Source organism: Symphalangus syndactylus, chromosome 14, assembly GCF_028878055.3.
Source record: "Symphalangus syndactylus isolate Jambi chromosome 14, NHGRI_mSymSyn1-v2.1_pri, whole genome shotgun sequence".
Taxonomy (NCBI): domain Eukaryota; kingdom Metazoa; phylum Chordata; class Mammalia; order Primates; family Hylobatidae; genus Symphalangus; species Symphalangus syndactylus.
The window spans coordinates 60,872,497-60,944,585 of NC_072436.2; the positions used below are offsets into that span (position 1 = coordinate 60,872,497).

The 72,089-nt window shown below is 41.9% G+C and overlaps 1 protein-coding gene and 2 long non-coding RNA genes across 4 annotated transcripts; 2 read left to right on the forward strand and 1 right to left on the reverse strand.

Annotated features, from left to right (window-relative positions):
- Positions 1–42,017: 42,017 nt before the first annotated feature.
- LOC134732457 (uncharacterized) lies at positions 42,018–44,876 on the reverse strand. The gene is made up of 2 exons (XR_010115644.1): positions 44,432–44,876; positions 42,018–44,068 (listed from the first exon to the last, which is right to left on the reverse strand). It is a non-coding gene; the product is annotated as an uncharacterized lncRNA (long non-coding RNA).
- A 6,104-nt stretch (positions 44,877–50,980) lies between these two features.
- Positions 50,981–52,745, forward strand: LOC134732389 (uncharacterized). Its single transcript, XM_063617049.1, has 4 exons — positions 50,981–51,203; positions 51,290–51,497; positions 52,190–52,361; positions 52,740–52,745. The coding sequence occupies exons 1-4, from the start codon at positions 50,981–50,983 to the stop codon at positions 52,743–52,745; spliced, it is 609 nt and encodes a 202-aa protein (XP_063473119.1).
- Positions 52,746–57,590: 4,845 nt separating this feature from the next.
- On the forward strand, positions 57,591–60,449 carry LOC134732364 (uncharacterized). 2 transcript variants are annotated; one of them, XR_010115456.1, is made up of 2 exons: positions 57,591–58,035; positions 58,238–60,449. It is a non-coding gene; the product is annotated as an uncharacterized lncRNA (long non-coding RNA). The 2 variants fall into 2 exon arrangements; XR_010115457.1 differs by having other exon boundaries at positions 58,399–60,449.
- The last annotated feature ends 11,640 nt before the right edge of the window (positions 60,450–72,089 follow it).

The window sequence follows — 72,089 nt, forward strand, 5'->3', positions numbered from 1 at the left end:
TCTACGAGTGTCTGGATGTTAGTCCTTCAGAGAGATGAACGCACACACCACAGAGAAATTTTTCAGACTTCTTCTGTACAGTTTTTATGTGAAGATATTTCCTTTTCCAGCATAGGCCTCAAAGCGCTCCAAATGTCCAATAGCAGATTCCAGAAAAAAGAGAGTTTCAAAACCGCTCATTCAAAAGAATGGTATAACTGTGACATGAATGCACACATCACAAAGAAGTTTCTCAGAGTGCTTCTATCTAGATTTTATGTGAAGATATTTCCTTTTCCACCATAGGTCGCAAAGCGCTCCAAATGTCCACTCGCAGATTCTACAAAAAGAGTGTTTCCAAACTGCTCAATCAAAACAAAGGTTGAACTCTGTGAGATGAACGCACACATCACAAAGAATTTTCTCAGAATTCTTCTGTCTAGTTTTATGTGAAAATATTTCCTTTCCCATCATAGACCTCATAGCACTCAAAATGTCCATTTGCAGATTCTACAAAAAGAGAGTTTCAGAACTGCTCAATCAAAAGAAAGGTTTAATTCTATGAGATGAATGCACACATCACAAAGAAGTTTCTCAGATTGCTTCTGTCTAGATTTTATGAGAAGAAATTTCCTTTTCTACCATAGGCCGCAAAGCGTTCCAAATGTCCACTTGAAGATTCTAAAAAAAGAGTGTTTCAGAACTGCTCAAAGGAAGGTTCAACTTTGTGAGATAAATTCACACATCACAAAGAAGTTTCTCAGAATTCCTCTGTCCAATTTTTATGTGAAGATATTACATTTTCCACCATAGGCCTCAAAGTGTTCCAAATGTCCACTTGCAGATTCGACAAAAAGAGTACTTCAAAGCTGCTCCATCAAAAGAAGTTTCAACTCTGGGAGATGAATGCACACATCACAAAGAAGTTTCTGAGAATTCCTCTGTCTAGTTTTTATGTGAAGATATTTCCTTTTCCACCATAGGCCTCAAAGCTCTGCAAATGTGCACTTGCAGATACTACAAACAGAGTGTTTCAAAACTGCTCAATCAAAAGATAGGTTTAACTCTGTGAGATGAATACACACATCACAAAGAAGTTTCTCAGATTGCTTCTGTCTAGATTTTATTGAGGATAATTCTTTTTCTACCATAGGCCACAAAGTGCTCCAAATGTCCACTCTCAGATTCTGAAAAAAGAGTGTTTCAAAAGTGCTCAATGAAAAGAAATGTTCAACTCTGTGAGATAAATGCACATATCACAAAGAAGTTTCTCAGAATGCTTCTGTCTAGTTTTTATGTGAAGATATTTCATCATCCACAATAGGCCTCAAAGCTCTCCATATGTCCACTTGCAGATGCTACAAAAAGAGTATTAGAAAACTGCTCCATCAAAAGAAAGGATCAACTCTGGGAGATGAAAGCACACCTCATTTCACTTCATCTCATCATTTCATTATTTGATCTCACGATTTCATTTCATCTCATCATTTCATCTCATTATTTCATTTCATCTCATTTCATCTTTTTATCTTATTTGATTCTTTCATTTCATCTTCTCATCTTGTAATTCATTTCATCATTTCATCAATTCATCATTTCATTTCATTTATTTCATCATTTCATTTCATTTCATTTCATCATTTCACTTCATTTCATTCCATCATTTCATGTCATTTATTCATTTCATCATTTCATTTCATCTTTTCATCTCATCATTTCATTTCATATTTTCATTTAATCAATTCATCATTTCATCATTTCATTTCGTTTCATTATTTTATCATTTCATCATTTGACTTCATTTCATTTCATTTGATTTTATCATTTCATATTTCTTCATTTAATCATTTCATCTTTTCATTTCATTGCATTATTCCACCTCATTTCATTTCCTCATTTCATTTCACCATTTCTTTTCATCATTTCATCATTTCATCATTCCATTTCATCATTTCATTTCATTTCATCATTTCATCTCATCATTTCATCCTTTCATTTCATTATTTCATCATTTCATCTCATCATTTCATCTCATCATTTCATTTCATCAATTCATCATTTCATTTCATTTATTTCATCATTTCATTTCATTTCATCATTTCACTTGATTTCATCATTTCATTCCATCATTTCATGTCATTTATTCATTTCACCATTTCCTCATTTCATTTCACCATTTCATCATTTCATCATTTCATCATTCTATATCATCATTTCATTTCATCATTTCATCTCATCATTTCATTTCATCATTTCACTTCATCTCATCATTTCATCATTTCAACTCATCTCATCATTTCATTTCTTCTCATTTCATCTTTTCATCTTGTCATTTCATTTAATCACTTCATTTCATCTTTTCGTCTAGTCAGTTCATTTCATTTCATCAATTCATTTCATCAATTCATTTCATCATTTCATTTCATTATTTCTTCATTTCTCTTCATTTCATCATTTCATTTAATTTCATCATTTCATATCATTTCTTCATTTCATCATTTCATCTTTTCATTTCACTTCCTCATTTCACTTCATCATTTCATTTCATGATTTCATTTCCTCATTTAATTTCATCATTTCATCATTTCATTTAATCATTCCATTTCATCATTTCATCGTTTCATTTCATCTCATTTCATCATTTCATTTCATCATTTTATCATTTAATTTCTTCATTTCATCATTTCATCAATTGATTTCATTTCATCATTTAATTTCATTTCATCATTTCATCATTTCATTTCAGTGATACATGAATTTAAGTGCTATTGTGATGCCCAGGAGACACCCTATTTCCCTTTGTAAAACTCCTCCTTCAACAAAAGGCAACCTCTCATGGTTGGCTAAGTCTACAGGGATACCAGCCTTCTTCAGCCACCCAATTTGATTTAGAACCTCAAACAGCACCTCAGTTTCATAAAAACCTAAAACATAAACACAACACTTGGTTGTAAGTGAGCCAACAGTTTCTTGTCTCTTTCTCTGCTCAAGGCTTAAGGCCGTGTCTCCCCAACTACATTCAGTGGAAGAAAAGATCTCCTGGACAAATAAGTTTGAGAACTGTTGTTGCAGGACTTCTCAGAACCTTTAAAACACAAATCCTCATCCACAGGGATCTTCAGGAGGGCGATGGCTGATGCAGCACAAGTTTCTTTCACAGGAGCATCGTGCAGAATACAGTATGAGATACGGAAAGGCTGCATTGAGTCTTTTTAAGGGCCCGGGCCTTGGTGGGAGTGGAGTAGGAGCTCTCCAGATAGCATCTAATGAGTAGGAACATTCACATTGCATTTCTTTTTCCTTATTGGCAAAACTGTGTGTGCACCATGAATGAAGCTGGTCTCCCTTATCCATATCAAAACTAAATCCAAATTAATTGGCTAAATTGGGACTCAACACCTCCAGGAGCCATGCGGAAGAAAGCCCCACCACACTTTAAAATAACTTACCTCATCATATTTGAGGAAAGCAAAACGCTTATGACCAGTATGCTGCTAATACAAGTATACAGATAATGCTGTATGAAAAATTACTTTTCCCAATCATAGCTGGCACAGTCCACATTTTGCATTACACTTCCCCCCCCCCTTTTTAAATTTTAAACACAGGTCTTTTTCTCTTTTTTAAAAAAATTTTAATTTAATTATACAAGACGGAGTCTCAGTATGTTGCCCAGGCTGGTCTTGAACTCCTGAGCTCAAGTGATACACCCGTCTCCGCCTCCCAAAGTGCTGGGATTACAGGCCTGAGACACTGTGCCCGGCCTTAAACACAAATCTCAATTCATTCTTACAATTATCTTGAGGTTAGAAAAATGGAAAGGGAAGAAAAATGGCAAGCAGGTAGGCTGACTTCAGCTTCATTATTTGGAAGCACAGTTTGCTTGGTTAAAACACACTACTGCCCACAAAGACCAAGACCACAGAAAAATACAGACTTACATAAATAGATTTTATATGTGACAGCAGTTTGAATGGAGACTTTTTCAATGAAAATGACAAACAGCTGTGCTTGGGAATAAATGACAACGAATTTTTTTATCTCAACAGCTGTACTGAGAGCACGTCTCTACATCTCTAGCTGCATTCTGGAATCAGGGAGAAAGGCAAAACAGACGACAAGACACTAGATCAGCCGTGTCCAACCGTTCGACTACAAAGACTTTTCCGCCTATCTGTGGTGGTGGGTATCATGAAAATTATGCACAAACCTTTTTATTTTTTTTAAGCTCATCGGTTATCGTTAGCATTAGTGTATTTTATGTGTGTCCCAGGAGCATTCTTCTTCCAATGTGGCCCTGAGAAGCCAAAAGACTGGACACCTACGTCAAAAGACTACTCCTTCTGGAAGCAATTGTAAAGAATTTCTGACATTATCTTGACATGAAAACCAATGGATAGTGGGACAGAATGCAAAATTTTCAAGAATTTTTTTTTTTTTTTTTTTTTTTGTCAAGGTCTTGCTCTGTGGCCCAGGCTGGAGTACACTGGTGACATCACAGCTCAGTGCAGGCTCAAGTGCTCCTCCCGCCTCAGTCACAGTAGTAGCTGGGACTACAGATGCGCACAACCACCCCTGGCTAATATTTTATTTTTTGTAAACACAGGGTCTCACTATATTGTCCAGGTTGGTCTCAAACTTCTTGACTCAAGGGATACAGGACAGGATAACAGGTGTGAGCCACCACACCTGGCCATGTGCATGAACTTTTAAGACAAACACAAGGCCCCACAAAAGTTAAGGTTTTCCCACCTAATTTCCAGGGGATCTTTTGGTGCAAGGATGAGAAGCCCTTAAAAGTACACAGACAACTCCAAAGATTCAAGACAGTTCATTTGGGCTGGGCCAGCCCACTGGGCAGACTGACCTTCAAGAAAGGCCCACCCATGACATACACCAGATGGCTCTCCAAGAATCTCTCCAGTCCTCAGGGTCCCTAAGGTACTGGACAGAGCTAGGAAAGCAAACCCATTTGCTTCTTCCTGCAGAAAACCCCTTGAGGTCAAGACCCCACAAACAGACAAGGATGGAGTGGCTCACCCTCAGTCAACAGGCCAGACTCAAGGTGGTATAATGTCTTAACCAAGGGTGTGGGCCTCCAGGTCTGACTCCCAACTCAGTGCTCCTTTAATAACCAATCTTTGTTAATTCTCCTTAACAGGGGTTCCTGGCAAGTCAGTTCTCCCTCAGGCCTTCCGTTTCCTCACCTACAAGATGAGAGGGCTGGAGCAGATGGAAATTCGGGGGGTAAGGGGATGTCGGCGTGCAGCCCACTCCGCCCAGGGGCCCCTGGAGCCTCCATCCAAGTTCCCACCACGCACCCGCCCAAGGTGAGGGCTGGTCCCGGGTCCTCCAGTTGCCGCATCAGCGAGCGCAGGAGGGAGAGGAAGCCTCCAAGGGGGCGTCGAGGGCTCAAGGATGCAACTGGGCCAGGAGTGAACTGGGGCCAGGAGGGAGGTGTCCGGGCCACTCCTGCAACCCAGCCTGGTCCCCGACCCCCTTACCTCAAAGGTCGGTATCTCCTGCAGGGTGAGGTCCTTGGACACAGGGCACTTAGTGCGCAGCCCGCGCAAGCTGCCCATGGAGATGCCAATGAACTTCTGGAGCTGCCCACACTGCTGAAGCGCCCGGCTGGCCGCGGCCCCTGCGCCTCCCTCCGCGGCTGCCGCATCACCCCCACCACCGCCCTCCTTCTTCTCTCCCATCGCGCGGCGCACAGCGCCGCTCTATGCAGGCAGCAGCAGCCGAGGCAGGAGCCTGGGGCTCGGGCGCCTAGGGGAGGAGCCCGGGAGCCGGGAGAGCTGGAGCAGGAGCACCCCTCGGCGTTGCCCGAGCCAGGACGCTGGCAGCCGAGTCTGCCGCTTCCGCCCTCAGAGCCGCGGCAGCGGGGACAAAAAGCTGCAAAAAGCCTCCATGGCGGGGGCAAAAAGCCGCGGTGGCAATAAGCCGCGGAGGCGGCAGGGGCAAAAAGCCGCGGCGGGGGGGCAAAAAGCTGGGAAAAACGGAGGCGGCGAGGACAAAAAGCCGCAGCAGCAAAAGCCGCAGCGAAGGGGGCAAAAAGCCGCGGCAGCAAAAGCCGCGGCGACGGGGGCAAAAAGACGCGGCGACGGGGTCACAAAGCCCTGGCGACAGAAAGCCGCGGCGGCAAAAGCAGCGGGGAGGGGGTGGGGGGGCAAAAAGCCACGGCGGCAAAAGCCCTGGCAATGGTGGCAAAAAGCCCCGGCGGCTCTTCCTTTCGCCATCCCTTCTTTTCTTCTTTTTTCTTTTTCTTTCTTTCTCACTTTCTTGCTTTCTTTCCTTTTTTCTCCCTTCCTCCCTCCCTTCTTTTCTTCCTTCCTCCCTCACTTTCCTCCTTTTTCCTTCCTTCCTTCCTTCCTTTTCCTCTTTATTTTCTTTGCTTCTTTGCCTTCCTCCCTTTTACCATTCTCTCTTCCTGCTTTCCTTCCTCCCTTCCTCCTTCCTTTCCTTTTTTCTCTTTCTTTCTTTCCTTTCTTTCTTGTGTTCTTGCTTTCTTCTTTCTCCCGTCCTGCTTTTCTCCCTTCCTCCCTCCCTCCCTTCCTTCCTTCTCTCATTTAGTCCTTCTTTTCTTTCTACTTTCTTTCCTTCCTTCCTTCTTTTTTCTTTCTTTTCTCTCTTTACTAAAATTCATATTATTTTAAAAAAAATAAGAGAGTGAGGCAGAAAAATAAAGAACACTTTAATCTGCAGGTAAATAGATTATGTCTGCTGTAGACAAAATAATGGCCTTCCAAAAATGTTCATGTCCTAATTCCCAGAGTCTAACATACAAAAATGTTAGGTTGCATGGCAGTGGGAAATCAGATTTCAAGTGAAATTAAGGTTGCAATAAAATGATGGAGACATTATCTTAAACGGGTGGGATCAATGAAATCACGAGCTTCCTTATAAGTGAAAGAAGAAGGCAGAAGAAAGACAACCATGGAGGTGGTGGCATGAGAAATTACTCAACATCACTGACTTTTAAGATACAAAAATGAGGACCCAGTGCGGTGGCTCACGCCTAATCCCGGCACTTTGGGAGGCCGGGGTGGGTGGATCACGACGTCAGGAGATCGAGACCATCCTGGCTAACATGGTGAAACCCCATCCCTAGTAAAAATACAAAAAATTAGCTGGGCATGGTGGCATGTGCCTGTAGTCCAAGCTACTCAGGAAGCTGTTGCAGGAGAATCGCTTAAACCCAGGAGGCAGAGGTTGCAGTGAGCTGAGATCGTGCCACTGCACTCCAGCCTGGGTGACAGAAGGAGACTCCATCTCAAAAAAAAAAACAAAGATATAAGAATGAGGTCATGTTCCAAGGAATAAAGGTGGCCTCTGGATGCTGAAAAAGATCAAGTACATAGATTCTGCCACATAGCCCTCAGAAAGACTGTAGCCCTGCCCAAAACTTGATGTTAGCTCTGTGAGTCTCATTTAAGCCTTCTGAACTCCAGAACTGTAGGATTAACAGTCATTTTACTGTAAGATACGAAGTTTGTGGTAATTGGTTACAGAAGCAAGAGGAAGTTTATATTGCAATTGTATCATGAAAATGAGAACCATAATTTACAACTGCTTTTAATAATGCACTTGGATGTTTGAAATCACGTACATGGAAATGATCTCTATGTGTATGAGGGAGGATAGCAAATTGAAGCCAAAATAATGCAAATGCGAATCTTACACTCATTTATATGTAGGTTTAATTTAATCTTTGAAATTAAAATGAAATTAAAGGATTATTATATTTTGATGAAATTAGACTAAAATGAACAATAACAAAATAAGAACTTACTTATATTCTTTATATGATCAATAAAGAAGTGACAGTGGAAAAAAACAAGAACAAATGAAGGTGATGATTTAGGAAGTTGGAAAGATAGCTTAGACTACAAAATGGTATATAACTAGTGAACACTTAGACACATTGATTGATGAACTTCAGCTTTTGGTTTGGTGAGAGCATAAAATGAGAGCAGCTGAGGTTTGCAAACTTGTAATCTCCTTGTGGAAAAACAGGGGAAAAGACATCTCAGCATAATAAGATTAATCTACTAAAGAGTCAAGACTTGATCTATTTGTCCTTGTAATTCCAAAGCTAATTCAAATACTGATTTGACGTATTGTGTTAACAACCATTGCTGGTTATCATCGCATACCTGGCATTCTCTTTCATCTGATATCTAAAATATTTGGTAATTCCTGGACTTTCTCTTTTCAAACCCAGTACGGTTTAATTTCAATCTTAGAACAGTTGTCTTTGAGAAATTCTTCCCTCTACTGCATCTGTGAATGGGCACAGCATGGTTACATATATACTGTCGCCCCAGAGAACATTTGTTAAATTAAAGCCAAAGTTTAAAGCAACAGCTTTAACTCACCGGTTTTACACATTTTTTTCCTCCCCAATAGCCACAGCAATATTGATACCCTCACACCTTTGAACATAAAGCTTGGTGTTGTCTATTTTTCAGGTGCTGTCACCTATATGATCTCAGTAATTTAAAAATCAGCTTCCAGCCCATATGGTGGCTCATGCTTTTAATAGCAGCAGTTTAAGAGGCTGAAATCAGAGGATTCTTTGAGCCCAGGAATTCAAGAGCAACCTGGGCAACATAGCAAGACCCAGTCTCTATCAAAAGGTAAATAAAAAGGGTGGGCATGGTGATGTGCACCTGTTGTCCTAGCTATTTGGGAGGCCAAGGTGGAATGATTGCTTGAGCTTGGGAGGTTGAGGCTACAGTGAGCAGTGATTGCACCACTGCACTCCAGCCTGGGCAACAAAGCAAGACCCTATCTCAAAAACGATACATAATATAAATAAAAATCAGCTCTCATTGATTTCTACATAAATATGCACAGGCGATGTCCATATAGGCATAAAAAATAATATATCTGACAATGGGTCCATATGATCTTCAAAATGTAAAATGCCTATCTGTGTAATTGACTGGTTAGTCTCATTAATGACTATATATTCAATTCTACTTTCTTGTTCTAGATAAATTATATAATCTAGCTTTTCATTTCACTTATTTACTGATAACAACAGGAAGAATGGCAAGATATCTATTTTGGAAAATTACTCTGGTATGAGTAAAGATGAAATAATGATAGAATTGCATGGAAAACTAGAAAAAAGTATGGTCTTCTGATATTCTATCACATCATATACTAAAGACCTCATAAAACTCAGATATTTTATCTAAAAATGTTATTTTCATCTTAGGAATGATCAAAGCATGAGACTAGAATTGTATTACAATGAGTCTCACAAGCACATGTGCTGAAAGGGAGGGGAAAATATCATTACTGATATTTTAAACGTACGTTTTACTTTCCATAAACATGAACCTCAACTTCATATGATGCAGATTGAAGGAAATCACCCATAATTCTATATTAAGAAGGCCTGTGATATTTTATGGGAAAAATAAATAGAGAAAATGCTAACAGAAACCCTATTAAGAATTAAGCTTTATGGAGCAAAGACAAATCCAGTGGTGAAAGATACACACTCGAGTTCTGTTTGTTGTCTTGGAGCAATACGGTTTAGAGGTGACTGGTGGGTGAGGAGAACATATGCGAGTTCACCAAACAGAAAAGCTGAATGAGGCAATGCCTCTTCCTGACCATATCTCTTACTCAGATAACTATATAATTTATTGTCCAGTAAAGGGTATATTTAAAAATCATATTAAAAGTCATGCAATGAACTTGTCCAGGGAAATCAAGACTTAACAGTCTCACTCTGACAATAATGAATGGGGGGTTCCCTCAAGACAGACTAGGACATGACCCTACACTGGCAGGTAGAAGTACCAGAAAAGAACCCATGGAAAATCTTTACCTTATGCTTGAGGTAGGGACCAGGCTAAAGTGAAAGCCAGACATAAAATTCTATCTGAAATATATCAACAATCGAAGAAAATATGTGGTGTACAGGCCTAGAATGTCTTTACTGGATCATTGAAATAGTAAGATAAATTCAAATTTTTACATTGTTTTATTTTCCTCCAGTTAGGGCTTGAGGTTTGTCTCTGGAGAGTGGCTGTCAATTGGAGCCTTGCCTTTCTGCGGTTCTGGGGAGGGAGTTGTGGATGCTTAACATGTGCCTTTCACAGGAGACTTCTTTACCCCTGCAGTGGCCAGGTGTGCATCCCAAGACCAGGCCTCCCTCTCGCAGAACATCTGCTGAGACTAGGAGATGCCTGGTGGCTGTTGCCTGACCTGTGTCCTACGTATTTCTGACAAGAGACACTCTCAGAGGCCCTGACCAGAAGGAGAGTTAGGTTCCAGCGTAGGTCAGATCAGACACATGGAGGCCACAGGACCAAACACGGGAAATCAGAGAAGTAGTTTTATCACTCACAGATCCAGAGAGAAGAGGGTAGCTGAGAAGAGGGTTTAGCTGTGTCCCCAGCCAAATCTCATCTCGAATTCCCACATGTTGTGGGAGGGAACAGGTGGGAGGTAATTGAATCATGGGGGCAGGTCTTTCCCATGCTGCTCTTCTGATAGTGAATAAGTCTCACAAGATCTGATGGTTTTATAAAGTGGAGTTTCCCTGCACAATCTCTCTTGTCTGCTGTCATGTGAGATGTGCCTTTCACTTTCCGCTATGATTGTGAGGACTACCCAGCCACGTGGAACTGTGCGTCTATTAAACCTCTTTCTTCTGGAAATTACCCAGTCTTGGGCATGTCTTTACCGGCGTGTGAAAGTGGAGTAATACAGTAGCACACCTCATAGAGCTGAACACAATGGGGAAGATGAGTGGGGAGCAAGAGAGAGAAAAGGGGTCTGTGGGACTCCAGCCTTTACTGGGCCCAGAACATTACCCAAATAAGTTTTCCACGGGGCACTAGCCGGTGGGGTGAGTGCCAGCAGGCACATTTCTTGGCTCCCGCTGCAACTGAGCAGGTCACTCTGGCGTGTGGGGGCTGTCCATGTGGGCTGTGAGGTCTGTGGGGTGAGCCAGGTAGATTGTATCCGACGGTTCCATAGCGGGTAGTCACCAGGGGGAGGCAAGTGTGTAGGGTCAATATCTGCACCAGCCACACTGAGGAACTGGGAGGGTTAAAACTGGAAATTGTCAAGGGAATCTGAACCCAGCTTCCATATGAGAGAGTTCAACTTACGTTCAATGTGAATGCCATGGCAATATTAAAATGTAAGTATTTGCTCCATATGTGCTTGAGGTAAATAGGAGAAACCTAGAATTTATGTAAACAGTGAGAAGATTGGATGTGTTTTCTGTGACATATTTTAATACTAGCAGCATATTATATATGTCAGTCCATCAGGCATTCAGAATTACATGCTTATGAAAATTTTTTGCACCTTCGGACAAAAGACAAGGGTAGAAGATATCTTTAGCCCTATAAACACTAGTAAATTAAAAACAGAAGGACCTACATGTCCTAATATATCTATGTTGTGAAAGGCTGCCCTGTGAAATATGGGATTTCTTAAACATATTTTAAAACCGTAGGTGTCAATATTTTTTAGGAATCTATTTAAATTTTCTCTTGCTATTTTACAATGCCTACTTATTTATTTAGTGGTTCTGCTGATTTCGATGTATATCCTAAACTTTACATTTTCTTTAAAGTATGTTTTATACAACTTTATGTAAAATGTTTCAGTTTCTTCACATTCTCTCCCTGTCCTTTTGTTTTGCTCTTATATGGTGGCCTTGAGTCTTTTCTCTGGCTTTTCAAACCTAGTAAGACTAAGACACTAAAGTAACTTTGCCTGTGGTTTGGTAATGCCTTCTAAAGCACATCCTAAGCTCTCGTGCATACACGGGTCTCCTTTGAGCTCTATGCTTTTGACATCCCATATACCTAAATTCCAGTACTCCAAATCAGTACTGCTCAGTTTTAGTTACTAAGATTAAAAATGTATTTTAATAGCAAGTTAGTTTAGTGCACTCTTGCTTCTTTCTTTACTGCTGGTATACATGTGTATTCCTTTAAATGAATCATGGAATTTGTTTAAAAATTTTAAATTATACTAATGAAACTGTATGTTGTTATGAATTGATAGGTGAATTTGGAAAGAATTTGTCTTCATGATACTAAATCATTTCTATTCAAGAATCATATGTGCCTTTATATTTATTCCAGTCTATATTTATATCACTGAGTAAATATATAGAAATGTAGGTACACACAGATGTAGTTATAGATAGATACAAATATAGATATAGCATGTTAAATCTGTATCTATCATATATAACGTATATACATGTTATATGTGTGTGTATATATATATGTTTCTGTTATTAAAGAGCTCCCTTAAAATTTTTCTTTTATTTCCTATATAATTTTAGGTTGAGCTTCAATTTTCCTTGTATAAACAAGCAAATATTTATACGAGATTTAGTACTGATGTTTGGACATTCTATCTTATTTTAGCACTGAATATTTTCACAATTATTGTAAATATTATCTAATATTAATAATGCAAATGTTAAAAATATTTAAAATTTTACCTTTGAATTATTTTATTGTTGAATTTAAATTCCTTGAAGTATGATAGTAAATTTCTATTTTATGCTTTCTCTATGCATATGCAAATTAATTTATCCACTTCTCTATCTCTATGTAGTAAGATATGAAAATCAGGCCTCTCTTTTTCTAATAGTTATACACGTGTTTGCACATAGAATATCACATTCTTTATAGCATTTCAAATCTTTAAAGACATGAATATTACCTTTTAACATTATATTTTAGCATGTACTGAGAATCCCCTATTTATTTTTTATTTGGGGTAATCAATATGATTATTAATATTATTGGATTACCAAATTTGGAATCACACTTTCATCCCCAAGGTGGATATTTGTTCTATTATTTTGCTAACTTCTTGTCTTACTGTTTCAAATATTGTGGGATATTATTTTTCTTTTATTTGGCATTTTAGTGTCAATATTTGTAAGTGATGTACTCTACATATTTTTTCTTCAATATCTGCTGGGTTTTATAATTACTGCTATATTGGATTTGTAATAGACATTGACAAAAATTATTCCTGTATGTTTTATAGCTGTATGACGGAAACCAATATATTTTATCCCAAAATATATTTCCTTGATATATTTCAAAATGGCTATTCAGAAGGGCTGGAAATGCAAACATAGCTGCAAAGCTGTCTGGGGAGATTTGCATCAGTAGAGAATCTGCCCTGATGCAGCCAGGCTTTCTCTGAGGTCTGCCCCCTTGTCTGGATCTAGGAGAGGTTAACTGAGAGTCTGAGGTCTCCAAAGGTCTGAAAGAAACATTTTCTGTCTATTCTCTCTGAGGACTGCTCCCAGTGAGGTTTCACCTATGTAATAAGTCCACTGTTGCTAGCCAGGGTCCTTTTCACACATAATCTTTTCTTTCTTTTTTTTTTTTTTTCGCTGTGATCCAAGACCCCATTCTTTCTGTAAACTTCATGTGGTAGATAAGCTTCTGCACCCATCGTGTGTCTAGGTCTTCATTCTAAGGGCTCCAGTGTACACACATTGCAGAAACCTGTATGCCTTTTCTACTATTTATCTGCCTCCTATTAGTGATTTTCAGGGAAACTTCAGAAGGCAAAAGGGACATTCTCCTTTAGCCCATACTCAGACAAAATCCCCCAACATTTAACTGATTCCTGATATCTTAAAATCACCTTGAAAAATCCATATATTTATAACCTTTTCTTCCCTCTATGATTTCTGGTCAGCCTGGGTTTTGTTTTTTATTCCATTTACTTCATCCTCGAAAAGATCTATTTTATGTCTATTTATTCTCATTTATTGACATTGAGAAAAGAAAATAACTTTCATGGGAGAAATGCAAGTCCTTTTAAAGAATCAGACCCAGAGAGGTATGAAAATGAGACAGCAGTTCTGTCCTGCTCCTCTTTGAGCTGTGTGTTCATCTAGGCTGCTTGCTGTTGCCAAAGTAGCTATAAATTAACCAATAATGCCACACCAGACACTATAATCCACACCCAATAATAATGTAACAGTGCATAGCCAGTCACTAATAAATGTTATTTCCATAAGCCAATGAGAATTTGTGACAAACCTCTTTGCATCATCCCACTTCTTGTCCCTTTGTTGCCTTTAAGAAACGGCTTGTTGCAAAGCTCCAAATGGAGTTCATATCCAAGCATACTTGGGTTTGTTTCTTTCAGGCAGCTGTCCTCATTTTGGCTCAAGTAAACTCTTTGAATGACGTTTTCTGCTTCAGCCTCTTCCACTTAGATTAACAACATGGATTTCTGTCACCATGTGCAGCAGTTAAAATGTTTACACTTTTCCCCTCAAGGGCATTGATGTGTTTTCCTGAGCACTTGGAATAGCTACATTGTGTTTACTGTCTAGATTATGGTTTCTCAACCTTGGTGCTACTTACCTTTAGGACCAGAGGATTCTTTGTTGTGGGAGGCTGTCCTAGCAATGCTAGTTGTTTCATTTGACCTCTAAATTTCACACCTCCACCAGTCTTGACATTCCCACAATAACCCTAGACATTGCCAAATGTCTCCTGGGGAAAACTCTCCACCACTTGACAGCCAAAGTTCTTGAAATATTGGAATGGTCAATTGAGTTTTTATGTTATCCAAAACAAATATTTTTCTTTGTTTTTAAACATCTACTTCCATCTACTTATCTGCTTATTTTTCTTTTATTTGTAACTTAATTCCATCAAGGAGAGAGAGTGCATTTTTTGTTATGCTAAATTTTGGAACAATGTGTTGATTTTTTTATGACCTGATATATGGATGATATGTAGATATTACATGTTTGTATTATCAAATTTCAGGGCAATAATAAAATAAATACTTATAATATTTATATTGTCACTGTATATTAGTTATTTTCTTTCTTCACCACAGGATTTTTCAACCTATAGGCTGTTTTTCAATTCTAGGTTATCCAGTAGATTTTGAAATGTTATGATTAAATATCTACTTCTCAAGCATTCGTCTTTGCAAATGAATCAATCCCAAGCTCTTATAATGCACATCATAAAAAGGGCAGATTAGTCAATATATTGTTCAGAAAGAATTAAGTGATATTTATAAGAAAATTGAAAATTTGTATCCTTAACCCAGATAACAATAATCCAAATTAAAATTTGATTTAACTACATAATTTAAAATGACACCAGAATACTAGTAAAAATGTAGATAATTTATATAAGCCTTTTTAGCTGTAGGACTTTATTAGCATAATTTCAAATACAGGAACCAACATAAGATTGTGACCTATAGTAAAAGGTTAAAATGTACACGTTATAGGGGCATGATTAAACTAATTTAAGGCATAATAACATGGAGAAATATTGCAAAACATACATTTTACTGAATTAATTGTTAATATTTAATCATTAAGTGAGAACAGAGGCAAAGAGTAGCTACACACACACAAACACACACCCACATACAAGTGCAATATTGTCAAATAAACATGTGATGTTCAGCTACACTAGAAATCACACCTGTGTTTTCTCCACAGAAGAGAAAGATTAAAAATCACAATAATATTTATTGTTCATATGAAGGTAAAGATACTGAAAATATACCCTAAAATACATTTTTTTTTTTTGAGATGGAGTTTTGCTTTTATTGCCCAGGCTGGAGTGCAATGGCACAGTCTTGGCTCACTGCAACCTCAACCTCCCAGGGTCAAGTAATTCTCCTAGCTCAGCCTCCCAAGTAGCTGAGATTACAGGCATGCGCCACCACACGCGGCTAATTTTTTGTACTTAGTAGAGACGGGGTTTCACCATGTTGGTCAGGCTGGTCTCAAACTCCTGACTTCAGATGATCTACCCACTTCAGCCTCCCAAAGTGCTGGGATTACAGGCATGCACCTGGCCAACTTTTTGACATATTTCAAGATGGCTACTCGGAAGATTGGAAATAGCTTCTTCTACAAGAATAGCTGAAAAGCTGTGTTTGTTGGGAAGATTTGCATTTGTAGAGAAAATCTGCATTGATATAGACAGGCTTTCCCTGAGATACTCCCTTGTCTGGGTTTAGGAAAGATTAACTGAGTCTGGCACGTTTAAATTTCAAAAAACCATTTCCTATCTATACTTCCCAAAAGGAGGGCTTCTCCCTGGGAGGCTTCATCCATGTAACAAGACCACCTCTGCTGCCAGGCTCCTCTTTCTTCCTTGCCGTCACCTGTCTTCTGCAAAGCCTGATTTACCAACGTACAGCTCTGTGTTTTCTGTAACCTCAAGACAGCATAGACGTGTTAACTACCTTGCCTTTCCTGGAGTTTTTGTATAAATAGTATACATTTGTATATCTATTTATAATATACAAATATTTGTATATATATTTATATATATTATGTAAAGTCCAAGGGCATACTCGTGCACATAATTATATCTGTGAACCTTTTTTTCCTGTTAATTTGTACATTATCAATTTGTTTCATAGACTCAAATAATTAAAACTTCAAGGGAAAAATTTAAACTTTCCTATAGAGAAAAGACAAATATAGATGTGACAAACAATATTTAGAATGTAAGACGCTTTTTAAAGGTGTATTTGCCATTTGTGTCAAAACATTTAAATATATATTTGTTACTTTAACTATAAAATTTCAAATAATTTAATATAAATACATAGTATATGCAGAAAATTTAGCAATATTTGTATGTAGCACGTTACTGTGCATTGCTGTAACCAACTGTCTAATATAAAGAACTAATTAGGGTAGCACCTACTTTTCAAATATCTCATTTTTTCACACACCTATTAAATAAGACAAATAACGTTTAAACTTTATTTGTAAATTTGCAAAATAGTATTTTTCAGCAGATGGTTTATTTTAGCAAATTCCATCTTCACATTGTGCTATGCTTTTATGAGTTCCAGCTGTTAATGGATAATATTTTACTGCTGAATCTATCATGCGTGATATAATTGCTCATTATGTGCCTTAAAACACAAGCAATATAGTTATTTTCAACTTGGAGCAAATTAAAATCTTATCAGCAATTTAAAATACCTAGAGTTGTCTTCTTCTGGTTAATTATTTTAAACTTGTATTTTTCTCTTTATGTTTTTAGTGAGTTGTCTTATCAAGGAGAAGAACTCAAGCTGATTATTCATTTTTTTTCTCTTCCATCCACCTAGCAGGTGTGTTAATAATTTCATCTCTCAGAAAATGGTCTTTCATATCCATCTTACAAGATGAGAGGCCTTTTAACATCTTCCATTCAGATGTGATAGCAGTAATGGAAAATATTCCAGCTTCATGAATATGGTGATACAAATAGTTATCCGTCTAACCTCTTTCAGTACCAAATGTTTACTTTACTCAGTGAATTACTCAGTTGACTGGTAATTTCTTCTGAAATCACAAATGACAGGATCAGAGGTCTGGCTATTGTCTGTATCTCATATGACTCCCAGTGCAGACAATTCTATCTATGGAGCACAGACATTTGAAAGGATTGACTTCCTGCCTAGAATAGTTTCTGCTGTGCTTCTTATCCTTCTTGTGGAGATTTCAGATGATCTGAATTGCTTTTCTAACTTAAGAAAAAACACAACAATTCTCCCACATGAGAGGAAGGTAAACTGTAGTAAGTTAGCAGAAGCAATCTGTAAAGTTTTTACATTGTTTGTTGTAAAATGCAGCGTTGATGTCTCCATCACTAACATTTTCTGTCCCTCACTGCTCTTTCTTTGACTGCAATAGGATACCTCTAGGCAAATCTGTATTCCCGAGACAGAGTGCCTTTTTGGTTAGCTATAAGTACACTCAACGGTAGGCTGAAATACTAGTTTTTATCTATGGCGAAATTGAATCATATCAGTGATTTTTTTAAAAGGAAATTTAACTCTTGCTATGGTTTGAATGCTTGCCCCTGCCAAACCTCATGTTAAAATTTGATCCCCAGTGTTGCAGGTGGGGCTTACTGGGAGGTGTTGGGTCATGGGGATGGACCTTCATGAATTGATAACAACCTCCCTTAGGAATCTCAAGCTATCCTCCCTCCTCGGTAACCTCAAGAATTCTTTATTCTACTATAATTCCCCCACCCATCCTTTTTGAGATATTAATTACATGTATGTTACACTGCTGCATATTGTCTCAAGTATCAGGAAGTTTCTGGCTTTCTTAGTTTACCCTCTGTCCTTTAGTTTGTAAAGCTTCTATTTTTTTTCTGTAAATTTCCTGATGTTAGGGTAAAATCCATTACTTATTCTACCTCATGGAATTTTTATTTCAAATATTTATTTTTCATCTATACATGTCACATTTTTAATTTTATAGCTTCTATTTTTCTCCTATGTTCAATTTTCATTTAAGTAATTTCACGTATATATGTATTTATCTGTATGTATTTATAAAATATATTTACTTGAAGGACCTTGAAAATTCCTTCTTCTCTGTCATTTATAAATGGCTTATTTTTATCCTGTTAATATATATCTTAATAATATATATCTTCTGGCTTCTTTGCATGTCAGAGTTTTTTGGGGGGTATTTTGATGTTATGCTATCGAATATCCAGATTTTATTGGCTACCTTTGAACAATGTTGTGGCACGCAGTTCAGTAACTTCAGGATGAGTATTTTTCTGTTGTTGTTTTAAATCTTCTCTTTAAACTTTGTTGAGTTAGTCTAGAGCCACCTGTAATTTGGAGCTAAATGAGCACTGTCACTAGGGCATGAACCTCCAGTGGTCTTTACTGAATATCCTGGATGTACAGTGGGGATTCCCTTCTCTGACTGATCAGAGCTAACATGGCTTCCTGTCATGTGATGCCAGGGAAGTGTTCTTCTTCCAACTCCCTGGTAGAGTCCTTTGCTGAGCTCCTTAGAATTTCATCCTATGTACGTTTGGCTTAGGGACTTGGGAGAAACCTTATGCTGATTCTTGGTTCCTTTTTCTGTAAACGTTTTCTTCTACTACACATTCCAGCTGCTTAACCTTTTTTGATTTTTATCTGGTTCCTCAATGAAATGACAATGTCTGCTCTCTCTGGGATTCCTCTCTACTGCTGTCACGGAGAACCTGGGAATAAAGCAGGACTCATTCTGGCTCCTTCTCTTCTCTTGCAGAGCACAGTCCTGTGCTGCCTGATGTTCAGTACTTCAAAAAAATGTTTCATATATTTTGTCCAGTTTACTATTCTTTAACTCTGAAAGAGTAACTCCAGTCCCAGTTACAGCATCATGTTCTGTAACCCTACTCCTTGTTGCTTCATTCTGCCATTGTCTGGTATGATCGCCCCTTTCCCTTTTGTAATCAGGCCAAGAGCATAATATAATACTAGTTATAACTGCACAGCTTGCTTCCGTTGTGTAAAAAAATCACTGAGACTTAACTGTGTCCAACTTTTTAAATGTGAATATAAGTACAGCTAAAGCTATATTTTGGTTAATATTTGCATTGCATGCTTTTCCATTATTTACTTTCAACATATGTGAAATATAAATATAAATTATAAAAACTTTAAGAGAGTCCATTTAAAAAAATCTGGTCTGATTATGTTTTAACTGGTTTATTACAAGGTGCATTCTTGACTTCAGGGTCTAATATAATTGGTACATTTGTCTATTTGCAAAAAAAATACTTGACGATATTTTAAAATTAATTTATCCAACTCACAACTTATATGCTTCTGCTGTTGTATGGAAGATACATTTTAAACTTTATGAGATAGCATTCTGTTATATAGTCTATATCCAAATAAATTTCTCTCCATGTTTATTTCTTTCATTTAAAAACATCGTTCTTCTAACTGCAAACTTTCATCAGGGATCATGGGTCTTCTACCTGAAGAGTAATCTTTAGTATTTCCTTTCCTGTGGGTCTGCTTGGGAGAAATTCTTTATTGTATCTTGGCTTGTGATGGATGTGTCCACCAAGTAGACAGTTCTAGGTCGGCACTTATTTTATTTCAGGACTTGAAAGATATAAATACCTCACTTGTTGGCTTTCATTGATTCATTTGAGAAGGTTGCTATCAGTCAACTCTTTCTCCTTGTAGTTAGCTCAATTATTTTCTCAAGTGCTCCTTACATTTTTCTTTTACATTTTAGAAATTGTCCCATTATGTTTCTAGGTGTGTCCTCTGTGTGTGTTTTCCTTTGGTTTGCAAAGCCTCCTGAACCTGTGGTTTAATATTATTGGTCAATTTGGTTAAAACCTCTAACATTGCCACTTAAAATGCTGTTCAGACCAGCTGTTTTCTCCTTCATATATTTTGTCCAGTTTACTATTCTTTAACTCTAAAAGAGTAACTCCAGTTAGATTATTACTGTATCCTTTATATTTTTTAAATGACCTTTCTCTACTTTTTTTTCAGTTGGTTAATCTGTATTAGTGTATATTTTGTTTTTTTTATTTTATTTTATTATTACACTTTAAGATTTAGGATACATGTGCACAATGTGCAGGTTTGTAACATAAGTATTCATGTGCCATGTTGGTGTGCTGCACCCATTAACTCGCCATTTAGAATTAGGTGTGTTTCCTAATGCTATCCCTCCCCTTTCCCCCATCCCACAACAGTCCCCAAAGTGTGATGTTCCCCTTCCTGTGTCCATGTGTTCTCATTGTTCAATTCCCACCTATGAGTGAGAAGATGCAGTGTTTGGTTTTTTGTCCTTGCGATAGTTTACTGAGAATGATGGTTTCCAGTTTCATCCATGTCCCTACAAAGGACATGAACTCATCATTTTTTATGGCTGCATAGTATTCCATGGTGTATATGTGCCAAATTTTCTTAATCCAGTCTATTGCTCTTGGATATTTGGGTTGGTTCCAAATCTTTGCAATTGTGAATAGTGCCGCAATAAACATATGTGTGCATGTGTCTTTATGGCAGATGATTTATAGTCCTTTGGGTATATACCCACTAATGGGATGGCTGGGTCAAATGGTATTTCTAGTTCTAGATCCCTGAGGAATCACCACACTGATTTCCACAATGGTTTAACTAGTTTATGGTCCCACCAACGGTGTAAAAGTGTTCATATTTCTCCAAATCCACTCCAGCACCTGTTGTTTCCTGACTTCTTAATGATCGCCATTCTAACTGGTGTGAGAAGTTATCTCATTGTGGTTTTGATTTGCATTACTCTGACGGCCAGTGATGATGAACATTTTTTCATGTGTTTTCTGCCTGCATAAATGTCTTCTTTTGAGGAGTGTCTGTTCATGTCCTTTGCCCATTTTTTGATAGGGTTGTTTGTTTTTTTCTTGTAAATTTGTTTGGGTTCATTGTAGATTCTGGATGTTAGCCCTTTGTCAGATGAGTAGGTTGTGAAAATTTTCTCCCATTTTGTAGGTTGCCTGTTCACTCTGATGGTAGTTTCTTTTGCTGTGCAGAAGCTCTTTAGTTTAATTAGATCCCATTTGTCAATTGTGGCTTTTGTTGCCATTGCTTTTGGTGTTTTAAACATGAAGTCCTTGCCCATGCCTATGTCCTGAATGGTATTGCCTAGGTTTTCCTCTAGGGTTTTTATGGTTTTAGGTCTAACATTTAAGTCTTTAATCCATCTTGAATTAATTTCTGTATAAGGTGTAAGGAAGGGACCCAGTTTCAACTTTCTACATATGGCTAGCCAGTTTTCCCAGCACCATTTGTTAAATAGGGAATCCTTTCCCTATTGCTTGTTTTTGTCAGGTTTGTCAAACATCAGATAGTTGAATTTATGCGGCATTATTTCTGAGGGCTCTGTTCTGTTCCATTGATCTATGTCTCTGTTGTGGTACCAGTACCATGCTGTTTTGATTACTGTAGACTTTTAGTATAGTTTGAAGTCAGGTAGTGTGATGCCTCCAGCTTTGTTCTTTTGACTTAGGATTGACTTGGAAAGGCGGGCTCTTTTTTGGTTCCATATGAACTTTAAAGAAGTTTTTTCCAATTCTGTGAAGAAAGTCATTGGTAGCTTGATGGGGATGGCGTTGAACCTATAAATTACCTTGGGCAGTATGGCCATTTTCACGATATTGATTCTTCCAACCCATGAGCATGGAATGTTCTTCCATTTGTTTGTATCCTCTTTTATTTCATTGAGCAGTGGTTTGTAGTTCTCCTTGAAGAGGTCCTTCACATCCCTTGTAAGTTGGATTCCTAGGTATTTTATTCTCTTTGAAGCAATTGTGAATGGGAGTTCACTAATGATTTGGCTCTCTGTTTGCCTGTGATTGGTGTACAAGAATGCTTGTGATTTTTGTACATTGATTTTGTATCCTGCGACTTTGCTGAAGTTGCTAATCAGCTTAAGGAGATTTTGGGTTGAGACAATGGGGTTTTCTAGATATATAATCATGCCATCTGCAAACAGGGACAATTTGACTTCTTCTTTTCCTAATTGAATACCATTTATTTCCTTCTCCTGCCTGATTGCACTGGCCAGAACTTCCAGCACTATGTTGAATAGGAGTGGTGATAGATGGCATCCCTGTCTTGTGCTAGTTTTCAAAGGGAATGCTTCCAGTTTTTGCCCATTCAGTATGATATTGGCTGCGGGTTTGTCATAGATAGCTCTTATTATTTTGAGATACGTCCCATCAATACCTAACTGATTGAGAGTTTTTAGCATGAAGCGTTGTTGAATTTTGTCAAAGGCCTTTTCTGCATCTATTGAGATAATCATGTGGTTTTTGTCTTTGGTTCTGTACATGTGCTGGATTACATTTATTGATTTGTGTATGTTGAGCCAGCCTTGCATACCAGGGATGAGGCCCACTTGATCATGGTGTATAAGCTTTTGGATGTGCTGCTGCATTCGGTTTGCCAGTATTTTATTGAGGATATTTGCATCAATGTTCATCAAGGATATTGGTCTGAAATTCTCTTTTTTGGTTATGTCTCTTCCAGGTTTTGGTATCAGGACGATGCTGGCCACATAGAATGTATTAGGGAGGATTCCTTCCTTTTCTTTGGAATGGAATAGTTTCAGAAGGAATGGTAACAGTTCCTCTTTGTACATCTGGTAGAATTCAGCTGTGAACTGATCTGCCTAATTTTGACAGTGGGGTGTTAAAATCTATCATTATTATTGTGTGGGAGTCTAAGTCTCTTTGTAGGTCTCTAAAGACTTGCTTTATGATTCTAGGTGCTCCTGTATTGGGTGCATATATATTTAAGATAGTTAGCTCTTCTTGTTCAATTGATCCCTTTACCATTATGTAATGGCCTTCTTGGTCTCTTTTCATCTTTGTTGGTTTAAAGTCTATTTTATCAGAGACTAGGATTGCAACCCCTGCCTTTTTATGTTTTCCATTTGCTTGGTAGCTCTTCCTCCATCCCTTTATCTGGAGCCTATGCATTTCTCTGCACGTGAGATGGGGTTCCGGAATACAGCACATTGATGGGTCTTGATTCTTTATCCAATTTGCCAGTCTGTGTCTTTTAATTGGAGAATTTAACTCATTTACATTTAAGGTTAATATTATTATGTGTGAATTTTGATCCTGTCATTATGATGTTAGCTGGTAATTTTGCTTGTTAGTTGATGCGGTTTTTTCCTAGCCTCGACGGTCTTTACAATTCGGCATGTTTTTGCAGTGGCTGGTACCGGTTGTTCCTTTCCATGTTGAGTGCTTCCTTCAGGAGCTCTTTTAGGGCAGGCCTGGTGGTGATAAAATCTCTCAGCCTTTGCTTGTCTGTAAAGTATTTTATTTCTCCTTCACTTATGAAGTTTAGTTTGGCTGGATATGAAATTCTAGATTGAAAATTCTTTTCTTTAAGAACGTTGAATATTGGCCCCCACTCTCTTCCGGCTTGTAGAGTTTCTGCCGAGAGATCAGCTGTTAGTCTGATGGGTTTCCCTTTGTGGGTAACCCGACCTTTCTCTCTGACTTCCTTTAACATTTTTTCCTTCATTTCAACTTTGGTGAATCTGACAATTAAGTGTCTTGCGGTTACTCTTCTGGAGGAGTATCTTTGTGGCGTTCTCTGTATTTCCTGAATCTGAATGTTGGCCTGCCTTGCTAGATTGGGGAAGTTCTCCTGGATAATATCCTGCAGAGTGTTTTCCAACTTGGCTCCATTCTCCCCGTCACTTTCAGGTACACCAATTAGATGTAGTTTTGGTCTTTTCACATAGTCCCATATTTCTTGGAGGCTTTGTTGATTTCTTTTTGTTCTTTTTTCTGTAAACTTCTCTTTATGCTTCATTTCATTCATTTGATCTTCCATCACTGATACGCTTTCTTCTAGTTGATCAAATTGGCTACTGAGGCTTGTGCTTTCATCACGTAGTTCTCGTGCCGTGGTTTTCAGCTCCATCAGGTCCTTTAAGGATTTCTCTGCATTGGTTACTCTAGTTAGCCATTCATTTAATATTTTTTCAAGGTTTTAAAATTCTTTGCCATTGATTCAAACTTCCTCCTTTCGCTCAGAGAAGTTTGGTCGTCTGAAGCCTTCTTCTCTCAACTCGTCAAAGTCATCCTCTGTCCAGCTTTGTTCCTTTGCTGGTGAGGAGCTGCGTTCTTTGGAGGAGGAGAGGAACTCTGATTTGTCGAATTTTGAGTTTTTCTGCTCTGTTTTTTCCCCATCTTTGTGGTTTTATCTACCTTTGGTCTTTGATGATGGTGACGTACAGATGGGGTTTTGGTGTTGATCTCCTTTCTGTTTGTTAGTTATCCTTCTAACAGTCAGGACCCTCAGCTGCAGGTCTGTTGGTTTGTTGGAGGTCCATTCCAGACCCTGTTTGCCTGGGTATCAGCAGCGGAATCTGCAGAACAGCGAATATTGATGAACAGCAAATGATGCTGCCTGTTCGTTCCTCTGGAAGTTTTGTCTCAGAGGAGTACCTGGCCATGTGAGGTGTCAGTCTGTCCCCACTGGGGGTGCCTCCCAGTTAGTCTTCTTGGGGGTCAGGGACCCACTTGAGGAGGCAGTCTGTCCATTCTCTGATCTCAAGCTGTGTGCTGGGAGAACTACTACACTTCAAAGCTGTCAGACAGGAACATTTAAGTCTGCAGAGGTTTCTGCTGCCTTTTGTTTGGCTATGCCCTGCCCCCAGAGCTGGAGTCTACAGAGGCAGGCAGGCCTCCTTGAGCTGCGGTGGGCTCCACCCATTTTGAGCCTCCTGGCCACTTTGTTTACCTACTCAAGCCTCAGCAGTGGCAGGTGCCCCTCCCCGAGCCTCACTGCCACCTTGCAGTTTGATCTCAGACTGCTGTGTTAGCAGTGAGGGAGGCTCCATGTGCATAGGACCCTCCGAGCCAGGCGCGGGATATCATCTCCTGGTGTGCCATTGCTAAGACTGTCGGAAAAGCACAGTATTAGGCTGGAAGTGATCTGATTTTCCGGGTGCCATCTGTCCTTGGATAGGAAAGGGAATTCCCTGACCCCTTGCACTTCCCGGGTGAGGCGATGCCTCACCCTGCTTAGGCTCAGGCTCGGTGCACTACACCAACTGTCCTGCGCCCACTGTCCAACAATCCCTAGTGAGATGAACCCAGTACCTCAGTCGGAAATGCAGAAATCATTCGTCTTCCATGTCACTCATGCCAGGAGCTGTAGATTGGAGCTGTTCCTATTCGGCCATCTTGGCTCCATTGCACGGAACAATTTCTTATAAATCCCTTTTGCATGGGAGGGGTGTTAGGGGATAGGGGCTAAGCAGAGTGGGAAGGTCTGCAAAGGGCCTTTCTGGAGGCTGAGACCTGGGAACCCAACCTCACCCCCTCCCGTCTTTAGCCCTTTCTCTGTGATGGCCATGCAGGCACCTTGTGCTCCACCTGCCTAGCGGGTGGGCCAAAACTGGGCTGTCAGAGATGCTGCCTGCAGTCCTCAGGGTGGCCCTATGGCTGGCTATTCAGACACCTGCCCGTGGTCCACTGTGTGCCTGCCCTGTGCAGGGCATGGGACATGTGCTCAGGCATCACCCACGGCCTCCTCTAGTGACCCTCAGTGGATTTCTACAGGGTCTGGTGTGAGAAGGGCTCAGAAAATACTTTAGGGCTGACTGCAGCAGGGCCCAGGATGGACACTGCTCCAATGCCCCATTTGGGAGAGGACTCTCCTAAATTATGGAGATCCAGTCTCTCCAGAGGGTTGTGATCCAGGCACAGGTACAGTGGCTGCACCATGCCATGATCAGGTGGCAGGCCAATGACTGTGAGCCCCTTCTTCCAGTGCTTTGGTCCTAGGGTTGCCCCCATGGTAACTACAGTGTCTGACTTCCCATTTGAGGACCTAAACCTTGCTGGTCAGGGGGCACCGGGACTCTGAGGCATGTGTCCTCCACTGCCATGTGGGCCTGGTCTCTGTGGCATTTGGGTTTTGGGGACTTTGGAGAGTGGGATGCAGACGAGTTCATGACCAGTCTTTTGGCTTGGGAGCCAGAAAGCATGGGTGCTCAATACAGACAATCTCAGGAGGATGTGGCCTTCCTGCCTCCTAGCATCCTTTTCCCTTCTTGAGATGGGCCCAGCTGCCCTCTGAGCAGGTTCTGCACTGATTCCCCGGCCCCTCCAGCAGGGGCAGCGGGCCCTGCCCCCAATTCCTGGGCAAAGACCTTGACTACGCCAATGCAACTGCCTGCTTCAGGTCCCTGGCTGGCCAAAAAGATCTGCCAGACCTTTTGCTGTTCCATAGGGGCCTGGAGGCTGGTTAGAGTGGGGCTGAGGCCAGCCACCTTCTTGCTGCCTTTGGAGCTGAGATGGAACCCAAGATAGCTAAGTAGGAAGGGAAGAGCTGGTGGGTGCTCACGGCTTCATGGAGCCCTGTGGTATCCACATCTGCCCTAGCTCCTTCCTGCCTATGTACACTGGTACAGCTTGGCTTAAGCCGGTTTGGGTTGTAGTTTCTGTCATTTGCAATTCCAACAATTGTAGCAGACGTACCCTCTGAGCCTCAGCTTCCACCCTTTGTGCCTTGGGGGGAGGCTTTTCCTTGATTGGCAGCACCTATGGACAAGCCAAACCTCACCCAAGCCAACCCTACCTGGAGGGGAAAATTCCTGCTGACACCAGCCTCCCTGGGGCGGTCCCCCAAGAAGGAGGCCAGCAGGTGCCTGAGTCCTGGGCTGTGCCTGAGCCCTGGTGATTCAAGTATTGAGTGGTTCTGTCTGGGGGCAGCCCTGGTCTTGCTGAGAGGCAGTGTGGCCATGGCTAAGAGGTTCGGGGAGGCAGCCAGGGCTGAATCCTAGACAGATTGAACATGAGTGTGTAGCCCACTCACCACACAGCGGTGGCTCAGTTAAACTTGGATGACAATAGCAGCTACCTGTCGGGGCCCAGGAAGACACTGCCCAGGTGTGGCCCTTCTCCTTCCCTGCCTAGAAGGTGTTGGGGATCTCTGTCCACTGAGGTCCTTGATTTTCACAAATGTGAGGTGAAGTTCCCAGCACAGGGGAACAGAACCCCTTCAGGGTCCACGTGGTGCCTGGGCCTTACTCACATCCTCCTGGGAGCGGCCTGGGGCTGAGGGCTTTGAGAGCCAGTGGAGAAGAGTAATTAATACCCCAGGCCTAGGGAGAGGCAAAGCCCAAACAGGGTGCACTGGATGGCAAAATTCCATTCTATTTTGTGGCTTCAAGACTAGAATGGTCAGCCTGGCTGATGTTGTAGCCCATTCATCCTCTCCCTCAGCTCTGGCCCCACTGTCCATGGCCACAGGCTTCAGCTTATGCAGCTCCTCCTGGGAAGTTCCCTATCAGGATCTCATCTTTTATGCACCTGGAAATCAAGGCCACACACACAGCCCCAGGGCCCCGGGCTCACTGGGGCCCAAGAGATTCAGAGCTATGGGGTATGGGACACATGTTCACAGGCAGCCAGACAGAAAAGAGGCTCGACGTGGCTGTGGATCTCCCGGGAGCTGAGACGTGTTGGGACACACGCACGCTGGGTGGGAACTGGAGTGTTGGGCTGCTGGGCCTCCCGACCCCAGAGTGTGAGCTCAGCACACACTTCATGGCTCTTGTCCACACAGGAGCACTGGCTCAGCTTCCTCCCAACGGAGCAGCTGGAATATCTCTCTCAGCAGGGTCCAAGGCAGGACCCCCAAAGAGGCTGCCTCCAGAAACTGCTGAGAAATGAGGTCCAAGGACTCTGAGCCCTGACCGGCACTGTCAGAGGAAAGTCAAGGCCGGGCTAAGACCCCCGTCCCTTCCCCTCAAGGGTGGGCATGAGACCCCGTCTCTCCTTGCCTCCGTTTCCTCACCCGTACAGTGTCTGTGGGAGTAAATGACTTTATCTACGTGAGCTGAGCAGTTTGGAGGCCCTGAGCTGTTGCGATGCGGATGTTCTTGTTGAAGGAAGGGCTTTTACAGAGGCCACTCCTGCAGGGCCCTCAGCTTCCCCATACACCATCCTTCCAGAAAGATCAACTCTGGCCACATCTCAGCACCAGACACCCCAAAGGGCCTGCCCAGTAGGACCTAGAGTCACACCCCCACCCTGCATGACAAGGGAACTTCTTTGAGAAGACCTTGCTCAGTGTAGCAGAGGGGTCAGGATGCAGTGACTGGGGGAAGATGATGGCTGGGGCACCTCTGTTCAAGAAGGCGTCCTTAGTCCATCTGCAGCAAGGTTATATCACTGTCATGAGTGGACCCTGTGCAGAGCTGGCATGCCCAGTCCTCACAGGAGCTTCCCCTAGCTGTAGCGCACGTTGGCCAGGTTTCCTTAAGCATGCACTCACCTCGACCAACTGGGGGGACCTCATGGGTGCCGGGATTAGGAGCCCACCTTGCATGTGACCCCCAGCCCCTGCCAAAGGATGAGGCTGCTCTGGTGCAGAGGGAGGAGGGAGAAGGACGCGCCCGCAGCCTGGCCACAAATAAAGCTCTTGGCAGGACACCCCCACCCAAGGTAGCAATTCATCAGGCAATTGACGGCCCAGGTGTGGATATTTTTAGTCTGTGACCTGCCATCCACTCTTGTCTGGGTGTTAATGTCCAAATGCTTTACAAGTATATTACCAGAAAGAATTATTCCCAAGAGGCAGCCATTTGTGGGAAGGTGTTAGAAAAATGTTGCTTTTCATCCCTTCATCCTTACCATGAACAGAGGGCCAGGCAAACTGGCTTCTGAAGTTTGGTAGGGTGTAGGCTGAGGAGGAACCTGGTGGACCCCCCCAAACCTCCCTGCTGCACTAGCTGCTTCCTTGCATGGAGGGCCCAGAGTAAGCAGCATGGACGCTAGAGCTTTCGGAACTCCTGCCGTAGTGGGTGCCAGACAGAAGGGCTCCGCTCCATCTCTTGGAGGGTCATCCAGCAGCAGCCAGGTCAGGGGTTGCTGCCCTTCCTCAAAATGTGCTGGAACCCCCCTTTAGGAATTGGCTGAAGGAGAGCTGTCTGTCCTGTCCCTGCTAGAGAGGGGCTGGCGATGCAGGGGCTGACCAGATGGGGCCCCCAGAATCGTGGAGGCAGGAGTCAGCAGGACGAGAGGGGTTCCCTTAGCCTGTGCTTCTTCTAGATGGATGGTCCAGGCCAACCTGTATTCCAGCCAGCCCAGGGCACGCACTGCCTGGAGGACTAGGGTAGCAGCCTGGGGATGGAGCATTCTGCCCTCCACCCGAGGCACATGAGGAGTCTCTGAGGAGAGCTAGATGGGCCAGTGGGTCACCTCAACAACCCTCACCCAGCCAGGAGAGCCAAGGCATGTCACCTGGAATGACTGGCTCTCCAAGGGCCAGCTGGCCACCCTATCCAGGAGGTGGTCAACAAAGCTTTGACCCTGGCCAGAAAGGAAGATGCTGGCAGGGCCCTGGGCTGAGGACAGCAAGGACATATCACACTTACCTGGGCAGGACACACACACAGAGACTCCTGGAGAGGCACAGGGCCTGTCACCAAGATGAACAATCTCTGGGGATTGTGTCCCTGGGGACTGGCTGTGTGGGTGGACTGTGTGAGCTGCCCCAATATGCCACCCAGAAAGTGGAAATGGCCTTGGAAAGCGGTAGCAGGGAAGCCCCTCCCCGGTGGCTTATTCTCCACCTGCCTCCCTCTGCTCCTGGCAGCCCTGCCCCATCTCGATTTTCAACTCCGCGTGTGTCTGCCTGGAGGGTGGCATGGCTAGCTTTAGTATTTCCTTCTGCAGCTCAGTGTGGGCTCCAGCAGCCCTCACCGTGCCTCAGAACCTGAGACCTTTAGGGAAGGACAGGACATGCTGCAAACACAAATTCAGTGTGAGAGGGTCCTCGGGCCACAGAGGTCACAGGTAGGGGTCTACAGACTCCAATTCCGGTTTCCTGACCAGGATTCAACCATCAGCATGCTCTTTAACCTTATTAAGTCTTGTTGTTCCCATCTGTGACATGGGGAAGGCACCCACCTCAGAGGTTTTGTGTAGCAACAAATGAGTATGATTAAAGTGCCTTTCCTGGTGCTACACATAAAGCCAGGCGTGAGTCCTCGTGCGGCTGCCCCCCCATGTCCAGGTCCCAGAGGGTAGCCTGGACCCTGACATTGGGCCGGGGCTCAACAATGCCTGGATGCCAGGCTCCCCTGGAGATACTGGGACCCTGGCCTGGGCCTGGACAGAAGGTGTTGCTGCGGCATTTGGAGATGACCCCATGGGTGAGGACCGGGGCCTATGTGGCCCTGTGAAGGGGTGCACCCTAAGGTGGGGCTTGGGCACCCGGGCTGAGAGGGTACAGGATGGACGGGCAGGCAGGTGAGATCCAAGACCACCCTCCACCATGCTTCGAACAAACCCCTCACCCTCCATCTGCAGACTCAGCTCTGCATACTTAAGACACTAACGGGCCCTTACTTAAAAAAATGATATTTTGCTTGCACACTCAAGACTCTTCATCCGACATCAGTAGGGAATCAAAAATCTCTTATTTGGAAACAGCACATAGGGGAAGCGATGTTGAAAATTTGTCATTGTTCCACAACCTACACATCCCCTGGGAGTTATTATTTTAAAACGCAACATGTACTGTTAGTTTAAATCATCCCAACTGTGATAACACTCTTTAAATCTTCCGTAAACCTTCGCATTTGAACCACTTGCAGATGAGAGTAAATCTACTAGGTGAGAGGAGAGTCAGCACTCAGTGGAGGTGAAATAAAATGAAGTAACAAAAACCTAGATTGTGGGCTAACACCTCCCACCATCCCCCTCAGAATGTGGCAGCTGAACAAGGAGACATGGCAGGCCCGGCCACAGTGCCCAGTGGGGCTTCCCACCCTAGCTTTTAGGATACTGCACACTTGGGGCCAGTGTCCACCTGGGGCCTAGGGGTAAACCTAAGATCTGTGTCCACCTGTGGCCTAGGGGTCAACCTAAGACCTGTATTTCCCCTGGGACCTGATGTCCACCTGAAGACTGGAGTTCACCTGTGGCCTACTGTCCACCTGGGGACTGAGGTCACTAGGGGCCTAGGTATCCTTCTGGGACCTGGTGCCCACTTGTCCCTGATTTCTACCTGGATCCTGGGTATCCACCTGGAGCCATATACCATGAGCCTGGTTACCTTCCTGGGACCTGGTGTCCATCTGGGGCCTGAGAGTCAACCCCGGGCCTAATGTACACCTGGAGTTCAGTGTTCACCTGGGGCCTGAGATCTTGAGGAGCCTGGTCTTTACCTGGGGCCTGTATCTGTGTGTGTGTGTGTGTGTGTGTGTATGTGCATGTGTGTAATCTCACTTTCTATATAGTTTTGAAAAATAACTCTGGGTTTTTTTGTTATCATTGTTCTTATGTAGTTAAGTTTCAAGTAAGTGGACACATTGATTTGTTTCTGTCTTCTCATGTTTTCTTATCATCGTGCTTCATTTGCTTTATTATTTCTGTTCATCACCATTTGAAGGGTCAATCACAGGATACCAAAAAATGACTTTATAAGGAACAGTGGTAAAGAAAAATTGACCAGAAAATATGAAAATCTGTAACATAAATATAATTAAAAGTATAACTTTGAAATTTTAATCTAAACAAATAGGATAGGGAAAATAGGTGGAAAATTAATTTCAATTGGTTCTTTAGTTAACTAGCACAGAAATATTGAAAGAGAAAAGTAAAAATGCTGAAAAAAGTATAAATAACACGGTCAATAAGCTTTATCTAAAAGTATACAAATGTACATTCAACAAAAAAATATAAATTTAGTCATGTTTTCAAATGTAGGTCATGAATTAGACAACCAAGGAGTAATCAATGCATTCTAAATAATCAACATCATACTGTATTCCTCAAAGCCAGCACCAATTGGCGGTATATTTCTAACTTTAAGTATGTTTTTTAGAAAAAACTGAAAATCTAATAAAACAACCAAATCATCCACCTGAAAACCTAGAAAAAGCATATAAGTAAACAAAAAGCGTAACAGATTTAAGAAATATAAAGTACTTAAAGAAATAACATAAGACAAATACTAAAATAAGAAAATAATTTTTGATATTAGCAGCAACACTAATTAAGAACATAAGGTACATGAATGAAACACAGAATTTTGAAAAAGATATTACTAGAGATGTAACAGAGATAAAAAAATTTGGTCTTAAAATAGCAGGAAAAAATGTTTATCCCTGTTCTTTTCACAAATGCCTCCAAACTATCAAAGATACACAGAAAGAAACAAACAAGAAAAAATAGAAAATAGAAAAGCACAACAAACCAGACCTGTTCATTTCACACTCTCCTATTAGGTTGGTGTAAAAGTTATTCTGGTTGTTGCCATTAAAAGTAACGTCAAAAACTGCAATTACTTTTGCACCAACCTAACAATAGTTTGCTTATGATTTGCCTTTTTCTGCATATGGGACTGCGGAGAGAACACACCAGCCATGACAATCCAAGTATTCAATTTCCACATGTGCATTATGACTGGCATGGGTTGGTGGGTGGTGGATGTACAGAGTGTTGGCACAATTTGCTATGTAGGGGGTGCGCTTAGATATCCAGATAGAGTTACCAGGCAGTAGCCCATCACCTCTCTGAGTCTAGAGGTCTGAGAACAGGGTGGCTGGGAGAATATAGCGAGAACTCTGAGGAATTAGAGATATGGGGGTTACACCCTTGACCTACGTGTAGCCAGCAAGTCCTATTCAATGTGCTGAGTTTTAGAGAAAGGCTCAGACAAGGGACCAGAGCATGTGCAGGAGATTCCACAAGCTTCCCAGGGTTCTGCTTGGGCCAGGGCCTTGCCCAGCACAGTCTTGAAAGGACAGAACTGGGGTCCTGCAGTCCACCTCTGCGGGCACCTGGAACTAGGACAGTCCCACTTACCCTAGTGTAGACAGGGGCTACAGGAAAATAAGCCTCCGTTTTCTCCTGTATATAATGTGAGGTGCTTAGAGCATGAAACCACAGGGTTCCGCATGCTCAGAAAGTGTCTGTTGACCTTGATTTTTTGTGAATGATCCCATTTGTGCTGAGACACTTGGAAAAAGCTATTCACTCCTGGGGGTCCCTCAGGGCAGAGAGAGGCTTGGAGGTTTGGGTAAATGATTTGGGATAGGACAGAATGTGCCCAGGCACTGGACCCTGTGTCAAAAGCCCCAGAACAAGATCAAACGTCATTTGGAAGTTGGGGGAAATTGCTGCCCTGGCTGAGGTGAGGACCCCTCGAGAGTGAACTGCACACCCCAGGAGCTGGAGGCAAAGAGGAGACAAGAGAGGCTGCTGAGGTCCTTCTTACTGCCCTTGGAGCCTGCAGATCCTGCTCCTTTGCCTCCTGGGACCCTGGAGAGCCAGCAACTTGAGGACTCCTAAATGCAGTTTCCTGTTTTGTTCTGTGATGCTCCTGTCTGAGGGTGCGGTGCTGATGCTGGCTGGGTGGGTGGAGGACAGCCTCCTGTGTTCCTGGCACCCACTGAGCTTTGCTCATGCATCTGGAGCCAGGGGAGTCATGCTGAGTCATGCATTTCCTGTTCTTGTGAATAATCTCCACATTATGAGGTGGCCAGAAGCAGGAAAGGGCATTTGACATCCTCCCATTTATTCACTCAGCGACTCTGCCCTTAGCATTAGTCCTGGGTGCCAGGTGCCCTGGTGGGCCCAGCGTATGCTATTGAAAATGATCTCGTGGTCCCTGACCCCTAGGGGCCAAGAGTCTGAAGATAGGTAGACATCAAGCCCCAAGTTGATACCTAGGTGCCTGGTGAACATCAGGCCGCAGATGGACACCCTGGCCAGAGGTAGACATCAGGTCCCAATGGAAACTCGGCCCAAGGTGGATACCTTGCCACAGCTGAATAGTTAGTCCCAGGTGGACATCAGCCTCCAGGTTGACATCAGTCCCCAAGAGGATATCTAGGCCCCAGGTGGATACCCACTGCATACTTGTAAATTGTCAAGATTGCTTTTTTAAAGCAACACAGAGTTATCATAGAACATGATAACTTTTAGTAGATTTTGAATATTCCTAAACTCCATGAGAAATCATAATAAATAGTTTTAAAATCAGGGTGTATATGAAATGAGTATTTTCAAATTTATCTTTCATGTTTAAGGATTTGGAATGAAATGTTACAAAAGCTATCTGTGTTATTTGTAGAAAATGTAGACAATGAAAAAATCAGAGGGTAAAAATATGTTTTTTGGCTATGGGATAATCACTGCTGTATCACATTCCTTCTAACCTTATTGCCATAGATTTTTTACAATTAATATTGATTTTATGCCACATAGTTCATTACATATGCAATGGAGTATTACTTGTTCATTAGTAAATCACAAAGAGTTTGACTGTATGTATATTTAAAAAGGCAAAAGAGAGAGATAAATTTACATAATTCAGGGGTTTCCACTTAGCATTTTATCAATAAACATATGTGATTGAGTGCAGATGGATGAGAGATTTGGTTCTGCATTTACTTCGGATGGCCTCATGCCCTATGTGCTTATCACTAAATATGATTCTATTGTAAACCATTTGGATTTATTTTTAAATATGTCCTTAAAGGAACAAAAACATCTACCTTTGATGTAAAGCAAATAAACAACAAGAATCTGTTCTAATGCTAGAGCAAAAGCAAACTGAGGATGATTGTAAAATTACATATATCAATACGTCACTTTAGAGGCCACTTAATTTTTTTTCCAAGGGTATATTTGACTACATTTCACTTGCATCTTATTTAATGATTTCATAATTTACACCCCAAATTGTAAATCTAGAATTTAGAAGGTATATTTCCTCACTGGATTACATTTTTGGAAATATTATTTTATATGTGCACAAATATTACAAAGTCACTGTAGACACTTGAAAACTGTAATATCTTTTAAAGGCAATATTCTACATTAAACTGGTGTAACAAAATTGTTTGGTGCATTTTTTCCAGTACAGTTTGTATATTTTACATATTTAACCTTTTTTATTCAGCAAATAATTTTTGAGTATCTACTAAGTACTAGGTTCTGCATTACTAAATGAATTTAAAGAGTGAAATAACAGACATGGTCTCAGACAATAAAAATTAACATTAGGTCACCTATTTATATATTTTAAAATGGTAATTATGAAAACTTTTTGAGATTTTTAACTAGATAACATTATAATAACACACTTGATGTTGTTAATATTTGCCAGTGAGCAAAAAAGAAAATAAAAAGATGGTTTAATTTATTCAATATACACTTTAAAATTGCAGAAAATAGTCAAGTTTCTCTGCTTTGCAGTTGAATGTCTATGTGTTTTTCTCTGCAACTTGGCTTTTGTGGAGTGAAACAATTATTCTTCCAGCCCAATAAAGGCAGAAGAGTAACAATAAATCTAATATTTTAAATGCTTATCAGAAGATAGTAAACATATTATTTCAGAATACTGAGATCAATAAGTTGACCTACAAAAAAGGCCAAACTGACAGTATCACTGAATAAGGAAAGGCCCAAACAGACAAAATACTTTTTATTTTGTAACCTCGGTATGACACAACTTACCCTAACTATGAAGACCCTAAATTACCAAGATGGGTGCTTATAATAAGGAGAGTAGAAAAAGTCGTTTCACTTTTAGCTTTTTTATTTCTCTCAGAATAAAAAGTGTATAAGGAGCATATAAAGAAGTTGATACTATAAGTTAATACTACAATGACAGCACTTTTCAAGAAAAGACTTTTTTCTCTCTTACAAATATCGTGTTAGCAGTATTTGTTTTCTCCATGAATAATGAGGAAATAAAAGCATGAGTATGTGGGTAACTAGTGTACTTTCTTAAAGAAATGAGTTAGGCAACAGGCTAATAATATATACTTCACTGACTTTTGAATGCCAACAATCATATTCTTTATAAGGCACAGATATTTTTCTAAAGAACAAGTATGTGAACCTGAAAAGTAATCACCACTTGGTAGTGACAATATGGATAGTGACAATATGGTGAAGGGTGTCATCAAGAAGCAGTGAAAAGATCCATTTGCAGTTAAATTTGAAAACCATGATGTTTAGTACATATGGTAATAAAGAATATTTTCTCCTGTTTCAACATTATTTTAGAATTTAAGATAGAAGCTAAAATACCTAGGGATAATGATATGACTATTAAAAATTAAAAATTAAAGGACATTTTGAGTGTTATAAGTTAAGAATGAGAACATACTACCCAATGAACAGGGGATAATTCGTTATGCTCCATATCTATTGAATTAAAAGACAGGCCCATTACCTGGATAATTTGGAAGTTTAATTTTATTTAAAAGTCTTGTTTCATTCATCAAGCTAAACGATTAGCTCCCAAAAATATTCTAGGATTGCATATCCCCAACTCTGTAGGAAGTATAGAAGGAATGTTATAAGGGCCACCATCTAAACATTATTATGTAAATAATTTAGTACCATTCCATTTGCCTTTGTAGATTTAAAAATGTAAATGGCTTTCTCATATTACGAAATGTCATTTTTCAAAACCCAGATAAACATAGTATATTGCAAGAGAATAATTATTTTCTTTATTAAAGAAGAAATGCTGGATGCTAAGTCCAAAAGACATAAATTATTTTATACTAATAACTACTAACATTTTATTCATTAAAATATAAAGGCCAAAGATTTTAAAATGATCTTTAAATGATTAATAACATGTTGATCTCTTTTTCTTCCTTCTGTAAACCTTTTTGAGTCTTAAAAATACTAAACTATACAAGCAATATTAAATAGTATATAAACTTGGATTAAAATATTCAAATTTACTAGAATGTGGACATTGGAAAGAATGAAAATAAACAGAAGCATAAAGCAGCAGATATAAAATTAAGAAAGCAACTAAGAGTGTTTAAAGTACATATTCATCTGTAGTCTAATGTCTCCCATAAACAGTGAGTCTTCTCAGTAAAACACCAATTGTTCATGAAGGGAAAAAGCATGTTGTATTACAGAATATTCAACATAATTTTTTTTAGTACTAACTTGTGCCTGGAATATTATTGGTTTTTCTAGTATGAACTTATGCACTTGCTAATTTTTTTCATAAAAAATTGTGTTTACAACTCCATTCAAAAGCAGCTTTTGGTGGTTTTTTTTTTCTTCGAGACAGAGTTTTGCTCTTTTCACCTAGGCTGGAGTTCAATGGTGTGAACTTGGCTCACAGCAACCTAGCAACCTTCGCCTCCCAGGTTCAGCTGATTCTCTTGCCTCAGCCTCCCGAGTGGTTAGGACTACAAGCATGCACCACCATGCCTGGCTAATTTTGTGCTTTTAGTAGAGACGTGGTTTTGCCATGTTGACCAGGCTGTTCTTGAACTCCTGACGTGAGGAATTCCGCCCACCTTGGCCTCCCAAAGCGCTGGGATTACTGGCAAGAGCCACCATACCCGGCCTCAAAAGCAGTTTTTAAAAGCAAACACAATATAACACCAAAGTTGAAAAATCTATGCTCACCCAAGGATGCCAGGTTTAATAAATTATTTATAGAATACTGCATCAAAAATAAGACAATAACCCCAAATATACCATTAAAGATGTATCCACTCCTACAACTAGAGATAATTAATCTATCTGGTAGCAAATGATACTTCAATCAGTTTCAGCATGTCTGAAATCTGTAAGGACAAAAGTGATAAAACATGACCTTCATTCTTCATTAGACTCTTACAACACTTGAAGGAAAATAATTTCTGAAGCATAAAGAGGTAAAGAGGTGCAATTTTTCAAAAAGATATTCAGTGTTCAAAATCCAAGAGTGCAATATCAGGCTGGGTGCGGTGGCTAACGCCTGTAATCCCAGCACTTTGGGAGGCCATGGCGGGTGGATCACCTGATGTCAGCAGTTCGAGACCAGCCTGGCCAACAGGGTGAAACCCTGACTCTACTAAAAATACAAAAATTAGCCAGGCATGGTGGTGTGCACCTGTAGTCCTAGCTACTTGGGGGGCTGAGACAGGAGAATCGCTTGAACCTGGGAGGTGGAAGTTGCAGTGAACGGAGATCATGCCACCTCACGCCAGTGTAACAGAATGAGATTCCATCTCAAAAAAAAAAGTGTAATATCGGAATACACAGATAATATACTGAATGAAACAAATGGAATAATTTGAAGAGGTATCTTGATGAACAAGGAGTCATTAGAAAGGTTGTATTCACGTCTTTGAAGGAAATTTCAATGTGAGAAATTAGTACTTTGACTAAATTTAGTAAATTTAGTGCTATACTAAAAGTTTATGTGAGAATTTAGTACTTTGACTAAATTTAGTAAATTTAGTACCATTTTCTACTATACTAAAAGTACTACTTAGTATTGTACTATTTAGTACTATACTTAAAAAGTACTATTTAGTACTATACTATTTAGTACTACACTAAAGGTACTATTCAGTACTATACTAAAAGTTTATTGCCAACATGTATTGAGTTATTAACGTGTGTTAGGCAGAGTACCATATAATTTACACGTGTTATCTCATTCATTGTAGGTAAAACGTAATTTCAAATTCTGGGAGTATATATGAATTAGACGGAATAAAATTCTATTTAAATGGCCATCAGTAAATCGGTATCTAGGAACAGGGTGATACAGTGCCCAAGTTTTCTATTCTTACTAAATGTTGTGTTTCATTTTCAACGTTTTCTTGGATATTGCTTTTTGGTCATTTTAATTTTTTTATTTTAGAAGACTACTAAATTGACTCTTCTTGGAACTGACTCTTGGGTTTTATAGAAGAAAAACGAATTAAGTTCTGTACATTTACCTTTACCTCATTTTTTCTCTTTTAAATTTATTTTAATTGACATATAATAGATGTACATCTTATGGGGTACAGAGTGATATTTTGATATATTTATGCAATGCGTAAAGATCAAGTCAGAGTCGTTATCATATCCATTACCTAAATCATGTATTATTTCTTTGCAGTGAGAATATTCAAAATCTTTCATTTTAGTTATTTGAAAACACACAATAAATTCCCGTTAACTACAGTCACCCAACAGTGCTGTAGAGAACTAGAACTTCTTCCTTCTCTCCAGCTGTAATTTTGTACGTATTAACCACATTTTTCTTATACTCTTCTTTCTCCTACTCTTTCCAGGATATGGTAACCAGAACTCTACCGTTATCTACTTCTACGAGATTAAAAATTTTAACTTCCATACATAAGAGAGAACATGTAGTTATGTGGTGTTTATGTTTCTATGCCAGGCTTATTTCACCTAACATAATGCCCTCCACTTGCATTCTTGTTGCCACAAATAACAGGATTTTGTTCTTTATTATGACTAAATAATATTCCATTATATGTGTATGTCACATTTCTTTATCCATTCATCTGTTGATGGACACTTATGTTGATTCCATATCCTGGCTATTGTGGATAGTGCTGTAATAAACATGGGGGTGCAGGTAACTCTTTGATATACTGATTTTCTTTCCTTTGGATATATACTGAAAACCATATGATTAAATTAATAAACACGATAAAAGCGTTTGGCAAAATTAAATATTCTTACATGACAAAAAACCTCTCAACAATTTAGCATAGAAAATATATGCCTTAACACGGAAGGAAATAAAGGACAAATCTACAGCTAAGATCATACTGAATGTGGAAAAGGTGAAAGATTTTACTGTGAACAAGGAAAAGATTTTACTGGAACAAGAAAAGGATGCCTATTTTCACCAATCATATTTCACATAGTGAAAGTCTTAGCCAGGACAATTAGGTTACAGAAAGAAATAAAGGACATCTGAGTTGGAAAGGAGACAGTCAAATTGTCCCTGTTTAAAGACAACGTGCTCTTATACGTGGAAAAAAAAATAAGACTCTACCAAAAGCTTCTTAGGGTGATAAATGAAACGAATAAAGTTGCAGGATATAAATCAACATACAAAAATCAGTAGCATTTCTATATATTGATAGCAAACTAGCTGAAACAAAAAATTAAGAAAGCAATTCCTTTTACAATAGTTACAAAAATGTACTTGGAAATAAATTTAACCAAGGAAGTAAAAGATTTCTACAACAAAAATGACAAATATTAATGAAAGAAATTAAAGAAAACACAAAAAAGGAAAGACATCCACGTTTATAGATTGAAATAATATTCTTAAAATGACCCACTATCCTATGTGATTTACAAATTTAGTACAATCATTAGCTTGTATTTTTAAAAGCACCCTTGCTGCATATTCTTAAGGTACTCAATGACAATGCCTGGATTTAAGTTTGAGGTGTTATTATATCTATTTTATATTGGGCACAATATAATGTTATCAGAGATAACAGTTTTGATTGGTCCTAGGTCATACAGTAATATATACACTGCGATTTATAGACAAGCTATCTTTTAATACTCAGGCATTTAGAAAGTTCATTTAGACAAAGTTATAAAAACTTGCCTTCCATTCTGCCTATATCACCTAAAAATCCTAATTTAAGAGGTAATAACATTTTTTATTTGATATACAATTTATCAACACAATAAAAATCTAACAATTATCATGTGCAGAGTGTGAAAATCTCATCAGATTAAGGAACACAAAGTCATCCTTGTCATATTTCGGAAGTAAAACTGTTTTGGAAACTGTTATTTTTAGAAACAGTTAAAAACATTTTTTCATTAGTTTTTCATGTAAAATTGTGACAACCAGCATGAAATAACTGTCATCACAGAAGCATGGTATATTCGATTCCAAAATATATTCTGTGTAAGTTTTAATATATTTATGTATTATTTATACTTAGATTGTAACCCATAATGTACAGATATTATTTTTCCTTCAACTCTTAAGAATATTCTTAAATAATAAAATTAAAATTAATGAATTACAATTTTTTTTGGTTGGGAAAATGAATAGACACACACGTGACAGTGCATCACTTCACCTCATCATTTCATCTCATTTCATCATTTCACCTTATCACTTTATCTCATCATTTCATCTCATCCCATCTCATCTCATCATTTCATATCATCTCATCATTCATCTCATCATTTCATCAAATCTCATCTCATTTCCATTTCATTATTTCATTTCATTTCACGATTTCATTTCATTTCATCTAATTTCATTTCATTATTTCATTGTGTCATTTCATATCATCTCATTTCATCTCATATTTTTCGTCTCATCATTTTTCATATCATTTTTCATCTCAATTCATTTCATCCCATCATTTCATCTCCTCATCTCATCATTTCATCTTTTCATTTCGACATTTCATCTCATCATTTCATCTCATCTCATTTCATTATTTCGTTTCATCTCATATCATTATTTCACCTAATTTCATCTCATCTAATCTCACTTCATCTCATCTCATCATTTAATCTCATTTCATTTCATCTCATCATTTCATCTCACCACATCTCTTCATTTCATCATTTCATTTCAACATTTCATCATTTCATCTCATCATTTCATCTCATCTCATCTTTCAATTTCATTTCAATATCATTTCATTTCATCATTTCTTTTCATTTCATCTCATTTCATTATTTCATTTCATTTCATCTCATTTCATCTCATCATTTTTCATCTCATCATTTTTCATCTCATCATCTCATCTCATTTCATCATTTCATTTCATCATTTCATCTCATTTCTTCTCATCATTTCATCTCATTTCATCTCATCTCATTTCAATTTCATTTCATTATTTCATTTCATTTCATTATTTCATTTCATTTCATTATTTCATTTCATTTCACCTCATTTCATTTCATCTCATTTCATTTCATCTCATTTCATCTCATCTTATCTCATTTCATCTCATCATTTCTTCTCATCTCATCATTTCGCCATTTCATCTCATTTCATCTCATTTTTCATCTCATCATTTTTCATCTCATCATCTCATCTCATCATTTCATCATTTCATTTCATCATTTCATCTCATTTCTTCTCATCATTTCATCTCATCATTTTATCTCATTTCATCTCATCTCATTTCAATTTCATTTCATTATTACATTTCATTTCATTATTTCATTTCATTTCACCTCATTTCATTTCATCTCATTTCATGTCACCTTATCTCATTTCATCTCATCATTTCTTCTCATCTCGTCTCATCATTTCACCATTTCATCTCATCATTTCATCTCATCTCACCTCATCTCCTCATTTCATCTCATCATTTCGTCTCATCCTTTCATCTCATCATTTCATCTTATCATTTCATCTCATTTCATCTCATCATTTCACCTCATCTCACCTCAGCATTTCATCATTTCATCTCGCCATTTCTTCTTATTACATCTCATCATTTTATCTCATCATTTCATCTCATCTCATCTCAATTCAATTTCCTTCCATTATTTCATTTCATCTCATTCATTTCATCTCATCATTTCCTCTCATCATTACATCTCATCTCATTTCATCTCATCATTGCATCTCATCATTTCATCTCATCTCATTTCATCATTTCATCTCATCTCATCATTTCATCTCATCATTCATCACATCATTTCATCTCATCATTTCCATTTCATTTCCATTTCACTATTTCATTTCATCATTTAATTTCATCATCTCATTTAATTTCACCTCATTTCATTATTTCATTTCATTTTTTCATTTCATTATGTCATTTCATTTCATCTCATTACATTTCGTCTAATTTCATTTCATCTCATTTCATATCATCATTTCATTTCATTTCATCTCATCATCTCTTTTCATCTCATCATTTCATCTCATCATCTCATCAACTCGTTTCATCTTATCTCATTTCATCATTTCATCTCATCATTTCATCTCATCATTTCATCTCATCTCATATCGTCTCATCTCATTTCAATTTCATTTCATTTTTTCATTTCATTATTTCATCTCATCTCATTTCATCACATCACATCTCATCATTTCATCATTTTATTTCATTATTTCATCTTATTTCATATCATCATTTCATCTCATTTCAATTTTATTTCAATTTCATTTCATTTCATTATTTCATTTCATCTCATTATTTCATCTCACTATTTCATTATATCATTTCATTTCATTTCATCATTTCATCTCATCATTTTATCTCATCATCTCATCTCATCATCTCGTCTCATCATTCATCTCATCATTTCATATCATCATTTTATCTCACCATTTCATTTCCTCTCATCTCATTTCATTTCATTTCATCTCGTCTCATTTCATCATTACATCTCATCATTTCATCATCATTTCATGTCATCATTTCATCACATCTCATCTCATCTCATTTCATCCCATCATTTCAGCATTTCATCTCATTTCATCTCTTCATTTCAACTCATTTCATCTCATCTCATCATTTTCATTTCATTATTCCATTTCATCATTTCATTTCATTATTTCATTTCGTTATATCATTTCATCTCATTACATTTCATCTCATCTCATTTCATCTCATCTCATCATTTCATCATTTCATCTCATTTCATCTGATTTCATGTCATCATATCATGTGATCATTTCATCTCATAATTTCATCACATCTCATCTCATCATTTAATCTCATTATTTAATCTCATTTCATCTCATCATTTCATCTCATCTCATCATTTCATCTCATCTCATTATTTCCATTTCATTTCCATTTCATTATTTCATCATTTCATTATTTCATTTCATCTCATTTCATTATTTCATTTCATTACGTCATTTCATTTCGTCTCATTACATTTCATCTCATCTCATTTCATTTCATCATTTCATCTCATCATTTCATCTCATTTCATCTCATCTCATTTCATCATTTCATCTCATCATTTCATCTTATCTCATCTCATTTCAATTTCAATTTCATCATTACATTTCATAATTTCCTTTCATTATTTCATTTCATCTCATTTAATTCATTTCATTATTTCATTTCATTTCATCTCATCTCATCATTTCATCTCATTTTTCATCTCATTTCATCTCATCATTTCATCTTCTCTCATTTCATCATTTCATCTCATCATTCATCTCATTTCATCTCATCATTTTAACTCACTTCATCTCATCTCATTTCAATTTCATTTCATTATTTCATTCCATTTCATTTCATCATTTCATCTCATGATTTCATCATTTCATCCATCATCTCATAATTTCATCTCATCATTTCATCATTTCATCTATCATCTCATCATTTCACCTCATTTCATCTCATCTCATCTCCTTTCAATTTCTTTTCAATTTTATCATTTCGTCTCATCATTTCAACTCACCATTTCATCTCAAAACTTCACCTCATCTCATCTCACCATTTCGTCATTTCATCTCGTCATTTCATCTCATCTCAAGTCATCTGATCATTTCATCTAACTGAAATGATGTAATGGAATCATGAAATGAGATGGATAGGATGCCCTCAGTGATGTTAAATTTAAAAATTGTTTGTTTTCATGTATTCATATTTACATTTATATGTATTTATATTTATATTTACTTACATTTCTTTTTACTTATTTTTATTTATATTTTTACTTATTTCTTTATTTATAGACAAGGTCCTGTTCTGTGGTCTAGGCTGGAATATAGTGGTGCATTCACAGTTCACTGCAGCCTCGAGCAAACCTCCCACCTAAGCCTCCCGGGTAGCTGGGACCCCAGGTGTGCACCACCACACCTGGTTAATATTTTATTATTTGTAGAGATGGAGGCTTGCTATGCTGCCCAGGCTGGTCTCAAACTCCTGGGCTCAAGCAATCCTCCTGCCTTGGCATCCCAAAATGCTGGGATTACAGACATGAGCCACAGTGCCCAACCTATTTATTTATTTATTTATTTATTTAATAAAAACAAGGTCTCACTATGTTGCCCAGGCTGGTCTTCAACTCCTGGCCTCAAATGATTCTCCAAACTTGGCCTCCCAAAATGTTGGGATTACAGGTATGAGCCACCATGCCTGGCCTAAAAATAGTATTATATTTTTGTATTGTATAATTTTCAATTAGGTAATATGAATATTCTGTACAGGAAATATGCCCTTAATTACATAGGCATAAACATTTGTTACACTGAGAAGAATCTAATAGAGCTAAAAATAAAAGTTAATTAGGAAAGGTCATTAGATACTCATACATTCTTACGTTTACACATTCTTTCATATATTCATATATTCTTTTAACAGTATCAATGGTTTGGAGTTATGCATACAAAACCATGACCTATATGTAATACAATGAATAACAGGCTAATAACTAATAACTAATACAACTAATAATTACAATTCAAGGCATATTATATACAAAGCTTTAACTTCTCATCATCAGATTTTGTTTTTCTTCTTTCTGTTTTGGCAGACGCTGTGAATACAACATTCAACTCACAGACACTATGGAGCCCTTACTAAGCATAAAGTACTGTGAAAGGCCAGGGCTAGGACGGAACTGAGACAGGGCAAGGGATAGGACAGAACTGGGGCAAGGTCATGGCCAGAGAAAAACCAGGGGCAGGGTCACAGCCAGGGACACGACAGGACCAAGGCCAGGGCCAGAAGCAGGGCAGAACCAGGGCCAGGGCCATGGCAGGATCAGGGCCAGCAGAAGGCCAGGGCAGGGCTAGGGTAGCACAGGGCCAAGACAGGGCAGGGTCAGTGTAGAGCAAGGAACGGGCCACGGTATGGCAGGGCAGGGACAGGGAGGTCCAGGGCCAGAGCCAGGTCCAGGACATGGACAGGGCAGGGCCAGAAACATGGCAGGACCAGAAAGGGGACAGGGCAAGGGCAAGGCCAGAGAAGGACCATGGAAAATCATGGCCAGGGAGGGTCCAGGGCAAGCGCAAGTCCACAGCAGAACCAGAGCCAGGGCAGGCCAAAGGCAGGGCCAGGGCAGGGCAAGGCCAGGGTAGGGCAGGGCCAGTGTAGGGTGAGGGTAGGGCCAGGGCGAGTTCAGGTCCAGGACAGGACTAAGATAGCACAGGGCCAAGGCAGGGCCAAGGCAGGGCCAGGGCAGGGCCTGGAGATTGTCAGGGCGAGGGCCAGGGTCAAGGCTGGGCCAGGGACAGGGCCAGAGCAAGGGCAGGGCCAGGGAGAAGGCAGAACCAGAAAGGATCCAGAGCAAGGGCAGGGCCAGGGCAGAATCAGGACCAGGACAAGGCAAAGCCAAGGCCAGGGCAGGGCAAGGCCAGTGCAGGGCAAGACCAGGGAAGGGCAAGGCCAGGGTAGAAAAGACCAGGGTAGGGCCAGGCCAGGGTAGGAGAAGGCCATGGTAGGGCCAAGGCCAAGGCAGGGCAGGGCTAGGGTAGCACAGGGCAGGGCCATAGCAGTGGCAAGACTAGCAACAGGGCCAGGGCAAGCGCTGGACCAGAGCTTGGTGGGGACAATACAGGGCCAGGACAGAGGATGGCAAGGCAGGTCCAGGGCCATTTCAGGGACTCGGTAGGCCTGGGGTCAGGCCAGGGCAGGGCAAGGGCAAGGCTAGGGCTGGGGCCAAGGCAGTGCCAGGGCAGGGTAGGAACAGTGCAGGGACAATGCAGGGGAAGGGCAAGGCCAGGGCATGGAAGGGCAGGGCACGACCAAGGAAGGGCCAGGAGAGGGCCAGGGCAAGGTCAGGGCCAAAACAAGGGTACGGCTGGGGCCAGGAATATGGTAAGACCAGGGCTGGGCCCAGGCTGGGACACGCAGGGCAGAGCACGGCCTGTGCAAGGCAGGGCCAGAGCCAGGCCATAGAGAGAGTAGGGCAAATGCCAAGGCAAGACTAGGGTAGTGCCAGGGCTGAGGCAAGGTCAGGGAAGGTCCAGGGCTGAGTCAAGGCTACAACCAATACAGGGCAAAGGCCGGGGCAGATCTAGGGCACAAGCAGGGAAGGCTAGGGCACGGCAATGGCAAGACCGGGCCATGGTAGGGCCAGCCCAGGATAGAACAGGGCACAGGCAGGGCAGGGCCAGGGCCACGGCTGGGGCAGGACAAGGACCAGGACCAGGGTCCAGGCCAGGGCAAGGGTATGGCCAAGGCAGATGTGGGGCCAGAGCCAGGGTCTGGGCAGGGCCAAGGCAGGTCCATTGCAGGGCCAGGGTTCAGACCAGGGCCAGAGCAGGGCTCGGGCAGGGCCAGGGCCAGGACCAGGAAAGGGCAATGTCAGGACAAGGGCCATGGCAGGACCAGCAACGGGGCTAGGGCCAGGACAGGGCCAGGGACAGGGACAGGGTCAGGGTTAGGGGCAGAATAGCATGTCAGGGTAGAGCCAGGCCAAATTAGGGCCAGGACAGGGTCAGGACCAGGGCTGGGCCAGGGTATGGCCTTAAGTAGCGAAGGGCCAGGGCCAGGGTCCATGCCAGTGACAGCGCCGGTCTAGGGCAGAGGCAGGGCCATGGCCAGGTCTAGGACAAGGCTGGGGCAGGGCCAAGGTCTGGGTCAGGGTCAGCACAAGACCAGGACAGAGCCGGGGAGGGACAGGGCCACGGCAGGGGACCAGGGTCAGGAGCAGGGCTCAATGCCGGGCCAAGGCCACAGATAGGACCAGGTCTGTGCTAGGGCCAGTGTGAGGGCCAAGGCGGGGTCAGGGCAGGGCCAAAGGGAGGGCAGGGCCAGGACAGGGTGGAGCAGGCCCGCGGTAGCACAGGGTTAAGTCACGGCATGACCAATTAGGGCAGGTCTATGGCTGGGGCCGGGGCAGGGCCAGGGCAGGGCCAAGGCAGTGGCAGCTCCAGGGCAGGGCCAGGGTTAGGACCACGGACATGTCCAAGGCCAGTGCCAGGGCAAGGGCAAGGGCAGGGGCAGGGCCAGGGTCACCTAAGAAGCAGGGACAAAGCCAGGCCCAGAGCAGGGCCGGGACAGGTACCTGGCAGGGCTAGGGTCTGGGACAGGGCCATGGCAGGGCCAGGGTCAGGGCCACAACCAGGTCTGTGCTATGGCCAGGTCCAACACAGTGCCCAGGTGAGGCTAGGGTGAAGGCCAAGATAGGGCCAGGGCAGGGTCAAAGCCAGGCTAGGGCCAAGGCAGGGCCATGGCAGGCAAGGCAGGGCCAGGAAAGCATAGGGCCAAGACAGGGCAGGGCCAGACCAGTGCCAAGACCTGGGCAGGGCCAGGGAACAGCCAGGGCAGGGCTAGGGCCAAGGCCATGGCCATGACCTCGGCAGGACCAGGTTCGGGGCAAGGGCAAAACAAGGGCAAGGACAGTGCAGGTTCTTGGCACAGCCAGGGTCCAGGACGGTGTCAGGGCAGGGCCAAGGCAGGGTCTGGGCCATGTTAAGACCAGCAACAGGGCTGGGGCTAGGCCACTGACAGGACCAGGGTAGGGCCAGGGCCAGGGTAGAACCAGGGCAAGGTCTCAAGCAGGGAAGGGCCAGGGCCAGGACAGGTCAGGGCAGGGCCAGGACAGGGCCAGCGGCTGCATTAGGGCAAGGGCAGGGCCAGAGCAAGGTAAGGGTCAGGGCCAAAGCCAGGGTAGGGACAGGGCAAGAAATATGGCAGGACCAGGGGCAATGCCAAGGCCAGAGCCGGGCCAGGGCTAAGCCAGGGCTGAGTCAGGGCAGGGCAGGGCAAGGCATGGTATGGCCAGTGCAGGACAGGACAAGAGCCTGTCCACAGAGAGAGCAGGGCTGATGCCAAGAAAGAGCCAGGCTAGTGCCAAGGCTGAGGCAGTGTCAGAGCACGTCCAGGGCAGGGCCGGAGCCAGGGCCAGAACCGAGCCAGGACACAGCCAAGACAGGGCAGGGCAGGGAAATGGCACAGCCAGGTCAGTACTGGGACAGGGCAGAGCAGGGCAAGGCGATGGTAGGGGCAGGGGAGTGACAGGCCAAGGCAGAGCCATGTCACGCCAGGGCCAGGACACCTCCAAGTCCACTTCAAGGCCAGGGCTATGGCAGGACAAAGACCAGGGCCGGGGTAAGGGCCAGGTCTGTGCTAGGGCCAGGTCCAGAGCAGGACCTAGCGAAGACTAGGGTGAGGGCCAAGGTAAGGCCAGGGCAAGGTCAAAGGCAGAGTAGGGCCAGGGCAGGGTGATGACACACCCAGAGCACAGCAGGGCAGAGTGATGGCAAGATGAGGGGCAGACCACTGCCAGCTCAGGGCCAGGGAAGGGCCAGGGCAGAGCCAGGAAACGGTCTGGGTCAGGGCCAGGACCAAGGCAGAGCAGGGCCAGGGCCATGGCAGAGTCAGGGCAGGTCCTTCACAGGACCAGGTTCCAGGCCAGGGCCAGGGCAGCAGCAGGGGCAGGGCCTGGATAAGGGCAGGGCCAGGGATACGGCAGGACCAGGGCTAGGGCCAGGACCAGGCCATAGTGAGGGCAGGGCAAAAGCTAGGGCAGGGTCAGGGAAGGTCCAGGGAGCGGCCAGCACCAAGCGGGGCCAAGGCACAACCAGCGCAGGGTAAGGCAGGGCAATGGCACCACTGGGCCATGACAGGGCAAGGTCAGTGCCAGGAGAGGGCAGAACAGGCAGGCCCATGGTGCGGCCAGGGCAGGGATGGGCTAAAGCAGGGCCAGGACATGTCCAAGGCCAGGTCAAGGCTAGAACAGGAGCAGGACCATGACCATTGGCAGGGCCAGTGCCATGACAGGACCAGGGTCAGGACAAGGGGCAGGGCCAGAACCAGGGCCAGAGCCAAGGCCAGGCCAGTGCAGGTTCAGGGCAAGGCCAGTGCCAGCGCAGGGACAGGGTAGCACAGGGCCAAGACAGGGTCAGGATGGGACCAGAGCAGGACAGGGCCGAGACAGTCCAGGTAACAGTAGGGCAGGTACAGGGCAAGACAGGGCAGTACAGGGCCAGAACCATGGCAGGGGCAGGGCAAAGCCAGGCCCATTGCCAATGCACCGGCCCTCCCTACAAGGCTCCCTCCACCTGGCCACTGCTGCAGCCCATCCATCCCTGTAAGCCTGACCCCCAACCCTGGCTACAGCCACCTGCCCTCCTAGTGCGGCCGCTCTCCTACCGCTACGGTGCACTGTGGTCTCCGTCGCTGCCGCCCACCCGCAACGAGGCGAGCCGTGGTTTCGCAGGCTCTGGGTGTCTCCTCCTCCTCCTGGCAAGGAGCAGCTGGGCGGGCAAAGCCAGAAAAGCCTACAGGAAGATGTGAGGGGTAAATAGACAACGGCAAAGGGAAGAGTCAGCAGAGTAAATAGACAACCCACAGAGTGGGACCCCTGACCCTGACCCTGACCCTGACCCCTGACTCCTGACACCCTAACCCTTAACCCTAACCCCAACCCCAACCCTCACCCTCACCCTAACGCAACCCTAACCTCTAATCCCTAACCCCTAACCTCTCTTAACCCCTAACTCTAAACGTTGACTCCTAACCCCTAACTCTGACCCCAACCCCTATCTCCAACCACAAACACTAAACTTAACCCCTAACCCTAACGACAACCTTAACCCTAGGTTCGCTACTACGTTTGTATTGACTATGTCAACATTGATTATTATGATCGCGGTCTTAGGACCGCACGGCAGTGAGGGGATTGCCAATCTTATATTAATATTTTTGTATTGAGGCAGTGCATTAGCATTACAGGTGCTTGTTACATGAGCAATGGGGGTGTCATATTTTGGGTGTCAAGTCTGCATTACGAATGCTGCATTTGTCTTCCAAGGCTGCGGTGTGGATCTCGCATTGCGGCCGCCTCACAATGGCTGGGGAGAACCTCGGTAGGCAGGATTCAGAGGGGCTTCTGGTTTCCCGTTTTCCACACTGAACCCTTCTACCTGGTCTCTGACCCTGATTATTCAGGGCTGCAAACAGGAAAGATTTTACTCACCGTCGATGCGGCCCCGAGTTGTCCCAAAGCGAGGCAGTGTCCACAAGGTCTGGGCTGAGGAAGGCTGCTCTGCCTTCGCGGTGTCTCCCGGGTCTGTGCTGAGCAGAACGCAGCTCCGCCCTCGCGGTGCCGCTGGCCAGCCCGGGTCTGTGCTGAGCAGAACACTGGTCCGCCCTCGCTGTACCTCCGAAGTGTGTGCAGAGGAGAACTCAGCTCCGCCCTCGCGATGCACGCTGTGCGCCCCCTCTGCGCCTGCGCCGGCGCTGCGCTCTCCTCAGCACAGACCCGGAGAGCACCCCGAGGGCAGAGCTGAGTTCTCCTCTGCACACACTTCGGAGGTACAGCGAAGGCGGACCAGTGTTCTGCTCAGCACAGACCCGGGCTGGCCAGCGGCACCGCGAGGGCGGAGCTGCGTTCTGCTCAGCACAGACCCGGGAGACACCGCGAAGGCAGAGCAGCCTTCCTCAGCCCAGACCTTGTGGACACTGCCTCGCTTTGGGACAACTCGGGGCCGCATCGACGGTGAGTAAAATCTTTCCTGTTTGCAGCCCTGAATAATCAGGGTCAGAGACCAGGTAGAAGGGTTCAGTGTGGAAAACGGGAAACCAGAAGCCCCTCTGAATCCTGCCTACCGAGGTTCTCCCCAGCCATTGTGAGGCGGCCGCAATGCGAGATCCACACCGCAGCCTTGGAAGACAAATGCAGCATTCGTAATGCAGACTTGACACCCAAAATATGACACCCCCATTGCTCATGTAACAAGCACCTGTAATGCTAATGCACTGCCTCAATACAAAAATATTAATATAAGATTGGCAATCCCCTCACTGCCGTGCGGTCCTAAGACCGCGATCATAATAATCAACGTTGACATAGTCAATACAAACGTAGTAGCGAACCTAGGGTTAAGGTTGTCGTTAGGGTTAGGGGTTAAGTTTAGTGTTTGTGGTTGGAGATAGGGGTTGGGGTCAGAGTTAGGGGTTAGGAGTCAACGTTTAGAGTTAGGGGTTAAGAGAGGTTAGGGGTTAGGGATTAGAGGTTAGGGTTGCGTTAGGGTGAGGGTGAGGGTTGGGGTTGGGGTTAGGGTTAAGGGTTAGGGTGTCAGGAGTCAGGGGTCAGGGTCAGGGTCAGGGGTCCCACTCTGTGGGTTGTCTATTTACTCTGCTGACTCTTCCCTTTGCCGTTGTCTATTTACCCCTCACATCTTCCTGTAGGCTTTTCTGGCTTTGCCCGCCCAGCTGCTCCTTGCCAGGAGGAGGAGGAGACACCCAGAGCCTGCGAAACCACGGCTCGCCTCGTTGCGGGTGGGCGGCAGCGACGGAGACCACAGTGCACCGTAGCGGTAGGAGAGCGGCCGCACTAGGAGGGCAGGTGGCTGTAGCCAGGGTTGGGGGTCAGGCTTACAGGGATGGATGGGCTGCAGCAGTGGCCAGGTGGAGGGAGCCTTGTAGGGAGGGCCGGTGCATTGGCAATGGGCCTGGCTTTGCCCTGCCCCTGCCATGGTTCTGGCCCTGTACTGCCCTGTCTTGCCCTGTACCTGCCCTACTGTTACCTGGACTGTCTCGGCCCTGTCCTGCTCTGGTCCCATCCTGACCCTGTCTTGGCCCTGTGCTACCCTGTCCCTGCGCTGGCACTGGCCTTGCCCTGAACCTGCACTGGCCTGGCCTTGGCTCTGGCCCTGGTTCTGGCCCTGCCCCTTGTCCTGACCCTGGTCCTGTCATGGCACTGGCCCTGCCAATGGTCATGGTCCTGCTCCTGTTCTAGCCTTGACCTGGCCTTGGACATGTCCTGGCCCTGCTTTAGCCCATCCCTGCCCTGGCCGCACCATGGGCCTGCCTGTTCTGCCCTCTCCTGGCACTGACCTTGCCCTGTCATGGCCCAGTGGTGCCATTGCCCTGCCTTACCCTGCGCTGGTTGTGCCTTGGCCCCGCTTGGTGCTGGCCGCTCCCTGGACCTTCCCTGACCCTGCCCTAGCTTTTGCCCTGCCCTCACTATGGCCTGGTCCTGGCCCTAGCCCTGGTCCTGCCGTATCCCTGGCCCTGCCCTTATCCAGGCCCTGCCCCTGCTGCTGCCCTGGCCCTGGCCTGGAACCTGGTCCTGTGAAGGACCTGCCCTGACTCTGCCATGGCCCTGGCCCTGCTCTGCCTTGGTCCTGGCCCTGACCCAGACCGTTTCCTGGCTCTGCCCTGGCCCTTCCCTGGCCCTGAGCTGGCAGTGGTCTGCCCCTCATCTTGCCATCACTCTGCCCTGCTGTGCTCTGGGTGTGTCATCACCCTGCCCTGGCCCTACTCTGCCTTTGACCTTGCCCTGGCCTTACCTTGGCCCTCACCCTAGTCTTCGCTAGGTCCTGCTCTGGACCTGGCCCTAGCACAGACCTGGCCCTTACCCCGGCCCTGGTCTTTGTCCTGCCATAGCCCTGGCCTTGAAGTGGACTTGGAGGTGTCCTGGCCCTGGCGTGACATGGCTCTGCCTTGGCCTGTCACTCCCCTGCCCCTACCATCGCCTTGCCCTGCTCTGCCCTGTCCCAGTACTGACCTGGCTGTGCCATTTCCCTGCCCTGCCCTGTCTTGGCTGTGTCCTGGCTCGGTTCTGGCCCTGGCTCCGGCCCTGCCCTGGACGTGCTCTGACACTGCCTCAGCCTTGGCACTAGCCTGGCTCTTTCTTGGCATCAGCCCTGCTCTCTCTGTGGACAGGCTCTTGTCCTGTCCTGCACTGGCCATACCATGCCTTGCCCTGCCCTGCCCTGACTCAGCCCTGGCTTAGCCCTGGCCCGGCTCTGGCCTTGGCATTGCCCCTGGTCCTGCCATATTTCTTGCCCTGTCCCTACCCTGGCTTTGGCCCTGACCCTTACCTTGCTCTGGCCCTGCCCTTGCCCTAATGCAGCCGCTGGCCCTGTCCTGGCCCTGCCCTGACCTGTCCTGGCCCTGGCCCTTCCCTGCTTGAGACCTTGCCCTGGTTCTACCCTGGCCCTGGCCCTACCCTGGTCCTGTCAGTGGCCTAGCCCCAGCCCTGTTGCTGGTCTTAACATGGCCCAGACCCTGCCTTGGCCCTGCCCTGACACCGTCCTGGACCCTGGCTGTGCCAAGAACCTGCACTGTCCTTGCCCTTGTTTTGCCCTTGCCCCGAACCTGGTCCTGCCGAGGTCATGGCCATGGCCTTGGCCCTAGCCCTGCCCTGGCTGTTCCCTGGCCCTGCCCAGGTCTTGGCACTGGTCTGGCCCTGCCCTGTCTTGGCCCTATGCTTTCCTGGCCCTGCCTTGCCTGCCATGGCCCTGCCTTGGCCCTAGCCTGGCTTTGACCCTGCCCTGGCCCTATCTTGGCCTTCACCCTAGCCTCACCTGGGCACTGTGTTGGACCTGGCCATAGCACAGACCTGGTTGTGGCCCTGACCCTGGCCCTGCCATGGCCCTGTCCCAGACCCTAGCCCTGCCAGGTACCTGTCCCGGCCCTGCTCTGGGCCTGGCTTTGTCCCTGCTTCTTAGGTGACCCTGGCCCTGCCCCTGCCCTTGCCCTTGCCCTGGCACTGGCCTTGGACATGTCCGTGGTCCTAACCCTGGCCCTGCCCTGGAGCTGCCACTGCCTTGGCCCTGCCCTGGCCCTGCCCCGGCCCCAGCCATAGACCTGCCCTAATTGGTCATGCCGTGACTTAACCCTGTGCTACCGCGGGCCTGCTCCACCCTGTCCTGGCCCTGCCCTCCCTTTGGCCCTGCCCTGACCCCGCCTTGGCCCTCACACTGGCCCTAGCACAGACCTGGTCCTATCTGTGGCCTTGGCCCGGCATTGAGCCCTGCTCCTGACCCTGGTCCCCTGCCGTGGCCCTGTCCCTCCCCGGCTCTGTCCTGGTCTTGTGCTGACCCTGACCCAGACCTTGGCCCTGCCCCAGCCTTGTCCTAGACCTGGCCATGGCCCTGCCTCTGCCCTAGACCGGCGCTGTCACTGGCATGGACCCTGGCCCTGGCCCTTCGCTACTTAAGGCCATACCCTGGCCCAGCCCTGGTCCTGACCCTGTCCTGGCCCTAATTTGGCCTGGCTCTACCCTGACATGCTATTCTGCCCCTAACCCTGACCCTGTCCCTGTCCCTGGCCCTGTCCTGGCCCTAGCCCCGTTGCTGGTCCTGCCATGGCCCTTGTCCTGACATTGCCCTTTCCTGGTCCTGGCCCTGGCCCTGCCCGAGCCCTGCTCTGGCCCTGGTCTGAACCCTGGCCCTGCAATGGACCTGCCTTGGCCCTGCCCAGACCCTGGCTCTGGCCCCACATCTGCCTTGGCCATACCCTTGCCCTGGCCTGGACCCTGGTCCTGGTCCTTGTCCTGCCCCAGCCGTGGCCCTGGCCCTGCCCTGCCTGTGCCCTGTTCTATCCTGGGCTGGCCCTACCATGGCCCGGTCTTGCCATTGCCGTGCCCTAGCCTTCCCTGCTTGTGCCCTAGATCTGCCCCGGCCTTTGCCCTGTATTGGTTGTAGCCTTGACTCAGCCCTGGACCTTCCCTGACCTTGCCTCAGCCCTGGCACTACCCTAGTCTTGCCTTGGCATTTGCCCTACTCTCTCTATGGCCTGGCTCTGGCCCTGCCTTGCACAGGCCGTGCTCTGCCCTGCGTGTCCCAGCCTGGGCCCAGCCCTGGTCTTACCATATTCCTGGCCCCAGCCGTACCCTTGTTTTGGCCCTGACCTTGCCCTGGCCCTCTCCTGGCCCTTCCTTGGTCGTGCCCTGCCCTTCCATGCCCTGGCCTTGCCCTTCCCCTGCATTGTCCCTGCACTGTTCCTACCCTGCCCTGGCACTGCCTTGGCCCCAGCCCTAGCCTTGCCCTTGCCCTGCCCTGGCCTGACCCCAGGCCTACCGAGTCCCTGAAATGGCCCTGGACCTGCCTTGCCATCCTCTGTCCTGGCCCTGTATTGTCCCCACCAAGCTCTGGTCCAGCGCTTGCCCTGGCCCTGTTGCTAGTCTTGCCACTGCTATGGCCCTGCCCTGTGCTACCCTAGCCCTGCCCTGCCTTGGCCTTGGCCCTACCATGGCCTTCTCCTACCCTGGCCTGGCCCTACCCTGGTCTTTTCTACCCTGGCCTTGCCCTTCCCTGGTCTTGCCCTGCACTGGCCTTGCCCTGCCCTGGCCTTGGCTTTGCCTTGTCCTGGTCCTGATTCTGCCCTGGCCCTGCCCTTGCTCTGGATCCTTTCTGGTTCTGCCTTCTCCCTGGCCCTGCCCTTGCTCTGGCCCTGTCCCTGGCCCAGCCTTGACCCTGGCCCTCGCCCTGACAATCTCCAGGCCCTGCCCTGGCCCTGCCTTGGCCCTGCCTTGGCCCTGTGCTATCTTAGTCCTGTCCTGGACCTGAACTCGCCCTGGCCCTACCCTCACCCTACACTGGCCCTGCCCTACCCTGGCCTTGCCCTGCCCTGGCCCTGCCTTTGGCCTGCCCTGGCTCTGGTTCTGCTGTGGACTTGCGCTTGCCCTGGACCCTCCCTGGCCATGATTTTCCATGGTCCTTCTCTGGCCTTGCCCTTGCCCTGTCCCCTTTCTGGTCCTGCCATGTTTCTGGCCCTGCCCTGTCCATGTCCTGGACCTGGCTCTGGCCCTGGACCTCCCTGTCCCTGCCCTGCCATACCGTGGCCCGTTCCTTGCTCTACACTGACCCTGCCCTGTCTTGGCCCTGTGCTACCCTAGCCCTGCCCTGGCCTTCTGCTGGCCCTGATCCTGCCATGGCCCTGGCCCTGGTTCTGCCCTGCTTCTGGCCCTGGCCTTGGTCCTGTCGTGTCCCTGGCTGTGACCCTGCCCCTGGTTTTTCTCTGGCCATGACCTTGCCCCAGTTCTGTCCTATCCCTTGCCCTGTCTCAGTTCCGTCCTAGCCCTGGCCTTTCACAGTACTTTATGCTTAGTAAGGGCTCCATAGTGTCTGTGAGTTGAATGTTGTATTCACAGCGTCTGCCAAAACAGAAAGAAGAAAAACAAAATCTGATGATGAGAAGTTAAAGCTTTGTATATAATATGCCTTGAATTGTAATTATTAGTTGTATTAGTTATTAGTTATTAGCCTGTTATTCATTGTATTACATATAGGTCATGGTTTTGTATGCATAACTCCAAACCATTGATACTGTTAAAAGAATATATGAATATATGAAAGAATGTGTAAACGTAAGAATGTATGAGTATCTAATGACCTTTCCTAATTAACTTTTATTTTTAGCTCTATTAGATTCTTCTCAGTGTAACAAATGTTTATGCCTATGTAATTAAGGGCATATTTCCTGTACAGAATATTCATATTACCTAATTGAAAATTATACAATACAAAAATATAATACTATTTTTAGGCCAGGCATGGTGGCTCATACCTGTAATCCCAACATTTTGGGAGGCCAAGTTTGGAGAATCATTTGAGGCCAGGAGTTGAAGACCAGCCTGGGCAACATAGTGAGACCTTGTTTTTATTAAATAAATAAATAAATAAATAAATAGGTTGGGCACTGTGGCTCATGTCTGTAATCCCAGCATTTTGGGATGCCAAGGCAGGAGGATTGCTTGAGCCCAGGAGTTTGAGACCAGCCTGGGCAGCATAGCAAGCCTCCATCTCTACAAATAATAAAATATTAACCAGGTGTGGTGGTGCACACCTGGGGTCCCAGCTACCCGGGAGGCTTAGGTGGGAGGTTTGCTCGAGGCTGCAGTGAACTGTGAATGCACCACTATATTCCAGCCTAGACCACAGAACAGGACCTTGTCTATAAATAAAGAAATAAGTAAAAATATAAATAAAAATAAGTAAAAAGAAATGTAAGTAAATATAAATATAAATACATATAAATGTAAATATGAATACATGAAAACAAACAATTTTTAAATTTAACATCACTGAGGGCATCCTATCCATCTCATTTCATGATTCCATTACATCATTTCAGTTAGATGAAATGATCAGATGACTTGAGATGAGATGAAATGACGAGATGAAATGACGAAATGGTGAGATGAGATGAGGTGAAGTTTTGAGATGAAATGGTGAGTTGAAATGATGAGACGAAATGATAAAATTGAAAAGAAATTGAAAGGAGATGAGATGAGATGAAATGAGGTGAAATGATGAGATGATAGATGAAATGATGAAATGATGAGATGAAATTATGAGATGATGGATGAAATGATGAAATCATGAGATGAAATGATGAAATGAAATGGAATGAAATAATGAAATGAAATTGAAATGAGATGAGATGAAGTGAGTTAAAATGATGAGATGAAATGAGATGAATGATGAGATGAAATGATGAAATGAGAGAAGATGAAATGATGAGATGAAATGAGATGAAAAATGAGATGAAATGATGAGATGAGATGAAATGAAATGAAATAATGAAATGAATTAAATGAGATGAAATGAAATAATGAAAGGAAATTATGAAATGTAATGATGAAATTGAAATTGAAATGAGATGAGATAAGATGAAATGATGAGATGAAATGATGAAATGAGATGAGATGAAATGAGATGAAATGATGAGATGAAATGATGAAATGAAATGAGATGAGATGAAATGTAATGAGACGAAATGAAATGACGTAATGAAATGAAATAATGAAATGAGATGAAATGAAATAATGAAATGATGAAATAATGAAATGGAAATGAAATGGAAATAATGAGATGAGATGAAATGATGAGATGAGATGAAATGATGAGATGAAATGAGATTAAATAATGAGATTAAATGATGAGATGAGATGTGATGAAATTATGAGATGAAATGATCACATGATATGATGACATGAAATCAGATGAAATGAGATGAAATGATGAAATGATGAGATGAGATGAAATGAGATGAGATGAAATGTAATGAGATGAAATGATATAACGAAATGAAATAATGAAATGAAATGATGAAATGGAATAATGAAATGAAAATGATGAGATGAGATGAAATGAGTTGAAATGAAGAGATGAAATGAGATGAAATGCTGAAATGATGGGATGAAATGAGATGAGATGAGATGTGATGAAATGATGACATGAAATGATGATGAAATGATGAGATGTAATGATGAAATGAGACGAGATGAAATGAAATGAAATGAGATGAGAGGAAATGAAATGGTGAGATAAAATGATGATATGAAATGATGAGATGAATGATGAGACGAGATGATGAGATGAGATGATGAGATAAAATGATGAGATGAAATGATGAAATGAAATGAAATGATATAATGAAATAGTGAGATGAAATAATGAGATGAAATGAAATAATGAAATGAAATGAAATTGAAATAAAATTGAAATGAGATGAAATGATGATATGAAATAAGATGAAATAATGAAATAAAATGATGAAATGATGAGATGTGATGTGATGAAATGAGATGAGATGAAATAATGAAATGAAAAAATGAAATGAAATTGAAATGAGATGAGACGATATGAGATGAGATGAAATGATGAGATGAAATGATGAGATGAAATGATGAAATGAGATAAGATGAAACGAGTTGATGAGATGATGAGATGAAATGATGAGATGAAAAGAGATGATGAGATGAAATGAAATGAAATGATGATATGAAATGAGATGAAATGAAATTAGACGAAATGTAATGAGATGAAATGAAATGACATAATGAAATGAAAAAATGAAATGAAATAATGAAATGAGGTGAAATTAAATGAGATGATGAAATTAAATGATGAAATGAAATAGTGAAATGGAAATGAAATGGAAATGATGAGATGAAATGATGTGATGAATGATGAGATGAAATGATGAGATGAGATGAAATGATGAAATGAGATGAGATGAAATGATGAGATGCAATGATGAGATGAAATGAGATGAGATGTAATGATGAGAGGAAATGATGAGATGAAATGAATGAGATGAAATGAAATAATGGAAGGAAATTGAATTGAGATGAGATGAGATGAAATGATGAGATAAAATGATGAGATGTAATAAGAAGAAATGGCGAGATGAAATGATGAAATGCTGAGGTGAGATGAGGTGAAATGATGAGATGAAATGAGATGAAATGATAAGATGAAATGATGAGATGAAAGGATGAGACGAAATGATGAGATGAAATGAGGAGATGAGGTGAGATGAGATGAAATGATGAGATGAAATGGTGAAATGATGAGACGAGATGAGAAGAAATGATGAGATGAAATGAGATAAGGTGACATGAAATGAGATGAAATGAAATGAGGTGAAATGAAATGAAATAATGAAATGAAATGTAATAATGAAATGAAATTGAAATGAGATGAGATGAAATGAGATAAAATGATGAGATGAAATGATGAGAAGAAATGAGATGAAATGATGAAATGAAATGATGAAATGATGAGATGAGATGATGAGATGAAAAATGATGAGATGAAAAATGAGATGAAATGAGATGAAATGGCGAAATGATGAGATGAGAAGAAATGATGAGATGAAATGAGATAAGATGAGATGAAATGAGATGAAATGAAATGAGATGAAATGAAATGAGGTGAAATGAAATGAAATAATGAAATGAAATGAAATAATGAAATGAAATGAAATAATGAAATGAAATTGAAATGAGATGAGATGAAATGAGATGAAATGATGAGAAGAAATGAGATGAAATGATGAAATGAAATGATGAAATGAGATGAGATGATGAGATGAAAAATGATGAGATGAAAAATGATGAGATGAAATGAGATGAAATGAAATGAAATAATGAAATGAGATGAAATGAAAAGAAATGATGAAATGAAATGATATTGAAATGAAATTGAAAGATGAGATGAGATGAAATGATGAGATGAAATGATGAAATGTTGAAATGAAATGATGAAATGAAGAGATGTGGTGAGATGAAATGATGAGATGAAATGAAATGAGATTAAATGATGAGATGAGATGAAGTGAGATTAGATGAGATGAAATTAGGTGAAATAATGATATGAGATGAAACGAAATAATGAAATGAGATGAGATGAAATGATGAGATGAAATGTCGAAATGAAAAGATGAAATGATGAGATGAGGAGATGAAATGATGGGATGAAATGAATTGAGATGAAAAATGATATGAAAAATGATGAGACGAAAAATATGAGATGAAATGAGATGATATGAAATGACACAATGAAATAATGAAATGAAATTAGATGAAATGAAATGAAATCGTGAAATGAAATGAAATAATGAAATGGAAATGAGATGAGATTTGATGAAATGATGAGATGAATGATGAGATGATATGAAATGATGAGATGAGATGGGATGAGATGAAATGATGAGATAAAGTGATAAGGTGAAATGATGAAATGAGATGAAATGATGAGGTGAAGTGATGCACTGTCACGTGTGTGTCTATTCATTTTCCCAACCAAAAAAAATTGTAATTCATTAATTTTAATTTTATTATTTAAGAATATTCTTAAGAGTTGAAGGAAAAATAATATCTGTACATTATGGGTTACAATCTAAGTATAAATAATACATAAATATATTAAAACTTACACAGAATATATTTTGGAATCGAATATACCATGCTTCTGTGATGACAGTTATTTCATGCTGGTTGTCACAATTTTACATGAAAAACTAATGAAAAAATGTTTTTAACTGTTTCTAAAAATAACAGTTTCCAAAACAGTTTTACTTCCGAAATATGACAAGGATGACTTTGTGTTCCTTAATCTGATGAGATTTTCACACTCTGCACATGATAATTGTTAGATTTTTATTGTGTTGATAAATTGTATATCAAATAAAAAATGTTATTACCTCTTAAATTAGGATTTTTAGGTGATATAGGCAGAATGGAAGGCAAGTTTTTATAACTTTGTCTAAATGAACTTTCTAAATGCCTGAGTATTAAAAGATAGCTTGTCTATAAATCGCAGTGTATATATTACTGTATGACCTAGGACCAATCAAAACTGTTATCTCTGATAACATTATATTGTGCCCAATATAAAATAGATATAATAACACCTCAAACTTAAATCCAGGCATTGTCATTGAGTACCTTAAGAATATGCAGCAAAGGTGCTTTTAAAAATACAAGCTAATGATTGTACTAAATTTGTAAATCACATAGGATAGTGGGTCATTTTAAGAATATTATTTCAATCTATAAACGTGGATGTCTTTCCTTTTTTGTGTTTTCTTTAATTTCTTTCATTAATATTTGTCATTTTTGTTGTAGAAATCTTTTACTTCCTTGGTTAAATTTATTTCCAAGTACATTTTTGTAACTATTGTAAAAGGAATTGCTTTCTTAATTTTTTGTTTCAGCTAGTTTGCTATCAATATATAGAAATGCTACTGATTTTTGTATGTTGATTTATATCCTGCAACTTTATTCGTTTCATTTATCACCCTAAGAAGCTTTTGGTAGAGTCTTATTTTTTTTTCCACGTATAAGAGCACGTTGTCTTTAAACAGGGACAATTTGACTGTCTCCTTTCCAACTCAGATGTCCTTTATTTCTTTCTGTAACCTAATTGTCCTGGCTAAGACTTTCACTATGTGAAATATGATTGGTGAAAATAGGCATCCTTTTCTTGTTCCAGTAAAATCTTTTCCTTGTTCACAGTAAAATCTTTCACCTTTTCCACATTCAGTATGATCTTAGCTGTAGATTTGTCCTTTATTTCCTTCCGTGTTAAGGCATATATTTTCTATGCTAAATTGTTGAGAGGTTTTTTGTCATGTAAGAATATTTAATTTTGCCAAACGCTTTTATCGTGTTTATTAATTTAATCATATGGTTTTCAGTATATATCCAAAGGAAAGAAAATCAGTATATCAAAGAGTTACCTGCACCCCCATGTTTATTACAGCACTATCCACAATAGCCAGGATATGGAATCAACATAAGTGTCCATCAACAGATGAATGGATAAAGAAATGTGACATACACATATAATGGAATATTATTTAGTCATAATAAAGAACAAAATCCTGTTATTTGTGGCAACAAGAATGCAAGTGGAGGGCATTATGTTAGGTGAAATAAGCCTGGCATAGAAACATAAACACCACATAACTACATGTTCTCTCTTATGTATGGAAGTTAAAATTTTTAATCTCGTAGAAGTAGATAACGGTAGAGTTCTGGTTACCATATCCTGGAAAGAGTAGGAGAAAGAAGAGTATAAGAAAAATGTGGTTAATACGTACAAAATTACAGCTGGAGAGAAGGAAGAAGTTCTAGTTCTCTACAGCACTGTTGGGTGACTGTAGTTAACGGGAATTTATTGTGTGTTTTCAAATAACTAAAATGAAAGATTTTGAATATTCTCACTGCAAAGAAATAATACATGATTTAGGTAATGGATATGATAACGACTCTGACTTGATCTTTACGCATTGCATAAATATATCAAAATATCACTCTGTACCCCATAAGATGTACATCTATTATATGTCAATTAAAATAAATTTAAAAGAGAAAAAATGAGGTAAAGGTAAATGTACAGAACTTAATTCGTTTTTCTTCTATAAAACCCAAGAGTCAGTTCCAAGAAGAGTCAATTTAGTAGTCTTCTAAAATAAAAAAATTAAAATGACCAAAAAGCAATATCCAAGAAAACGTTGAAAATGAAACACAACATTTAGTAAGAATAGAAAACTTGGGCACTGTATCACCCTGTTCCTAGATACCGATTTACTGATGGCCATTTAAATAGAATTTTATTCCGTCTAATTCATATATACTCCCAGAATTTGAAATTACGTTTTACCTACAATGAATGAGATAACACGTGTAAATTATATGGTACTCTGCCTAACACACGTTAATAACTCAATACATGTTGGCAATAAACTTTTAGTATAGTACTGAATAGTACCTTTAGTGTAGTACTAAATAGTATAGTACTAAATAGTACTTTTTAAGTATAGTACTAAATAGTACAATACTAAGTAGTACTTTTAGTATAGTAGAAAATGGTACTAAATTTACTAAATTTAGTCAAAGTACTAAATTCTCACATAAACTTTTAGTATAGCACTAAATTTACTAAATTTAGTCAAAGTACTAATTTCTCACATTGAAATTTCCTTCAAAGACGTGAATACAACCTTTCTAATGACTCCTTGTTCATCAAGATACCTCTTCAAATTATTCCATTTGTTTCATTCAGTATATTATCTGTGTATTCCGATATTACACTTTTTTTTTTGAGATGGAATCTCATTCTGTTACACTGGCGTGAGGTGGCATGATCTCCGTTCACTGCAACTTCCACCTCCCAGGTTCAAGCGATTCTCCTGTCTCAGCCCCCCAAGTAGCTAGGACTACAGGTGCACACCACCATGCCTGGCTAATTTTTGTATTTTTAGTAGAGTCAGGGTTTCACCCTGTTGGCCAGGCTGGTCTCGAACTGCTGACATCAGGTGATCCACCCGCCATGGCCTCCCAAAGTGCTGGGATTACAGGCGTTAGCCACCGCACCCAGCCTGATATTGCACTCTTGGATTTTGAACACTGAATATCTTTTTGAAAAATTGCACCTCTTTACCTCTTTATGCTTCAGAAATTATTTTCCTTCAAGTGTTGTAAGAGTCTAATGAAGAATGAAGGTCATGTTTTATCACTTTTGTCCTTACAGATTTCAGACATGCTGAAACTGATTGAAGTATCATTTGCTACCAGATAGATTAATTATCTCTAGTTGTAGGAGTGGATACATCTTTAATGGTATATTTGGGGTTATTGTCTTATTTTTGATGCAGTATTCTATAAATAATTTATTAAACCTGGCATCCTTGGGTGAGCATAGATTTTTCAACTTTGGTGTTATATTGTGTTTGCTTTTAAAAACTGCTTTTGAGGCCGGGTATGGTGGCTCTTGCCAGTAATCCCAGCGCTTTGGGAGGCCAAGGTGGGCGGAATTCCTCACGTCAGGAGTTCAAGAACAGCCTGGTCAACATGGCAAAACCACGTCTCTACTAAAAGCACAAAATTAGCCAGGCATGGTGGTGCATGCTTGTAGTCCTAACCACTCGGGAGGCTGAGGCAAGAGAATCAGCTGAACCTGGGAGGCGAAGGTTGCTAGGTTGCTGTGAGCCAAGTTCACACCATTGAACTCCAGCCTAGGTGAAAAGAGCAAAACTCTGTCTCGAAGAAAAAAAAAACCACCAAAAGCTGCTTTTGAATGGAGTTGTAAACACAATTTTTTATGAAAAAAATTAGCAAGTGCATAAGTTCATACTAGAAAAACCAATAATATTCCAGGCACAAGTTAGTACTAAAAAAAATTATGTTGAATATTCTGTAATACAACATGCTTTTTCCCTTCATGAACAATTGGTGTTTTACTGAGAAGACTCACTGTTTATGGGAGACATTAGACTACAGATGAATATGTACTTTAAACACTCTTAGTTGCTTTCTTAATTTTATATCTGCTGCTTTATGCTTCTGTTTATTTTCATTCTTTCCAATGTCCACATTCTAGTAAATTTGAATATTTTAATCCAAGTTTATATACTATTTAATATTGCTTGTATAGTTTAGTATTTTTAAGACTCAAAAAGGTTTACAGAAGGAAGAAAAAGAGATCAACATGTTATTAATCATTTAAAGATCATTTTAAAATCTTTGGCCTTTATATTTTAATGAATAAAATGTTAGTAGTTATTAGTATAAAATAATTTATGTCTTTTGGACTTAGCATCCAGCATTTCTTCTTTAATAAAGAAAATAATTATTCTCTTGCAATATACTATGTTTATCTGGGTTTTGAAAAATGACATTTCGTAATATGAGAAAGCCATTTACATTTTTAAATCTACAAAGGCAAATGGAATGGTACTAAATTATTTACATAATAATGTTTAGATGGTGGCCCTTATAACATTCCTTCTATACTTCCTACAGAGTTGGGGATATGCAATCCTAGAATATTTTTGGGAGCTAATCGTTTAGCTTGATGAATGAAACAAGACTTTTAAATAAAATTAAACTTCCAAATTATCCAGGTAATGGGCCTGTCTTTTAATTCAATAGATATGGAGCATAACGAATTATCCCCTGTTCATTGGGTAGTATGTTCTCATTCTTAACTTATAACACTCAAAATGTCCTTTAATTTTTAATTTTTAATAGTCATATCATTATCCCTAGGTATTTTAGCTTCTATCTTAAATTCTAAAATAATGTTGAAACAGGAGAAAATATTCTTTATTACCATATGTACTAAACATCATGGTTTTCAAATTTAACTGCAAATGGATCTTTTCACTGCTTCTTGATGACACCCTTCACCATATTGTCACTATCCATATTGTCACTACCAAGTGGTGATTACTTTTCAGGTTCACATACTTGTTCTTTAGAAAAATATCTGTGCCTTATAAAGAATATGATTGTTGGCATTCAAAAGTCAGTGAAGTATATATTATTAGCCTGTTGCCTAACTCATTTCTTTAAGAAAGTACACTAGTTACCCACATACTCATGCTTTTATTTCCTCATTATTCATGGAGAAAACAAATACTGCTAACACGATATTTGTAAGAGAGAAAAAAGTCTTTTCTTGAAAAGTGCTGTCATTGTAGTATTAACTTATAGTATCAACTTCTTTATATGCTCCTTATACACTTTTTATTCTGAGAGAAATAAAAAAGCTAAAAGTGAAACGACTTTTTCTACTCTCCTTATTATAAGCACCCATCTTGGTAATTTAGGGTCTTCATAGTTAGGGTAAGTTGTGTCATACCGAGGTTACAAAATAAAAAGTATTTTGTCTGTTTGGGCCTTTCCTTATTCAGTGATACTGTCAGTTTGGCCTTTTTTGTAGGTCAACTTATTGATCTCAGTATTCTGAAATAATATGTTTACTATCTTCTGATAAGCATTTAAAATATTAGATTTATTGTTACTCTTCTGCCTTTATTGGGCTGGAAGAATAATTGTTTCACTCCACAAAAGCCAAGTTGCAGAGAAAAACACATAGACATTCAACTGCAAAGCAGAGAAACTTGACTATTTTCTGCAATTTTAAAGTGTATATTGAATAAATTAAACCATCTTTTTATTTTCTTTTTTGCTCACTGGCAAATATTAACAACATCAAGTGTGTTATTATAATGTTATCTAGTTAAAAATCTCAAAAAGTTTTCATAATTACCATTTTAAAATATATAAATAGGTGACCTAATGTTAATTTTTATTGTCTGAGACCATGTCTGTTATTTCACTCTTTAAATTCATTTAGTAATGCAGAACCTAGTACTTAGTAGATACTCAAAAATTATTTGCTGAATAAAAAAGGTTAAATATGTAAAATATACAAACTGTACTGGAAAAAATGCACCAAACAATTTTGTTACACCAGTTTAATGTAGAATATTGCCTTTAAAAGATATTACAGTTTTCAAGTGTCTACAGTGACTTTGTAATATTTGTGCACATATAAAATAATATTTCCAAAAATGTAATCCAGTGAGGAAATATACCTTCTAAATTCTAGATTTACAATTTGGGGTGTAAATTATGAAATCATTAAATAAGATGCAAGTGAAATGTAGTCAAATATACCCTTGGAAAAAAAATTAAGTGGCCTCTAAAGTGACGTATTGATATATGTAATTTTACAATCATCCTCAGTTTGCTTTTGCTCTAGCATTAGAACAGATTCTTGTTGTTTATTTGCTTTACATCAAAGGTAGATGTTTTTGTTCCTTTAAGGACATATTTAAAAATAAATCCAAATGGTTTACAATAGAATCATATTTAGTGATAAGCACATAGGGCATGAGGCCATCCGAAGTAAATGCAGAACCAAATCTCTCATCCATCTGCACTCAATCACATATGTTTATTGATAAAATGCTAAGTGGAAACCCCTGAATTATGTAAATTTATCTCTCTCTTTTGCCTTTTTAAATATACATACAGTCAAACTCTTTGTGATTTACTAATGAACAAGTAATACTCCATTGCATATGTAATGAACTATGTGGCATAAAATCAATATTAATTGTAAAAAATCTATGGCAATAAGGTTAGAAGGAATGTGATACAGCAGTGATTATCCCATAGCCAAAAAACATATTTTTACCCTCTGATTTTTTCATTGTCTACATTTTCTACAAATAACACAGATAGCTTTTGTAACATTTCATTCCAAATCCTTAAACATGAAAGATAAATTTGAAAATACTCATTTCATATACACCCTGATTTTAAAACTATTTATTATGATTTCTCATGGAGTTTAGGAATATTCAAAATCTACTAAAAGTTATCATGTTCTATGATAACTCTGTGTTGCTTTAAAAAAGCAATCTTGACAATTTACAAGTATGCAGTGGGTATCCACCTGGGGCCTAGATATCCTCTTGGGGACTGATGTCAACCTGGAGGCTGATGTCCACCTGGGACTAACTATTCAGCTGTGGCAAGGTATCCACCTTGGGCCGAGTTTCCATTGGGACCTGATGTCTACCTCTGGCCAGGGTGTCCATCTGCGGCCTGATGTTCACCAGGCACCTAGGTATCAACTTGGGGCTTGATGTCTACCTATCTTCAGACTCTTGGCCCCTAGGGGTCAGGGACCACGAGATCATTTTCAATAGCATACGCTGGGCCCACCAGGGCACCTGGCACCCAGGACTAATGCTAAGGGCAGAGTCGCTGAGTGAATAAATGGGAGGATGTCAAATGCCCTTTCCTGCTTCTGGCCACCTCATAATGTGGAGATTATTCACAAGAACAGGAAATGCATGACTCAGCATGACTCCCCTGGCTCCAGATGCATGAGCAAAGCTCAGTGGGTGCCAGGAACACAGGAGGCTGTCCTCCACCCACCCAGCCAGCATCAGCACCGCACCCTCAGACAGGAGCATCACAGAACAAAACAGGAAACTGCATTTAGGAGTCCTCAAGTTGCTGGCTCTCCAGGGTCCCAGGAGGCAAAGGAGCAGGATCTGCAGGCTCCAAGGGCAGTAAGAAGGACCTCAGCAGCCTCTCTTGTCTCCTCTTTGCCTCCAGCTCCTGGGGTGTGCAGTTCACTCTCGAGGGGTCCTCACCTCAGCCAGGGCAGCAATTTCCCCCAACTTCCAAATGACGTTTGATCTTGTTCTGGGGCTTTTGACACAGGGTCCAGTGCCTGGGCACATTCTGTCCTATCCCAAATCATTTACCCAAACCTCCAAGCCTCTCTCTGCCCTGAGGGACCCCCAGGAGTGAATAGCTTTTTCCAAGTGTCTCAGCACAAATGGGATCATTCACAAAAAATCAAGGTCAACAGACACTTTCTGAGCATGCGGAACCCTGTGGTTTCATGCTCTAAGCACCTCACATTATATACAGGAGAAAACGGAGGCTTATTTTCCTGTAGCCCCTGTCTACACTAGGGTAAGTGGGACTGTCCTAGTTCCAGGTGCCCGCAGAGGTGGACTGCAGGACCCCAGTTCTGTCCTTTCAAGACTGTGCTGGGCAAGGCCCTGGCCCAAGCAGAACCCTGGGAAGCTTGTGGAATCTCCTGCACATGCTCTGGTCCCTTGTCTGAGCCTTTCTCTAAAACTCAGCACATTGAATAGGACTTGCTGGCTACACGTAGGTCAAGGGTGTAACCCCCATATCTCTAATTCCTCAGAGTTCTCGCTATATTCTCCCAGCCACCCTGTTCTCAGACCTCTAGACTCAGAGAGGTGATGGGCTACTGCCTGGTAACTCTATCTGGATATCTAAGCGCACCCCCTACATAGCAAATTGTGCCAACACTCTGTACATCCACCACCCACCAACCCATGCCAGTCATAATGCACATGTGGAAATTGAATACTTGGATTGTCATGGCTGGTGTGTTCTCTCCGCAGTCCCATATGCAGAAAAAGGCAAATCATAAGCAAACTATTGTTAGGTTGGTGCAAAAGTAATTGCAGTTTTTGACGTTACTTTTAATGGCAACAACCAGAATAACTTTTACACCAACCTAATAGGAGAGTGTGAAATGAACAGGTCTGGTTTGTTGTGCTTTTCTATTTTCTATTTTTTCTTGTTTGTTTCTTTCTGTGTATCTTTGATAGTTTGGAGGCATTTGTGAAAAGAACAGGGATAAACATTTTTTCCTGCTATTTTAAGACCAAATTTTTTTATCTCTGTTACATCTCTAGTAATATCTTTTTCAAAATTCTGTGTTTCATTCATGTACCTTATGTTCTTAATTAGTGTTGCTGCTAATATCAAAAATTATTTTCTTATTTTAGTATTTGTCTTATGTTATTTCTTTAAGTACTTTATATTTCTTAAATCTGTTACGCTTTTTGTTTACTTATATGCTTTTTCTAGGTTTTCAGGTGGATGATTTGGTTGTTTTATTAGATTTTCAGTTTTTTCTAAAAAACATACTTAAAGTTAGAAATATACCGCCAATTGGTGCTGGCTTTGAGGAATACAGTATGATGTTGATTATTTAGAATGCATTGATTACTCCTTGGTTGTCTAATTCATGACCTACATTTGAAAACATGACTAAATTTATATTTTTTTGTTGAATGTACATTTGTATACTTTTAGATAAAGCTTATTGACCGTGTTATTTATACTTTTTTCAGCATTTTTACTTTTCTCTTTCAATATTTCTGTGCTAGTTAACTAAAGAACCAATTGAAATTAATTTTCCACCTATTTTCCCTATCCTATTTGTTTAGATTAAAATTTCAAAGTTATACTTTTAATTATATTTATGTTACAGATTTTCATATTTTCTGGTCAATTTTTCTTTACCACTGTTCCTTATAAAGTCATTTTTTGGTATCCTGTGATTGACCCTTCAAATGGTGATGAACAGAAATAATAAAGCAAATGAAGCACGATGATAAGAAAACATGAGAAGACAGAAACAAATCAATGTGTCCACTTACTTGAAACTTAACTACATAAGAACAATGATAACAAAAAAAACCCAGAGTTATTTTTCAAAACTATATAGAAAGTGAGATTACACACATGCACATACACACACACACACACACACACACAGATACAGGCCCCAGGTAAAGACCAGGCTCCTCAAGATCTCAGGCCCCAGGTGAACACTGAACTCCAGGTGTACATTAGGCCCGGGGTTGACTCTCAGGCCCCAGATGGACACCAGGCCCCAGGAAGGTAACCAGGCTCATGGTATATGGCTCCAGGTGGATACCCAGGATCCAGGTAGAAATCAGGGACAAGTGGGCACCAGGTCCCAGAAGGATACCTAGGCCCCTAGTGACCTCAGTCCCCAGGTGGACAGTAGGCCACAGGTGAACTCCAGTCTTCAGGTGGACATCAGGTCCCAGGGGAAATACAGGTCTTAGGTTGACCCCTAGGCCACAGGTGGACACAGATCTTAGGTTTACCCCTAGGCCCCAGGTGGACACTGGCCCCAAGTGTGCAGTATCCTAAAAGCTAGGGTGGGAAGCCCCACTGGGCACTGTGGCCGGGCCTGCCATGTCTCCTTGTTCAGCTGCCACATTCTGAGGGGGATGGTGGGAGGTGTTAGCCCACAATCTAGGTTTTTGTTACTTCATTTTATTTCACCTCCACTGAGTGCTGACTCTCCTCTCACCTAGTAGATTTACTCTCATCTGCAAGTGGTTCAAATGCGAAGGTTTACGGAAGATTTAAAGAGTGTTATCACAGTTGGGATGATTTAAACTAACAGTACATGTTGCGTTTTAAAATAATAACTCCCAGGGGATGTGTAGGTTGTGGAACAATGACAAATTTTCAACATCGCTTCCCCTATGTGCTGTTTCCAAATAAGAGATTTTTGATTCCCTACTGATGTCGGATGAAGAGTCTTGAGTGTGCAAGCAAAATATCATTTTTTTAAGTAAGGGCCCGTTAGTGTCTTAAGTATGCAGAGCTGAGTCTGCAGATGGAGGGTGAGGGGTTTGTTCGAAGCATGGTGGAGGGTGGTCTTGGATCTCACCTGCCTGCCCGTCCATCCTGTACCCTCTCAGCCCGGGTGCCCAAGCCCCACCTTAGGGTGCACCCCTTCACAGGGCCACATAGGCCCCGGTCCTCACCCATGGGGTCATCTCCAAATGCCGCAGCAACACCTTCTGTCCAGGCCCAGGCCAGGGTCCCAGTATCTCCAGGGGAGCCTGGCATCCAGGCATTGTTGAGCCCCGGCCCAATGTCAGG

What these genes read in the sequence shown, in the direction of transcription:
- LOC134732389 (XM_063617049.1), top strand. Translation starts at nt 50,981, where the DNA reads ATGCGGCCCCGAGTTGTCCCAAAGCGAGGCAGTGTCCACAAGGTCTGG. An exon ending in CTCAGCTCCGCCCTCGCGAT is followed by an intron (nt 51,204 to 51,289) that starts GCACGCTGTGCG and finishes GGCAGAGCTGAG; the next exon opens with TTCTCCTCTGCACACACTTC. An exon ending in AACTCGGGGCCGCATCGACG is followed by an intron (nt 51,498 to 52,189) that starts GTGAGTAAAATC and finishes ATCTTCCTGTAG; the next exon opens with GCTTTTCTGGCTTTGCCCGC.